We start from the raw sequence: 72,089 nt of genomic DNA, 5'->3' as shown, positions 1-72,089 counted from the left end.
CGCTTAATGTTTGTCGTTGCTAAAAAATAGCACCAATTTCTAACCACAAGAATAATAAACAAATATATGACACAAAATAAGCACTCTTTTATTATCATAAGGAAGATGATTGGATTGTATTTGAAAAAATCATAAGTATGGAAAATTAACAATTTTGCATGGGAAGACAATGAGCAACTCCCTTTAAAAAAGTGACGTGGATCAAACCTTTCACTTCACAAGTAAAGTTGGTTTTAATATAACTTTTTATTTACACCATTTCTTAAATTAATTATTTTTAAAACCACATGCTGCTTTAATTTGAGAAGATAATGCAACATAGGTCATACTGTAAGCTGGTAGTGTGAAATACACTTCAAATAAACAGAGAAGAGGTAATTTATTGTGATTAAAAGTCATTTGCAAAATTCAAAGAATAATCAAGAAACATTTCGATTAATATACTTAAGGACAATTAAATTACATGACCGCAAATTAAGAATATTTAGGAATAATTAATTTACTGTTATGGAAGTGACTGAATTTCAAGCACAGAAAATTAAAAATTCCTATAAAAAGCATTGTATTATTTGTGCCTCGAATTACATAAGTGTGTATTTAAATATTTAAATATAGTACATACATCAATATAGTATATAATGATCAATGAGTATATGTATTTCTTAAATAAATTATTGAGCCGTAAATCAGTAGTTATTAAATTCATTTTACCACCATCTTTTGTCCACGTTGCTAAATTAACTAAAATTCTGAGCGTATTTCAAATTAAAATATCTATATAATTAGAAATGTATTCAATACTTGTCAAGATATTATTCTAAATCATGATTTCAATAATTTTTTAAAACTAACTTAGAATTTCTTATATGAAGGTTGAGATTTTATTTTTATTTTTTATTGTTGACATTTATTATCATGATCTAAAAATATTTTGGAACTAAATACCAAAAACTTAATAATATATATATATATATATATATATACATACATATACATTATGACTTTTCAATGAGATCTTATATGAAATAATATACGGATTATTCTGTACTTTGTACAAATCAATAAAGTACTTTAATGTGGTTTTGTATGTATTCTGATACAATACTACAAATTTATTACAACTTTCTTTCTTATGTCAATGTCAAATAGATGAAATTTTTAAAAGAGAGTTAGAATAGATTTAGGATGCTCTTGAAGACAGTAACTACAATAATATGATGGTTTTGTTCATATGCATCATAATGGATATATATACTAATTTTGTATCTAAATTTTATGTATTAAACAAAGTATGTTTTTTACAAATAAAAAAAAATAAAAGAATGAATAAAATATATATATATATATATATATATAAAAGAGAGTCTAAAATTATATGTTATACAAAATTTTAATATATGAAAATGGATCTAATTATTATTTTTTAAAAGAATATCCATTATTTATATTTTAATACTAAGATGGAGTATATGAAAATAAGTAAATATAACATAGAAAATACTTGATTTAAATAAGAATAATATATATATATATATATATATATATATATAAAAATTAATAATATGTATTAATAAAAATATTCAATAATATTCTCATAAATAATGTATTAATTTAAAAAACTACTTTATGTAAAAATTTAAAAATATTATGATGTATTCAAAATAAAATAAAATAAAATAAAATATCATATTAAATATAATTTAAAAAATAATATCAAATATTAATAATATTATTAAAATTTTAAATATTCATTATTTAAAAATATAACTATTAAAGATAAGAGTGAAGACCAATCCAAAATCTACAATCACGTACATACATATTTATTAAAATTAAAGAAATTCAAATAGAAATAAATAGAACTAAATAAATTTGATAAAATTTTATGGACAAGCTTCTTAGAAGCTTTATAGATGCAGATGTGACTTTATACATATTTGTAGGTGATTTATAGATTGAAAACTTGGCGAAGTATTGCACATGTTGGTGATTTTTGGTACAAGTTGGCCATGCAATACACATATAGGAAACTTGTCTTGTAAGTTAGATATGTGACTTGAAATTTGGATACATATTGAAGATCCTATAGATGTAGCTATATAGTTCTTAGCTAGATAATATGTATAGAGGCAAGATTGAAGCCTTATTCATTGTTTCCAACAACTTTTTTATTTTTTGTATTTTTTCAAGGATATCTAGTCTTCTAATTTTTGGCAATAGTAATTGTAGTTTTAATATTATACTATCTTTGAGTGATTAACAACTCTTTGTTAATGACACAAGAGTGTATGAATTTTTGATTTTTTAAATTCTTATTCATAACTATTTGATAAGACTACTAATTTACTATTCTTATTTTTTTTTTAAACTAAGTAAATTACTCCACTTTTTTTAAAGTATTTTAAAGATGGTAGACTATCTACCTTTAAATTAATATTATATATTTTTTTAAATTGATTTTTTTCTTAAAGATGGTAAACTACTTTTCTTTATAGAAACTTTCATTGTATATTAAAGGTTACAAATTATCCTCTTTAAATTTGACTTATGAATTTTTTAATATCTTTTGTTATAAACATAAAAGAAAAAAATATGGATGCTATATTTTAGAAAATTAAAAATAGATTTGCAACTATTTCATATCTTTACAATCTTGTTAAAATTCTTAGGATAAATATTCGACATATTTCTAAAATCAAGCATAGAGGTACTATTCCTATGTCTATAGTGAGGTCCAATGTATATACTAAGTTGTTTGCAATTAAAAGAAACAAGTAGATTGACATCACAATTTTATTAAAAAAATTATTGCTATTATAAATATAAAAGAGACAAAGATTAATATGCCAAAGAAGTTTGATTAAACAAGATCAAAATTTCTAGGATTTATACAACAAATAAATCTTCAGCTAAGGTCACATCCTTCTTAATATCTTGATGGATTTATTTAAGTATAATTCATAAGCTCAATTATATCTAAAAGTATTCTCTCATGATTTGGAAATTTGATGGAAATTAATTCACAATTCTTACATGACATAAATTCATTTTTGGAAGTATTTGCAACTATATTTAGAAAAAATAATTAAAAAAGAGTAGAAAAGACAAAACTCTTATTTGTAGGAGAAAGATTACAATTAGCTATCATATATGTTACTTAATTCCAAAACCTTGCTTATAAAGTAGAGTAGAATAATAATTTTTTTGTAATTTAATTTAATTTGGATCAAAAAATAATGTCATATATTTATTATTAATAATTATAAATTTTATTCTTTAAAAAAATATTATAATTTATTTAATAATTGACTTATTAAAAGACATTAAAAATAAAGATTTTGTTTGATAAGAATTACTTAAGTCATGACTATAATTCCTAAGTTTTCGAAAAATTCTTTATCAAGGTAAGAATCTATGTAAATTGATATGATATGTTTTAGATGTTTTACTAAATAAAAATATATTTGAGGTTGTAAAAATGAATTATACTTATATTGAAGAAAACTTAAGCATATTACTCAATATTTTCCAAAGAAGCAACACAATCACATAATTAGAAGCTTGGTAGCCATAGATAATGATGTATTAAAAAATAAGTTTATCTAACTATAATAGAAATTTTATAGCTGGAATCTTATGCAATACTTAATAAAGATCTTATTTTATTCTTAGATCCCTGATCTTGCTTAGTAATAGATATTTGATTAAGATCAAAAAATTACAATACCTTTGCCTTGTTAGATTTAAGAGCTTTAGCTTGTTTTATAAACAAAGACTCTATTAAAATATAAAAAAATACCCTTAATGAAGAAAACTAAGTTAATACATGTTAAAGTCATAGATAATTGTTTGTTGACTTCTTAAGATGTCATCTATGATTTTTTTAATAAATATAGTAATTAATGTTCATAATAATTTAATGATATTTAATATTATTATATCTTTCTTAAATTCAATTATTTTAGGTTTATCATGACTAAAAAAAATATAATCTCCAAATAGATTAGATTATTTAACATCTTGTTTTTTTTCATAACATTACTTGAACTTCTATTATTGAAGTAAAAATAATATATTGATATAAATTTGGCCAACAACTTTATATGCCATTTAAAATCTCTAATAAGAGCTTCTATGTTATTTATAAAGAAAAAAGTCAAACCACTATAGATATTTATAGACAATCAAGGATTTAATAAGATTACTATAAAAAATAAGTATCATCTATCTTTGATTTCAAGACTTCATAATCACTTGAATCAAGCAAAGATTTATACAAAAATAATCTAAAAGAAGCATAATATTTTATATGCATCAAAGAAAGAAATGAATAAAAAACTTTAATTTTGAAATATATATGGGTATTTTAAATATAATTTCATACTTTTCAAATTCCAAAATTTATTAGCTTCTTTTTAATATCTAATGAATGATTTTATTTGATATTTTTTAAATGGTTGAGTGTTTTTTTTTTTTTTTTTTTTTTTTTTTTTTTTAAATGAAAAAGATATTATAATATATTCTAAAAATATAAAAGAGTATGAATTACATGTTTATTATGTATTAGAAAAAATTAGAGATGCAATGCAATATATGAAGATAATAAAGTATATATTTCACATAACTCAAGTTAACTTTTTAAAATATATCATTTCAAGTAAAGATCTAATAATAGATTCTAAAATAGTTTAAATTATCATAAATTAGAATATTTTAAGAAAAAAAGAGATGTTAAATATTTTTTGATACATTCTAATTAATATCTAAATTTTATTAAGAAATTTTATCAAATTGCAGCTTTACTTATATGTTTGACTTATAAAGACAAATTTGAGTCAAATAAAGAAGTTGAAGTATTATTTGAAGCATTGAATGCAATTCTTTTTTTATTTTTTTACTAATTTTGTATTACAATAAAATTTTAAGGTATTTTTAATGAAATTAAATGCATCAAACTTTATTTTAATTGTAATATTATTACAAATGAGTAAAAATAACAAAATTTATCTTACGGCTTTTTATTTAAGAAATTTTCTTAATAGCTAAGATTAATTATAAGATTCATAACAATAAAATTCTTGAATTTGTAGATTCATTTAAAAAATGATGCCATTATCTATAAAGCGCTTCTATTTCAATGATTGTTATTTATATATCACAAGAGCTTCAAGCATTTTATACTAGCACATGTTTTTAGTTGTTGCTTGGCTTGTAGGATCATATCTTTGTAAAGATTTGAATTCAAGATCATATATTGAGTAGAAAAACAACAAGATTTGTCAACCATCCTTTTAGACATTCTTAGCTTGTACTAATAGAAAAAGATGTTGTTTTTAATCAACAACTAATTATTTCTTAGAAATCAAAGAAATTTCATCTTTGAGCTATAAAATCAACTTTTATCATTGATTTTTTAAATAAAATAAAATAAAATAAAATATATCTTCAAATCTTTATATTTATGATATTAAAAATAATATATCTAAATCTCATAATTCTTTTAAGTTTTAGTTCAAAAACAACCTACTCTATTTTGAGGAACACTTATATATTCTAAAAAATGAAGCACAACTATGTGCTCTTTAAGCTTGCCATGATTTTTTAACTATAAGATATTTTGGATTTAATAAGACTTTAGAATTAACATCACAAAATTTTATATAGCTTCAAATATAAAAGACAATTAAAGACTTTGAATAATCATGTCATATTTATTCAATATCAAAAACTGCTTGTCATTGACCTTATGGACTTCTTCTACCATTGCTTATATCAAAACAATTATGATCTTTTGTTTTTATAGATTCTATTATGGATCATTCAATCTCAAATTTTTATGATTCTATATGTGTGATAGTAGATTGTTTTACCAATAAAGCATATTTTATTTAATGAACAAAAATTATTATGAGTAAAAAAATTGCTAAAATTTTCTTTGATAATACTTATTATTATTATGGATTGCAAAGGAATATTATATTAGATATATGAATTCAATTTGTATTATGATTTTGGTGAACTCTTTTTAAGATATTAAAGGTGGATATATAACTATCTTTGATTTTTCATCCTCAAACTAATAAACAAATGAAATAGATGAACCAAGTTTTAGAATAAAATTTGAAATATAATATTAATTACCATAAAGATGATTAAACAATTCTTTTGCTATTAATAAAATTTGTTAATTATAGAATAATATATTCTTTTATTCAACAAATAGCCATTTATACTAATTATGATTATTATCTATAATTTGATATTTTTAATTTATCAACAGTTGATAATCTTATGGTATAGATTTAGAAAATTATTTAATATTCTTATAATAATGAAGGCACATTTACAAAAAGCTCAAAAACAACAAAAGATCAAAATAAATGTCTATCATAAGAAACAACTTGAATTCCATATTGGCAATAAAATGTGGTAATTTTATTGTAATATCAAGATTATTTGGCTTTATGATAAGTTAAATTATGGTGACTATTTTTTATTCGTAAATAAATCAATCTAGTTGCATGTTGATTACACCTACCAAAGTTTATAAAGATCCATCATGTAATCTACGTATTTCTTTTTAAGCTATACAAAATAGTGGATAAACCAAAAAGAAGAAAAATACCACCTCTTCCTATAAAATTAGATAATAATCAATAGTTTGAGATAGAAGAAGCCTCAGATTCAAAGCAACTCAAAAATATGTTAGAATATTTTATACATTTATATGGACATGATATTAGTTAAACTACATGGGAGCCATCTATGAATCTTTTAAATAAAACAAAGAATGTTGATGCATTTCATTGATGACAATTATTGAAATAAAGATAAAGAGTCAAGTTTTTTTTTTTTTTTTTTTTTTTTTTTTTTTTACTTTAAATCAAAGCAAGTTTAATACATATTGGATTTTATTATTTTTCCTTATTTATAGTTTCTTTGTATTTGTGGCACTAAAGAGATGGAGAATTAATAACCAATAGATTTAACTTAGAAGTTATTGTTTGTTGAATTACTAGATAAGGAATTGACATTGCTACAACCTTCATAACGACGTAATAAATATAAAGTTTCTCAAGAACAACATATACTTTCTTAAATAAATGGTGAGATACATTGTGTTTAGTATCACGTCCTTAGAAGAAACTTTGAAAGCTTGGTGATATTATTGGAGAAAATAACTACTATCTCAAGGAAGTAGCAATGGTATAGCCTTCTTGTTTTTGACAATAGCCATTTAATTTTAATATCATACCATCTTTAATTAATTAGCTATTCTTTTTTATTGACATAAGAATTTATTGATTCTTTTATTCTTTGTGATTCATATCTTTGATACCTACTTAATATTGTATTTCTTTTATATAAAAGATGGTTCATATGCAATTAATACTATTTTGTTTTTTTGAATAAGTGACTCAAATTTCTTAAAAGATATATTCTATGAAATATAAACTAAGAAGCAAAGAATTGAGATAGTTTATATTTTAGACATTATTTTACTTTAAAATAATATATAATATGTGCTTTACAATATATTTTGTTAGTTTGTAGTTGTATATATATATATATATATATTTATACATACATATACACACATACATACACATGTTTAATGAAACAATAATATATATACATATATATATATATATATATATATATATATATACAATATAGAAATGATTTTAAGAACATTGAAACATTTCAATAATAATTTAAAACTTAGTATATACATTGATAAAATATTTATTTTAGATTTTTTTTTCCCGAATCTAATGGATAAAAAAACAAATGTGATAATTTGTTTGTATAACTCACACGACACAATGAGTAGACAATAGTAATAATAATAGTAATGAATGATCTGCTAGCATTATAACCGACTCCTGGATTAAGATTGTGTAGCAAGAGAGATCAGGAATATATTTACCAACCATGATTGATAGATGGATTGGAAAACCATTTTATTTCCCACATCAGGTCACACTGCGACTCACGTGAAGGAGGAGGCAAACACAGAAAATTAGGGCGGAAAGACCACAAAGACAAGGAAAGGCAAGGGAACTCAGTGGGAAGGGGGGGGGGGGGGGTCGGCAAAGAGGCAGGGCGAGGTTGCTTACAATAGAACGGGGCTGGACTGGAGTGGGAGTTGCCGGGTTTTGTCGAGCTATTTCCAGCTCGAAGGTCGCGGGCAGCGCAATCCGATGCCGAACCCCATGGCTAAAGAGAAGCGGCGTCACGCAGGAGGAATAGGAGGAGGAGGGTGATGATGAGCCAGGACCATGACCACCTCGACAACGACGAAAAACGACGAGGAGGAGGAGATCGAGGACGACGTTGAGGCCTAATGGGGGCTAGACTGGGTTGAATGATTCCCATGAATTACTACTGGTCGTACCGGATCCCACCGGCTTCCGTTCGTCTCATTGTCAATCCCTGGCGCTGCTGTATTCATGGCAATGATGCCCTTATGATACCCTGACCCACGCTGCGATAGATCCCAAGGGTGTTCTCCTTGTCAGCGCTCACTTGGCCTGCCTGGACGGCGATGCAGTCACCACGGTGGCCACAACACTGGTCGTGAGTGAGAATAGTAGATCCTTGATAAATTTACACTGCCGCATTGGGTGCGGTGAGGATGACGGATTCGGTCGCAGGGAGAGGAGGGAAGCAAGACGAAGAGACGGAGTGAGAGAGAGAGAGTAAGAGAGAGAGAGTAAGAGAGAGAGCAAGTGTCTAGTATCTGTCTTTTCGACGTAGGCCATTTGTGGGTAGCGAGAGTGTGGGAATTGGGTTTGGCGTGATTGCGTCGATTAGTTGCAGCGTTGGAAGGGATTTTGTGAGTTGACGACAGCTTCCTGTGGTGTGCTGTGGCGAGCAGAGAGGGCTCAGGGACACAGGAAATTGGGTTCACGTGTCTGTTGGTGTGGTTTTGGTGACTGACTGACACCTCCATGCCTCCCACCCCCAAGCCACCTTAGAAGTGGGCGAGTGCTGTACCTACTACCCCCCGTTGTTGTTTTCTCTGGGTTTGCGGGTGTAGTTTTGTTCAACGCGCAGAGGTGCCAACTTGTTGGGTTTGTGTGTTTCCACCGCCTATACGAGCACAGCCCGACGAACCGTCTCGTTCTTTGGTGCGTGTACCAAGTGATCCTTGGTACGCAGTGCGGCTGAAGGTGGTTTCTGTCTCGATGTGGGATTGGGTAGAATGCCCTTTGCACGAAACTTGTTCGGAATTTCGCTACCTTCTGCAGTAGAAGTCTAGAGACGATATGCTCTTCCCGTCGTTCAGGAAGTGAGCTTCTTACCCTTGTTTTCGGCAATGCTAGGTGGTTAGAGTGCGCATTTTCTTGGAGACGAAGTTTCCTCTGGATGCTTGGCGACAGTGTTTCTATTTTTCTTTCGAAACGTGAGTGGATAGTGAGATGTGTGGTGATTTTGCACTGGTGTTTCGTACTCGAGCAATCCACAAGGCACTCAGGTAGTGAGATTTTGTTGACCGTGTTTGTCTCAGGATTGTTCTGGAGCGATTTCTCTGATTTAGTATTCCAAGTAGATGGTTTCTTGTGAGACTTGGAGCTCAAATCTGTCAACATTTCGGTCAGGGGTAGGCTTGACGTGACAATCAATCTTGTTTCAGGGAATGCAGCAGATATGGCTGATAGAAGTTTACGGTTTACCTGTTTGCAATGAGAGAAACGTTGAGACCGGTGAGTAGAACTGCAGCGGACTGACCTCTGGTATGGCCATTTTGACTCGTCACGCGGTGGAGGCTTTCTCATCCGTTGATGCGTACTGCGTGGGCTCAAGATGCCCCCTCGTCAGAAGCAATCGGTCTGTGCTAGACGTTGACGGCCCCATGTACCGACCTCAGAGTCACGCTTCCAGTCCCGTCAAAAAGAAATCAAGCGCTCGGGCGAGCTCCTTCGAAAATAAGGGCCAGACCTGGTTAGTTAACCCTCTCTATCATCAAACGCAGTCTGCTCCGTATCGCTAGAATCAGGAAGGCGCTGTGTTGAAATTAGCTTACGTTGTTGTTATTTCGCGGCCACATTGGTCCCTTAGTGCTTTCAGCATTGGTTTCAGGAAAACTTCACCAGTTTGATTTAGAGGTTATCACTATCAGCAAATTTGAGTGCGAAATTCTAGAACGACTGGCCACCGCAGCCCGCGATCCTTTACTTATTTGCTAGATTGGTTTAGAGGCTTGTTATGATTTTTGGACTTTGAGCCAAATTTTCAATTGATTCTAGCTTGAAGAAGAAACGATTCGCTGTCTGGTGGGAAGTTTGTTACGGTCATCGCCACACAACCACCCCCCCCAATATTCACCTGTCTCAATTTTTCTGGTTATCCGTGGAAATGTGAGTAGTGGACGGTGGCGGGAGCTATCGATTCAAGCCGATATTTTAGAGCCGTTATGTCCACGAAGGCTACTTGGCGATCGATGCAAAATTTTGGTTGCAGGAACCTGGCATAGCCATCCGTTAGTGTTGAGTCTATAATGACAGTTTAGCTTCCTTTCTGTCGTTTTGACAGGTTGTTTCTTATATATTCTTACATTTTTATAACTTCTGCTGCAGGGTCGCAGCTACGATGTTGCAGAGTGATCTTCTGGTGGAGGTAGCGGATATGAGCTTCCATCTGCACAAGGTACAACAGTGTAAAAACCCTTTTATCCTTTATCAATTCGTACGAGTGAGCAAGCTTCCAGCCTTGGACCTATTCATTTTTCTCTAATAGGTTTGGTAAAGCTACGCTAAGGTGGAGGGAATGTCTGGGACTTGTCTCTGCCCGTCTTACTGAATTGCCAACAGATAGCTACATGTAAGATCGTTTTGCATTAATTATCTACTTGTTTATTTTTGATTTTTTTGTGCAGTTTCCACTGCTGTCCCGGAGTGGCCGGTTGAATCGCTTGGTTTTCGAATCACGTGACACTGAGAAAGATCATATCAAACTAGACAACATGCCTGGGGGTCCTGCAGCGTTCGAGCTGGCAATGAAGTTTTGCTACGGCATTCCCATCATGATCAATAGTTCCAACGTGGCTGCTCTCCGTTGCGCTGCTGAGTATCTAGAAATGACTGAAGATCTTGAACAAGATAATCTTGTCTCAAAGACTGAGGATTTTTTGAGCTCTGAAATTCTTACCTCTTGGACAGATTCCATCACAGTGTTGAAAGCTTGTGACACATTATCACCTTGGGCTGAAAATTTGCAAATTGTAAAGATGTGCAGCGAGTCTATCGCGTGGAAAGCTTGTACTGACCCACGCGGGATTAGATGGTCTTACTCCAGTGCTGGTGAGTCTCCAAATCTTTCTCCACCATCGGAAGGATCCGCCAAGAGTAGCACTTCATCGAAAGGACCTTCTCAAGACTGGTGGTTTTCCGATGTTGCCGAACTCAGTTTGAAGGCCTTTAAGGTGGTCATGAATGCGATCAAAGCGAAGGGAATGAGGCACGATATGATGGGGTCTGCTATTTTCTTCTACGCTCACAGATGGCTGCCGAGTCTGTCTGCTTTGGACAACCTGGTATCGCCTCTGTTGAGAGAAAGCCCACTTATGAAAGATAAGAAGAACAAAGTCTCCACCAGCTGTAAAAGCGAAAATAGCTATGTTGAGGGTCCAGGGGCAAGTTTTATGAACGATGCAAATGGAGACGTGGCACCCCAAGTTTTCGAGCGTGAGATTTTGGAAGAAATAGTTGGCATCTTGCCTTCCCAAAAAGATACGGTCCCAGTGAGTTGTTTGCTGCGGTTGCTGCGGGTTGCTATCATGGTGGACGTGAGTGCTGGCTGCAGGAAAGAGCTCGAGAAAAGGTCTGGGACACAGTTGGATCAGGCAACTTTGAGCGATCTCTTGATCCCATCCTGTGCTTCCCAAAGTGATTTGGTTTATGACGTTGGAACTATTCATCGGTGCTTGGATCACTTTTTGGTTCAGGTACTGATATTCCAGTTCAAATTTTTATCCTCGTTACAAATACCTGTGCCTAGAAAAGAGACCCAAGATCCAGAGAAACCATATTCATGAATGCAGAAAACTTGCCCAGCATTTTCGACCCTAACATGTGATTGGCTAATCATTTAGAGCAGTTTCTTATAATTGTGTGCTGTTAGGTTCTAGCTCTTTGATGCGGAAACAATAATTTTTGGGTGCAGGATCATATCCAAATAAGCTCTCAAAAGGAAGTGCCAATGAGCTCTAGTAGAGACAAGAATGGCGATATGTACTGTACTTCTCATCTGAGACCGCCTGTCGGTCCTCATACTGCGAAGATTAAAGTGGCGAAGCTCATAGACAGCTACCTCGCAGAACTTGCGAGAGACAGCAATTTAACTTTCTCGAAGTTCCAAGCGCTTGCAGAGGCTCTCCCGGAGTTCTCTCGAATTACAGACGATGGCTTATACCGCGCGATTGATACATATCTTAAGGTATGTTCTGTCCTTATCTATGTCACGTCTATGATACCAAGAGTGTATTTTTATATCTTCATTTTAATCTTGCACTTCCAAAGCTTCAGCTTTGATCAAATAAAGAGTCCATTCCAATATTTTGTACAGGCGCATCCAGGTTTAAGCGAGCATGAGCGAAAAAAGCTGTGTCGAATGATGGACTGTCAACGACTTTCGCTAGAAGCGTGCATGCATGCTGCGCAAAATGAACGCCTCCCGCTTAGGATAGTTGTTCAAGTACGTTCCTTACGCTAAGCCATCAACAATGTTAATTACTTCGTTAAGTGACCTGTATCACTGAAGCTGAGCGAGCAGGCGTGTCAATCGTAAAGCAGCGATTGTCTACGATTTAAACAACATAGTCGAATTTTCAAAGCTGGTTTTGTCTCTTGGAAGTGAAAAATGATGCTAACAGAACGAAACGTTTTTTCTCAAAGGTACTATTTAGTGAACAAATGAAACTGCGGAACGCAATTTCTGGTAACACTGCTGCACGTGCGGAGCGGGCTCCAGACTCTCCAATGCAACAAAGACTGTCCCCTAGCCCTGCTGCCTCGGCAGTCTGGCCGATTCTCCATCCTCAAGACGGCACGAACTCCCAGATTGATGTTAGAGCTCTTCAATATGATGTCATGTTTATGAAGGCCAAATTCGCAGAGTTGCAGAAGGATTATACACTAGTAACTCAACAGGTACACTTTCTTCCCTATGACCAGCTATTCGAAAATGTTCGTGCATCTTCTGTAGTGAAAACGGATTACAGAGTAACTTGAGACACCTCCAGAAAGATAGGTGATGGTTTTGTGTGCATGTGTGGACAGGTGGAGAAGTTATCGAAACAAAAAGGCTCATGGGTAAAGCGTTTGTTTCAGTCCAAGGAAACGGTGGAGAGTAGATCATCACCCTCACACCCGAGGTGGAGTCGACCTTGGAGAAACTCTATCTCATAGTCCAACCACAACTCGTGCTAACAGATCCCTGTACAATTGCCTACTTTATCGGGAATCCTTTCCAACGTCATGAAGGAAGAGCGTGTATTGAGAGAATGCTTGTACTTTTAAGCGTTAGTGTATCAAACTAACCGCCGATGCATAGAACTGACCCACGATGGCGTCGTGACGAGGGGTCCATATAGTGCACAATCAAGCTCCAGTAGTTACGGCATCGAGGACACAAATCCTACGGTACTTGAGGTCGAAGTAAGCTGTCTGTGGAGGACATACCCAGCAGTATGCGCAGCAGCAGCAGCAGCAGCAGCATTGTAAGACCACCAAAGAAATCACACTGGGGTGGGGACCCGCGAGTTGTTTCTGGTATGCGGTGGAGTTGTCGTTTCCGGATGTGTTTGGAAGAGTAGAAAGAATCGCATTTTGTACAATATTCAACAAGTGGAGATTACTCGAGCGGCGAACCTCCCCAACTCATAATTTCATTTTCCAACGCTCGGCTGATAGTTCTTCGTTGCATTTGACTCGATGGATCGGAGACTGGGTGGGTGAACACGTCAGCGAGAAGTTGTGACAGAGCTATTTGTTTTGTGTCCGGCTATCAATAACTTTACCCATTCGTTTAGAGTTTTTGCTCTTGCATCAAAGATCTCAGTAGCTGCCAGTTTATTGATTCACTTGAGCAATGGAATGAAGCCACTAGAATCCAAGTCTTGAAGCATATGGCTCAGAACCTGTGAGTTGATGTTAATGATCAAGCATTGAAATTAAGGTCCTCACTTGCATGGTTTGAGTGTTATGGATCATTAATGAGTTGAAATTTGATGGGATACTAAATTTGTTGGGAGAAAAAAGCTATTAAAGTCTAGTAGAATAATTCTTCAAAATGGAAAGAATGGAAAAGGTATTGGAAGTCCCTGAGAATGAATATTTGAAATTGATGGTATTTCAAATGAATAGTTTGTACAAGTTCTAAAATCTTCAATATGTTGAAAATGGGAATCCAAGGATAATGGGAGTATTCTCATGGAAGGTAGTCTAACTGTAAGAATATTTTGTGTAATGGTGCATAATAACATTTTACAATAATTCCACTTCTTACAATCTTCTTTATTTTACAATAATTCCACTTCTTACAACCTTCTTTATGTAGGCAACCCCTCTAATCATACCAACAACCCTTATATTTTTAGTTCTAGAAGTAAACTATATAAATATTTATTTAACATAGTACCCTATTTCTAGTGCACTACTTGCCTATTGCTTGAGGAGTAGGCAAGTAATCTTTTGCTTCAAACTCAACTTCCACAAATGTTAATTCATTGGACAATATTTATTTGTAGGTTAAGTCTAGGAATTTATTTGTAGGATTTTTTTTGTTTCGTTGTTTTTGTTTTTGTATGTTTCAAAAGTAATATTTTTACTATTTTTTAAAAAACAATTGGTCTAAATTTAATATAAATTTTATTTAAAAATATAAAATTTAAATATTTTGCATAGATAAAATATTTTTACTTGATCATTTATTATTAGTAGTATTTAAAAATATTTTATTAGTGATACTTTGAATACTCAATTAAAGAGAATTAATTCCCATGTTTGATTTTTTATATATTAGAAATTATGCATCAAAATAATTTACTTTAAAATTTGTAAACCTATGAAATAAACCAAATCAAATAGTTTGGTTTAGAAATTTACTAGTATTATAATTTATATTTAATTTGGTTTAACATGTATCTAAATTAGTTTCAAAATAGTTCCAAATTAATTCCAAATTGATTTGGGCTTTAGAGCTATATTGTGGCAAAACCTACAAAGTTACTTGTAATCATGGCTTGTGCAATAGTAGACTTCATTATTTATATTTTACTATGCTTTTTTAGATATCTTCTACTTATTGGTTTACTTCTCTTACTCTATTCTTTAGTAATCTAAGTCTTACTACAAGTTTTTTATCACATATCTCAATTCTTTTGCATTTATTAGCTCCATTGCAATTCTTAACCAACTTGAAGTTGTCAAGCAAGTCCTTATAGTCATATCATATTCCTTGCAATGATTTACAAAGATAATTTATAATTTGCTGGTTGTTGATAATTTTTGCCAATAGTTGGTAGTATTTTGTAATTATTGGTAATTTTTTATTTGGATTTTATTAGCCTTTAATTTGATTCTAAATTTCTTCTCTTAACTTTGCAACAATTCCTTGACCTTTTTGTCTTATTTTTAATTGATTTATTTTTTATTTTTTATTTTTTTACTTATTTTGACAATTAATAGTTAAGATTTCTAAATCTTTGAGCTAAAATTAGACATAATGCCTTCCATATGCACCATTTTTATAGATTTAAATCTTATTACTTTTTTCATTGAAAATTGTTACTTAAAATTTTAAATATTATCTAGATAAAAAAAAAATAGTATAATGGTACTTATTTTAACTAAAAAAATATTTTTTTATTAAAAATATAAATTATATAATAAGCATATTTAAGATTTAATAAAATTATTATTATAAACTTTGCATGTGGTGAAGGTAATTAGAATATTATTCGACGAAGTATAATTACTTAAGTAATAGAAACTTACGCACCAAAATTTGCAATTTTTATTAACAAAATAACTACTAAAAATTTAGACTTGAAATAAAAGTGGTATAATATGTTGCAAATATTGCCACTAAAAATGGTAAAATAATTTATATTTAGATACTACTAATACCTATTTATTGGCCAAATATAAAATTATTAATAAATATCTTAATTAGCATCTTAAAACAAGACAAACTTCTATTAGATATACTTAATAATTTAATTGTTATTAGATAATATATTCAAAAAAGTTCTACATTTAAAATTTATTATAATATTAAATAGAAATATATTTTTTTAATCAAAAGGATATATTTTAATTTCATATTATTGTATTATGTGAAGTCTTGCTTGAGAATGCTGTAGGAACTTGGCTAAAAAAGGTAAATTAGAAATTATAACAACAAGATCCTAATAACTCTAATAGAATCCTAAACAAACTCCAATTAAGCCTTAACAATCATAATCAAAATTTTATAAAATTCAAGAGAAGTCTTAAAGAAATTACAAAAGAATCATAAAAAAATCATAAATTAATCTAAAGAAAAGAAAAGAAAAGAAAAGATAACTAAAGAAATAAAAAATAAATTCTAAATAATACTAAAAATAAAAATCTAAATAAAACCTAAATAATTCTTAATTAAATTCTAATGTAGCTCTAAAAAAATCCTAAACAAAATCTTAAAAAATTCTATTTAAATCCTAATATAGCTCTAAAAAAATCCTAAACAAAATCTTAAAAAATTCTAATTAAATCCTAATATAGTTCTAAAAAAATCCTAAAAAAATTCTAATGAAATCCTTAATAAATTCTAATAAAATTCTAAAAAATCCTAATAAAATCCTAAAGTGATTCTAAATAAAATCCTAATAAACCATAACCAAATTCTTATAGGTATTTTGAAACCCCATTTGATTAAACAACTGATTTCAACTAAAAAAAATACTCACATTTTAACTTTTAAGCAAAAATCAAGTACATAAAGTTTGAGAAAAATCAAACTTATCAATTGAAAGAAAGAACTGCTAATACTCTTGGATGTTTGTCATCCTCCTTCTCTAATATAAATGTTGATCTTCATATAATAATTACTCTTTGTTTAATTGTTCAATTGCTCTCTAAATTGGTAGAAATGTAGATATCTAAGCCTAAAATGTTCTCACAAATGTTTGCTTTAATTCACTTAGCACAATTCTCAAGACTATAGAAAAACTCACTAATCCTAAAATTCAAATATCTGAGACCCTAATCCAATAAAACTTCGATATCCTTCAATCTATTTATTCAATTGACTTCATTTTTGCAAAATATCTTTAAAACAAGGAGAATAACAAATTCACAAACTTTCATCTATAACTCGTTTTAGTATCTTCAAATTCCTCAAATTTACAAGTTTTTTTTTTTTTTTTTTTTTTTTTTTTTTTTTAATATCCAAAATCCCTTAACACATCTCTCACTTTAAAAAGCTCTCCAAAACTTAATATGCATCCAAATTACTTGGATTCAATGCTAAAACAATCCTTCTAAAGTTTGCACTCAAATCCCATTCTCCAATGAACCAAAGAACCTTGGAATTACCATAGGTTTGCAACTTTGTGCCTTAGGATTTGATTTTGATCCTAATTCATAACTAGTTCTCTTTAGATATTAATTCTTTGTTTCTTAATTTCTACCATAAATTATTTCTAACTTCTTTCTTAAGATGCCTATATTATTTATTTTTCTACTATACTTAGTTTTTCCTTATTTATAGTTGTATAGAATAAATAGATTTTTTTTTTAAAAAAGCAACATTAACACTATAAGTTTTTATTCCCTATTTTTTACTCATGTTTTGATACTATATATCTTTCAACTAGACTCTTCTATAATAGAATCTTTATTTTTAACTTTCACCATATAGTCATACTACAATACAACAATGTCAAAAGAAATCATCTTTTGTGAACATGTTTTTGTTTTATATATAAATAAATTTCGAAGTATTTATGTACAATTACACAAAGAATTCTTAAAACATGTTTTATTTTATGATAATTGTTGTTGAATACTTCTAATCTATCAGATTAAGTTTAATAAGTTGTTTTTCTAGATGGTTGTATAAATTTTTCTAATAGAACATGTTTAATCTAATATTATAATAATTAACAAAGTTTTAAAATTTTCTTGTATAAGGTGTTTTACAAGAGTCTATTCTAATTATGTAATTCAAAATTGTATGATACTTTAATTAATTGATCTTATAGATGAATGTCTAAATATATTTTTATACACACCATAAACCATATTGATCACATATACACCATTTTACTACTAGCAAAGATGCTACATAAAAAAAATCAATATGTAATTATAATAATAATAATAATAATAATAATTTTGTATTTTTTTTGCTAGTACCAAAAAGATAATCTTTAAATTATATAAAGAAATTTAATTAAATAGCTTTAAATAAATCTTACTATTAAAGTTAGTCAAGTCTTATTCCTTATTATATATATTAGGTAAACTTCTTGTCAAGTTTAATAAAATTAGCTTTATTGCTAAGCACTAGCCAATTATCAAAGATCCAAGAAGAGACTCTATATTCATTAATTGATTTAAGACCAATGAAGAATATATCAAATTAAATGCCAATTTTATTAAAAAGAGTGAAACTAAGATTTGAGATTCTTTTTATCTCCACCATCATGCATGTAAATTTTCTAATATTTTATTAGAATTATTCAAAGAACACCACAAAATTTACACATTTTGATAATTTGGTGCAAGGTGGTGCAATCAATATAAATATGACTATAAATGTCATTTCTATCATTTGTAAGTTCTTAATAAGTATGCTTTTAGCAACATCTACAATAAGGATAAAATCAATCTTTTTTTTTATTAGATATTCATGAATTTAATGATTTGGTTTATATTAAAGCATTTTCCCACTATTTAATGGTAATTTTTTTGTTCTTGACTAACAATGTTTTTACAAACAAAGATAACTTAGATATTATTTTTAAAGTGGCTAAAAGAATATTACCTTTATATTTTTGGATATAAGATTCTTTTCAGTTTGAATAATTATAATATTAACATTCTTCTTAAGTTGCTTTTATATCACATGTACTTTAGGAGTACCATAATATTATACTTTAAAAAATAAAACCTTAAAGATTTAATTTTTTATAATATTTTCATTATCTACAATCTCAAGATGTACTATCTTTGTTGCTTTAGTTGTCTTGTCTTCCAATGTCTGAAAGAGAATGTAAAAAACCTTGAAAGAGTTAACATCCTTAATGTAATTTAGATGGTTCTTTTAATCTTGAGATCAAATGTTGAATCAATTACCATTTTAAACTACTTTCTTCATTATTATATTTTTACTTTAAAACAAATTATTGCAAATATTAGATTGGTTTATTTTATTTTATTTTTGATAGAAAAAATCACTGTAATTATTTTCATGGTTTCTTCTAAGAAATCAAAGAATTGTCTTACATTGATTTTATAACTAAGTAGAATTTAATGTATTTTGTAGAAATTAGAGAAATATAACCTAACAAGCTCAACAATTGGATTGTATAAGATAATATTATTGTATTGTTGATCTACAGGAAAAATTGACTACAAATAGATCAAAAAATAGATGCAAATATTACATATTAACATGAATTGTGACATAGACTTATATCAAAATTGTTCTTAGTAGTTTATACAACAAAAAATCTAATTTAGAAATTTTAATTTTGTTTTGTTTGGTTTGAAGATCACTTTAAGTAAATCAATCCATATCAAACTTGCCAATATCTAATTTGAATATTACTATTGAATGATAATTGTAGATTAATTTTTGTATTAATAATACTAATAATTTATAAAATCAAAATATGTATGTATTTAAAGATGTATTTTAAAATAGTTCAAAGTCAAGAACATTAAGCTTGTAATAAGCTTGTAATCTAAAAATTAATAATTAAGAATAAATTGAATTATCTAAAGTCATTTGACTTATAAAATCAATCCTTACAATTAAGTTTTTAAAGAGTAATTTTAATATGTTTGTATGTTGTGTATATTTGTTTAAAAAATATGAGTAAATTATTTTTAGTTTTATACTTGAACTCTATTTCACTAGTTGTTCAAAAAGAAAAACAAAATAATAATTTTTAACAAAATTGTTGTACTTTAAAAATATAAACTGTGGTTGCATTCTAAAATTTCCCTTAATAGTAAAAAAAATCTTACAATTAAATATACACACACACACATACCATTCAAGTTCTGAGATTTCAAAGGAAAAGAAAGGGAGGCACAAAGCGCTCACATGATACAACGGCGAAGGCTTTCCGAGCAACATTCGCCAGCGCGACTCATCCTTCTCTTCGTGTCGGATTCCGATCACTTGCAATCATCGATGATAAGATGATAATCAATCTTCGGCACCAGAAATCAACCCCACACAAGCAATAAAAACAAACAGTAACAGAAATTACAGCTTCGGGCCTGGAATCCGCAGTTGGAAACTGTCTCGAAAGCCACGTCACATCGTGCACTCCACCAGGAAATCGGTTCGTGAGAGTGTTCTTGTCAAAGATTTTCCAAGCAAAAGCTTGCAACGATTGATGTGGGATGGTGGCTGGGATGAGGTGAAGAGTTGCTCTGTGGCAGCGTGTGAACTGCTGATGGGCTGGGAAGGGATCGTGATGTTGAGTCCGTCGATGATGTTCAATAGAGTCGGAGGATATGCCGACGATGCACCAGCGTGGACATAGTTTCTACGACATTGATATATCGCGGACTATTGGTGTTGCTTTTCCAATTGGGTGAGTCAGCTGGTACACTGGCTTCTCCTTTTTATGGAAGATCTTCTTGTGTAGAGAGACAACTCCTCTGTGCTACTCTGTCAATCCATCAAGACGTGGAAATCACGGTCTTTTGGTGTTGGGTTTTGTGATTTGTTGCGGGTTTTCAGTTTTCTTTTTGTTGGTTGTCGATTGTGAGTGTGTTCTGGCTTTGTAGCCTGTGGAATTGTCGGAGGCGTTTGAAGCATTGCTCATGGGTAGTGTGACCACAATGACGTCCGTGGTGCCTGTGAGTTCCCTTCTCCCCCGCCCGAATTTGTGGTCACAAGGCCTCAGAAATGGATCATTCAGCAGTTCGTGCGCGCTTGTGAAGCATCCCCGCTTCAGATTCTCGAAATCCAGCTCAAGAGAACAGCTGATGGGATGGCAAGAAGGCTGCAGAGAGCGAAGAAAAGGGCTCTGTGTGGCGAGCATTAGCGAAAGGGATGGACCGACTTTGGAAGAGGAAGAAGAACGTGCACGGGCTGACGAGAGGACAGGTATGGGAGGGTACAAGCTGAAGGAGAACCCTAAAGTAGTTCAACCGGTGCAGTTGGAGATGGAAACATTGGGTGACATAGTGCGACCGAAGCGTTTTGCCTTCAACTATGGCTTCCAAGCAAAATTTTTGAGGACGGGACCGTCGGTTCCTGGAAACGTCGTCAAATTGGCATTCGAGAATTTTGGGCGCGAATGGAGGGTAATTCCAGCATTTTCATTGTTTGATCAAATTCTATTTGAATTATTTGTTTGTCTCCAAGGTTCTGATGCATCTTTTCACGCAGAGAGAGGCACTCACAGCTAATTTTAAATTCAATTCACATAAAGTGGCAAGACATTGTGGTGAGATGGGGGTACCTGTAATTTTCAGAGTCAGTTTGATCTTGTCGTCAAACCTTTCCGGTTTCGATCTAGGTTTGCAGAATTTCACTAGCGGGTCTCTGTTACATTATTTCTGAATGCTGCACAATGGTGCTGCGAGTGGCTGCGATAGTCGTCGATTCTCAACAAGCAGTTGTCTAGCTACACATTTTGATGTGACGAGCACTGGCCTTGGAAGTCCTGATATTACTGTGAATGCGGTGTATGACAATTTTGGCCAATATAACAGAGGTGGCGTTTAACTCGTGGTACTGTGTCAATGTGAACTGCAGTCATTGCGGCGTACTATCCTGTTTACAGAGCTGAAGAGGATTGATCGTGAGCTCCCTTGTTTCCTCTCATTTTGAAATTCTACTACAAAGCTCCGGATAGAGCTGTAGATGGAATTCTCTGCTAGTGCGGAAAAAAGCTTTTCTTAAATTTTAACACTAACGCGCTTATCCTTCTTGCAGCCTCCAAGTTGAATGGTCCGCTTGAAATCGTCACAGCCTACACCGGGCGTGGTCTTTTCTTGTTTCTCAGAGGCTTGGACAAGTTTCTCACATTGTATGATGGTCTAATGGAGTTGAAACCTCTTGAAACGGTGATCTCTTTACCTCTTAAGTATTATGCTCCTTTATTGCGAAGTCTACTTAAGCAAATCCTGAAAAGAGGCCAGGAGAACTCAATTCTTTACATAGTACACTACTGTAACCCTAGATTGGCAAACAGGTAACAAAAAGCTGCCCATGGTACTGGTAGGCGTTATCATGAGCTGATTGAAACGATTCTTACAACTTCATGACCCTTAATAAGTTATCCAAGTAATATTCTAGTCATCTTGGTTCCCAGACTCTCATGATTGAGGTGATTTTCACAGAATGGAGAAAATCTAGAGCAAGATGAGTTAAGAGCAGCGCTGAAGAAGTTGACCCTGAGTAACCAGGCTGTATGGGATAGAGAAAATGCGCGCCCTCCAGTAGAAGCTCCTTGGTGGATTCTCGGCCCTTACTATCTTCTCTGTCTGGTTCGTAATTGTATCCCTTCCTCCAGAAATAGAACCTGTTGCATGGCCTGTGCAGATCATTGTTAATCATAACATTAAGTTATTTCTCAAGTGCTAATTATTTGTACACACAACTTCTGACCATGTAAGTCATGTACCCTCAAGATTAACAGCAGTTATTAACATCTTCTATTGTTAACTTCACCATTTGTCAGATGCTGGACGTGATCTTTAATGATAGGCCCATCCAACGCTTCTGGTTCTTGGAGACTGTGGCTCGAATGCCTTACTTTTCGTATCCTCTGCAATGTTATTGAGGTTATTATGTGGACTTCATCCTTTCTGTTACACTACGATTTCCATTGTACAGTAGATGTTGGATTGATCATTGGTAATGTTTACCGTACAATTTGACATTTGTAGTCATCTACGGATGCTTAGCATTTTTCAAGTGTTGTTAGATGTCAATCCTTGACACATTTCACAGATACATTTCAATGCTTCATCTATACGAGACTTTGGGATGGTGCGTATTCTTAACTTGGACAGCTGCTGCAGTAGTGGAAGGTTTGACGGGGCATGCAAGTGCACGAGGAAATCCTCTGGAATAGTAGTTGGATGAGCAAGTTTGCCTTCGAATAGTATTCGAATATTGTAAATCTGGTTAGTGGACTTTCAGTTTCATCAGTAAAATTGCGCCGATTTCTTCTTTTCTGTTAACTTCAGGTGGCGCATTGGAGCTGAAGTACGAAAGGTTCACTTTGCAGAGGTAACAATTTCTAAATCGTGTTTGTGTCGGCCTGTTGTACTCGGTGTAACTTATTTCAGCTGTAACTCGATCTTGAGTATCCACTTTTTGAAGCATTTCTCCTGTATCGCGTACAATGCTACATGTGAATATAGTCTCTTCGGAATTGAGACCCAGTTGAATGTGTGGTGAATTTGGTCTGAATAAGAAATTCTGTCTTGTATGAGCAGGAATGGAATGAAATGCACCATTTGCGGATAATGGAGTCCCTTGGAGGAGACTTGGAGTGGGGAGACCGGTTCTTCGCTCAACATGCTGCTTTTTTCTACTATTGGGTTTGTTGCTAACACATTAACAACACGCTATTGATTTGCATACGCAGCTGGTGATCACCTTTTACTCAGATTTGTAGGAAGGACTGGAGAATTCATGCAGCATTTTAATGGACAGTTAGGTAATGAAATTTCCTGTTTTTAATGTCCGTGGATGTGGGTGTGGGCGATAGGTGTTGAACTTGATGTTCTTGATCTCACCGAAAGTGGCATATAATTTCTCCGAGCTCATTGAGATGCATGCTGGTAAGTTAGTCTGCTGTCATGGACTTTCCTACTTGATCAGCTGTTTGTTAAGCTTCTGTATCTATCTCCTCTTTGTATATGTCGAAATCAATATTTTTGAATGACTATTTGGCATGGGACATTATTCTCAAGCGAAGGATATAAGAAGGGGATTATGTTAGTCCCTGTTTTATTTCACATAATTAGGCAACTTTGAAGAAACGTATTTTTGTTGTGTTTCTTTCTGTGTTTTAGTGTGAATTGGAGCTTGTAGAGTGTCGGTAATGAATATAATATTGTCTCTATAGTGGACACGTACGGAGAGTTCGCTGATGCAAATGAGGAGCTGTTGAAAACTCTCCCACCTCCTCCTGCAGCCTTGGAATACTACGAGAGCGAAGATCTTTACATGTAAGCATGTGCTTCACAGGACAATTTGAGTGAAATAGTCTGCAATGCTTGATTTCTGTTTTTTTATAGTTGGATAACCCTACGCAGGCTTCACTTACTTTTGAAATGTTGATTCTGGATTAGATTTGTTTTAGATAACAGAAAGTAAACATTTGCTCCAGCCGACCCATTTCCTATGTACGCTAAATGCAGCGGGACGTGTTTGATTTTGGAATCGCGAAACATGCAGGTACGATGAGTTCCAGACAAGTCAAGCACCTGAGACTCGTCGTCCAAAGATCAACAATTTGTACGATGTCTTCAAAGCTATTAGTGTAAGTGCACATCTACATCCTCGCTGTCCACTGAAGTAGCAACACTTTAATTGCCGAATTTACAATTGCATGTGGCTGTAAATGGCTTTCTTGACTACAACCACCGTTTAGTATGTAATAATACTATAATAACAGTAATAACATTACAATAATAATAATCATATTACAATATAATATAATATTAACATTATTACCATAATGAAAACCACTCCTCTCAAATCCGAGGAAGGGACGTTTTGATGAAATATTGGTTTCTGTTAATCTAGGATTGTGCTTCAAGTTCAGATTTTTATCTATCAAGGTTGAGTAACACTAAAAATACGTTTGGGGTATGCAGGGAGATGAACTAGAGCACGTGAAAACAATGTCAGCATGTCAAACCTTGGACATGCCCATAAAGAGCCCTCATAATCGACGTCAGCAGGACAATGTGACGGCCAGTAAATGATGAATTTTTTTCCTTGGACCATTCCTATCTCGTGAAATCTCAGCATGGCGGCGTCTTAATCTACAACCCGACCTCTGGGTGCAGGCTAGGTAGGAACCTATTTGTGTATGTACTCGTTTACAGAATGATCGCTAAGTAGCTTAAGGCTTAGTTCTCTGTGACCGTTTTGTATGACCAATTTTGACATAGATTTGATATATTTGGCAATATTTGAAGTATTGTTTGACAGGAACAATACTATGTAGGGGCCGTGAGCTTAGCGCCCAGTTTCTTGTATAATAGTTTTGATGATCATCTGTTACAATTTCAGTGGAATGGTGATTGAGTTCTTCGACCAGCTCTTTTTGGTCTGTAATGTACGATTACACTAAGTTGAGATCTTTCTACTGCACTTTCGACCCTGAATGTTACCGTGTTTCTAAACTTTGACAAGGTTGCAGTTAAATCTAAAGGATATATAAAAACTGATTGTCCCAAAAAAGAGAAAAGCCTCTTAGATTACTACCATCGTAATTTATTGTAACCAAATAAATTAAGGTGGAAAAGCATGAAACGAAGAGCTTTCAAAGAATTCTTTTTTGTTTCAACATTGTATTTTGTTGTATTTTGATATATATGTGTGTGTCTGTGTGTGTGTATATTTGTTTTTAATTTAAATAATCCATAAGTTGTACAAATGGTTTGTTTATGTTGGATTATGAACGCACAATAAGCCCATTTTTTGTATTCTGTAAAGGATGCTACGTATTCCTGGGAATGCACAACAATCCTGTGAAATAGGTATAAGGTACCATAAATTCTGGATTTTGACTAGCCTTATCACTCAATTAATTGCAAATATTGACTCCTCATTACAAATATTGATTTTCAGTTTCTGCTCTTTCTCCACCTCTCTTTCGCTGTGGTCGGAGCTCTTTTAGCCAGCCCTCCACCATACAAAGGAGCGGTAAGCTCGGGAACTGGTTGAGGTCTAGACAGTTAATGAATTATTTCCTTGAAGGGTGCTTAACAATGCTTGATTTTGTTCTTGCATGGTTATGCTGGCTGTAGATTACGAGACAGTGATTAGCTGTAGCAATGCGCTGATTGACAAATTTCGAAGCGTTTGTGGCATTGGAAAAAGAAGACCTTGGCATCTACCAATGATGCCAATGGTACATTTGTGGATCATTTGTAATCAAAACCTTCTCTATGTTGGCCGAGAAATAAGTGTTGCAATTAAAGCAAATCATGGCTTCTTAGAGTCTATCTCAAATGCGTCTAAGAGGAGTTGTATTGGCAAGTGCATTAATCAGTTAACACATGAATTAATCAATGATGAGATTGAACATTATTAACGTTTTGATTTTACAAAGAATGTTGGTTTTACAACCAAAATGAAGAGAGAGGAAATGGTCAGATTCAAGCCGAAAGTTAGCAGAACGGAGGATGAAAGCATGAAAGCGGAAGGAGAGCTAGACAAAAGAGCGCCAACGACAGCAGAAAGAGACAGGTGGAGCAGAGTGGACAAAACATCTTAAATTTAATACCTGTAACAAAAAGGAGAGTGCTATGGACTGCTGTGGGTAGTGCATCCACTCCTTAGGACAGTAGATTTAGTGTTTTCGAAAGAAAACAGCCATGCCTAAAACCACGGTATTCTACGATGGTGAAGGACTGAACGCTGGTCGTTGGACTTTCTGGATTGTGTAATTTGCAGTTATGATCCAGAAAGACAGTTTTCGTTTCGAAGAAAATAACAAGATGAGGTACTATGCTCCTGCACACTAATAGATGGATCAATTAAGAGGAGTATCAATGCTTGATTTTAAAAGGAAAAGCCAATCATTACCGCCCATGGTGCTCCGAGGGGGGGGGGGGGATTTACGAGATCAATGTTTGAAGTATAGTCATCAAATACTGCTTGCTAAAAAAATGCTATTTCAGGAGGAAATTACAAAGCAATGTAACCTTCATAAACTGCAACTCCAGACACCCGCTGCCTAGCTTCCACACATGATGATGGAAACCACCCTGCTTGACCTTTGCATTCTCCCTCTGACCAGCCGGATGGGACCACTTGACGCACAACAACATGGTCTCCGACAGATAATGAAAGTTCTCCGTGGCTCTCTGCTTCGAAAGGGTTAAACACTTCCGCAAGGATGTAATTGCTAGATTGGCTGTGTTTGGAATAAGCCGAATTACCCATATTTGCATCCACAAAAATAGGCGCTTCCGCAGCTGCTCCAGAAGATGGCACCCTTGCCTCACTGTGTTGCAGTTCAGATACTAATTGATCCTGAAGCTGGTCCAGGATTTCAGCAACCCGTTTATGATAGGCCTGCTCAGTATGTACCAGTGCAATGATCCGCTGAACGGTAAGACGCTGCTGTTGAGCTTCTACAGCTAACATAGCAGATGTTGCTTCTTTTCCCAAAACTGCCATTGATGATGCGAGCTCCTGCATCTTCGTTTCAGCTACTTGCAGCTTTACGACACTATCCACACCACCTGACTCTTTCGTTCTCCGTTTGCTGACCTCACCTGCCTGAACTTCTGCTTCTTGACGTAAGCGGTCGTAACGCTGTGTCAGTTGCCTAGCGTCTTCCAAAGGTGAGCCATTGAACATTGCCCTCAAAGGCTCTGCCACTTCTGTGTTTAGGGCCAAAAGCATAGAATCCTGCTCCTTGTCCATCTGGATTTTGGCTGTACCATATTGCAAAGAGGGTTTAGAAAGAACCATGCCAATCTCAGGACCCTCAGTTCCATACTTTTTACACTCATCTGCCAGTTTGTTTGCAACTTCCAGTTGCTTGTTACCATTACTGATGATTCCTTCCACACATCTTACCACCTCTCTCTGGAAATGTTTTGCAGCCCTGGTAGACGCGTAAGCCTTCTCAAGTTGCTGGTGTCGCAGTAGCTCAACCTCATCAATGATTATGTCGCTGCCTGATGCATGCCCTCCTAACTGCTTTAGAACGGCATGTTGCTGCTTAACAACCTGGTCGCGCAACTTATTCGCGCTCTTCCTGAACCTGTCCATTTTCGGTGGTGGACCAGGGACTACGTGATCAAGAACTTCAGCCTGGCCATTGCACCTGTTCCATGTTACATAAAACCACTTAAGACTACGTTTTTCGGGGCCTTTCACAGGTATGCAGAAAGAGTGACCAAAGAAGGTTTCGAATAGACATTCTGGCTTCAAAGAACCAAGAAAGCGCATTTATGAAGGACTAGAATTTATAAACAGATAAAAGCTCTGCATCCACAATAATACAGGAGAGTAAAGGTGAATAACACTTACCAGCTCTAAAGTCTACGCATGTCAACCTTACAATCTTTTCTTCTGCAACAATCTGACATATGCACCACGAGTAGTTTCCATTACTGAGTTAGTCGTTCACAGTAAATATCAGATCAGGGAAGCTAGCGAGCAATGTGCACAGAACTAGACAACCCATCATTCTAACCACAGAACAGCGTCATATATATATATATATATATATATATATATAGATAGATAGATAGATAGATAGATAGATAAAGGACCCTTCATCAGCCTTGCAAATGCCTAGATCTGCGATGAGGCCATAAAAATTCGGCACAACTAGGGTGAAAAACGATGCATGGATCCATTGCACTGCAAGCGAACAGCACTTTTTCAGATTAAAAACAAGCAAACTAGTAGGTATTCTTCACACACACACACGAGAGCTGATGCCCATTGCATATAATAAACGGCTCCCTGCAAAAGGGAATTCCGTTCTTCTATCGTCGTAAGGCCTGTCGAAACAACCTCTTGCGGGAACAAGAAAAATAAAGTAAAAAATACCGCATTCTGCAATTAGGTCACTCGACCAGTCACGACGACGACGACTAAACTTAGTGACTAAGCACAAAAAACGATTAACTACAACTCACACCTAAGCAGGACCGACACTGACCACGAGTAGTTTCCATTACTGAGTTAGTCGTTCACAGTAAATATCAGATCAGGGAAGCTAGCGAGCAATGTGCACAGAACTAGACAACCCATCATTCTAACCACAGAACAGCGTCATATATATATATATATATATATATAGATAGATAGATAGATAGATAGATAGATAGATAGATAGATAGATAAAGGACCCTTCATCAGCCTTGCAAATGCCTAGATCTGCGATGAGGCAATAAAAATTCGGCACAACTAGGGTGAAAAACGATGCATGGATCCATTGCACTGCAAGCGAACAGCACTTTTTCAGATTAAAAACAAGCAAACTAGTAGGTATTCTTCACACACACACACGAGAGCTGATGCCCATTGCATATAATAAACGGCTCCCTGCAAAAGGGAATTCCGTTCTTCTATCGTCGTAAGGCCTGTCGAAACAACCTCTTGCGGGAACAAGAAAAATAAAGTAAAAAATACCGCATTCTGCAATTAGGTCACTCGACCAGTCACGACGACGACGACTAAACTTAGTGACTAAGCACAAAAAACGATTAACTACAACTCACACCTAAGCAGGACCGACACTGACCTAACACCGACCGCCCTATTTGCACGTTTAACGATAACAAGAGCATATTCTTGTTGTGATAATCACCAAAAGAAAGGAACAAACCTCCAGAGAAGCGGCAAAGAGAAAAAGAACGCACCGTATAAAACTTACAATGATGTTTGGAGGTGACCGGACGAGGATGCGAACGATGGCAGAGAATGATACATGCGCGTCAAACAAGGAAGTGTGCATCGGGAGGTTGCGAGGGCCAGGGTTGGCACACTCGGATACCAAGAAGGGAGACCATGGCAGGACAATGCTCGGCTATGGCGAAGCACAGGAGAAGCAGAAGCCTGGCACAAGTGTGACGTGCAGGAACTGAGATCCCAGCTACAGTGTTTCTGGTGAGACGCGGCTTTTACTTTTTGAATGCTTTTGTCTTTGTTATGAACTCCTTTACTTTTTTGTTTTCAATAATATAACAAGTTCATGGCATAATATAGCAAGTTCATAGCATAACATAACAACTCCAATACTGTTTCCGTGTTTTACAAATTCAGAAAATCTGTATCAACTTTGAAATTGTTCAAAAGTTGATAATCGTCATGATTGTTGCACTGTTGATGATTAAACTTATCATTAAAATAATTAAGATAATGAAAAATGGACAACCATTGATTAATACATGGTATTGAAAATCATTCTTCAAACTTCAAGTATTTCTATGTATATATATTTGCATGTGTGTGTGTATATATATATATATATATATATGTGTGTGTGTGTGTGTTTAAATACACACATGCATACATTAGCAATGATAAGTACAAATTATTTCTTCTAATACTAACATTCTGATTATGGTTTTAAGATAAAATATATTTCTAATATAACAATATATTATTTTAACACAGAAAAATATAGAATTAATTGAACAATGAGTTGTCAAAATACTTCAATAGTTATATAACTACATAAATCAAAAATTTCAAAACCAATCTGAAGTAGATAAATGTATCAATGAATGAAAAATGATAATCAAATTTTATGCAAGAATTTAAATTTATTAAAAAAAAAATCGAAAATTTAGTTACAACATATACGATTTTTTTTAATGTCTATACAATTATTAAAGTCATGATTGAATTATTGTACGAGTGAATGAAAACATCAGTTTGTTTTTGTTAATAAAACACAAGGTAGTTAATGAATCAATTTACAATATATCTTTACATAGATGATAACTCATAGATACATGGAAAGTAAAATATTAATGGAAACAGAATGACCAATTCATAATTTAAATTATTTTATTATACTAAATATATAATTAATCAAATTTTATAAACATTAAATATATTATATATTAAAAATTATATGGTTCATTTATATATATATATATATGGAATTTTTTTATTTGAAGATGCCCAAATAATATCAAGTATCAAAAAAAATTATCTAATTTATATAGATTAGTCATTTTGGTTGTTGATTCTTAATAATAGATTCTTTTTCAATAGGATGTAGTTGATCTAGTAATAGATGAAAATTGTATTTTATGGCATAAGTAGGCTTGTCCTAGTATAGATGCCATAGATATATCTCTAAATAGAATATAAAAATTCTCTAAAGAATGATATACTTTAAATCAAATCTTACATATATGGTTGTAGCAATTTTTTGACAACTATAATAATAGTTGTGGCTATAGGTCCAATAGTTGTTAATGATCTATTTGCTATTGGAGTATATCATGTCATAAATTTAAGCACACATGCAACCAAAGCCATTGTACTTTGTGCTATGATTTGATGTCTTTATTTTTATTTTTTGTTTTAATCTTCATTCACTTAATGACATAGTTATAGATGAGATTGATGCAACATTATGATACTATGCAAGAAATAAATACAAATCCAAAGTTTAATTTTATTTATTATTAGACACCAAAAGAAAAGAGAAGGTAGTATAGTAGAATGATTTTGATGTAATTTTAGAGGAAAATCTCAAGAAAAAAATAATAGTTGTATTGGATAAAATGTTTTTTTTTGTCATTTAAAGCTTTCAATGGCAAACCTTTCTTTAATGCAGCTAATTACTTTAAAAAAGATGGCACATATCTTAGCCACTCAAGCAAGACTTCAAAAGCCAATAAGATTAAAATTGTATCTAATATAAGTACATGAACAATATCACCTATAGGTAGTAAGAAGCAAGGCCTTTTTTTATAAATTCATGGTTCTTATAGCCATAAGAAAGCATGCCATTGATGAATTGTGCCAATTTTTATATACTAATTTTATTATTTTATATCTTATAAAATATCTACATATCAAGAAGATTTTTTCTATTATCAATATAGAGATGTTAAACAAAATGCCATTCTCTACTACCATCTTTTATATTTTCTATATCCACACTTAAAAAGAGATGATTGCATAAACTAAAAAGTGTAGACTTGTAGATATGGTTAGTAATGGTTAGAAAAAAGAGATAATGTAATAGGAAATATTATTGATTATTGTTAGCATGTTGCAAATAAATGGAGGAATTTTTTTATAAGGTGCATATAAATACATCAGTTCTTGACAAGCAAGTTGCAAAGTATTGCTTACTAGAACAGTTTAGTTTTAACATCTTAAGTAGGTAACACTCATATATGTCTTTTTCTTATAAAGTTGCATATGTTTTCTTTTTTTATTATAGTTTTATAATCCTTGTATTAAATCTTAGGATAAAACTTACAATGCACATGCTAAATCTTATAACTAATTGTGCACATCATCAAAACTGCTAGTGTTTATAAAGAAAAGGAGTGGATCAAATATTTGCTTATTAAACTAAAAAAATAGATTATTGATGGTAATATTAGGTTTGTAGATTAATTAATAGATTGATTGATGAATATTGAAGCCAATTGTGCAAAAATAAAACAACTTGAAGAGTAAATTCTTATAATCCTTACTATTAGTTTTCAAACATTTCTATTGTTCATATTGTGAAAGGACTTCGAAACTAAGAAGAATTGATCTATAGTGACAAAGACCTTGGATATTACTAATATTATATCCAATACTATTAATGACAAGAAGTCCATTAAGTTCTTAGTATAAGACATGTATAAGCAAGGATATAACAAAGTAAGCAATGAATATGTAAGTGTTGGTATGATATGCATGTTATAAGATGAGACATAAGCTTGTTGCTATTAATTGATTATACAATTTGATTAACAACTCTAAATTGCATACAAAATAAATAACTAATGGATTATTATTAATATTTTTAAATAAATAAATAATATTATAGATGGCAATGTATGTTTTTAGATAAGAAACTAAATGCCATTTGCATATATCTATGTGCATGAAACCTATGTCTTTGGAGAGCCATGTCTCTTTTTGCTTTGCCACTAAACTTTTTAAGCTTAAAAATATCTTAGCTTTTCAAAATTCTATCAAATAATTGATATTTTGAAATAAGTGGATGGATATAGTAAAGGACAATATTAACAAGGCTTATTTCAACCACTTAATAAAAACTTAAAATAGATTTTTTTAGAAGAATGTAATAGAAATAATTATATTGATACAACTTGTACTTAGTATTCTCTACTTATTAGAGACAAAAAATTTCCTCTTTAATCAAGTATTATAAGTGTGTAAGAAATTATGCAAACACTATAAGAAATGAAATATCAAATAAGACACCTAGGATAAGTGTGACAATATGCTACAAGTGATTAATAAGTGGTTTGTTTTTTTATTTTTTTTATTTTTTTGTTTTTGGTTTAAATAAAAGAATTTTATTATAAATAAAACCAATATAAAGTAGTTGGTCTAAATAAGATAAAAAATTCTAACCAACCATTGATTCAATATTTAAAATTAATAATATTAAAATTACTACTCCAATATATTGAAAAGATACTTTATTTTGTTGTATCTATATGTTTGAGTGCTAATAGATGTATTGTCCAAGCCTTGTACAAAGTATATTATTATAATCCCAATAGGTGTGAAATACCTTGCACCAGTTGTCCAAGGATTCTTTTGGAATTATTGCCAATATTTTATCCCACACAAGATGTGTGTTATCAAGCAAACCTTGCCATATCTACTTACTGGTTTTTACTAAAAGTCTAATCTGTATTGTTGAATATTCAATTGTTTCTTTTTAGCTAGATCTTCTATAGTGCTATCTTATAGAAGAGCATCTATATCATGTTAAACTTACCAAAATATTTAAATAATTTTTGTGCAAAGATTTACTAGGCCCAATTAAAATTAGAGGATATTGGAAGACTATTTGAGTTGTATTGGATGGTATGGAATAGATTGGAGCTCTATTCATAGATTTTCTATACTTGAAGGCAAGATTAAAATTTGTGAAGTACAATCTTAGTAATTTTGAGGCAAAAAGAGTCAAGATATGTCTATGGTGGAATTTTTTTTTTCTTTTAAAGTATTTATTATATTTTCTTTATGCCATTTGTTTTATATAAATATAGCTTCTTTTTTGGATCAACGTGGATATTAAATATTTTGTGAACTGACTTGTAATTTATTTATAAGCTTGTTACCCTACTTGGATAGATATATGATAACTAGATTATTGAACTTTGCTATCTTTTTCCATGCCTTCTTAGTGATTAAGTACAAAAAGGGGGTATTGCCGGCCTAGCTATAGCAAGCAAGGTCAAACTTAAGAAATATAATAGAGTCCCAAAAGAGCTTGATGGATGAGAGTGATCAGCAAGACTATTTGATGACTCTCAAACATACTATCTTACAATGGAAAATAATACTTCCATTAAGATTTGTTGACCTTGTAAGTCCAAGTAGAAAATTAGAGACAATCAAATTTGGAAGGTTAAAAATTCTTTGTAGTTATTAGTCTAGGAAGTTGATGCTAAAGACGTTGTAATGTAGATCTACCAAGAAGACTTGAATTTTATGATTAGCGGAGGGACAAAATCTTGGAATTGCTCAAATGACAAGTATTGGATCGCATGTTGGATTAAGGAGGATAAAAATTTAACTGGTTGCTTAGATGGCTATGTAAAGATTAGTGTTGATCATTTTGCCAAAATAAGTCGACTATGTTTCTTTATTTGTGGCCAAATAGAACAAAGGTTGTACTTCCAGCCATTATAAGAAGTGATCTTGATTGTAAAACTTGTAGCCACCCACAACATAGAGATCATTGAATTTTAACTTTTTTTATAAATCATGTAATTATTCTAATTATTTTAATTGTTAAAATCTTTAATATATTATATATTTAATATTTCAAGTTATAACTATTATATAATATTTTTATATGTAATATAATTATTTTTAATCTATTATTTTGGATTAAATCTTTTACTAATAAAAGATTAATAAATTTTACTTCATAAATTTTACTTGCATACTTTATCTATTTATTAGTTGATTTTTTTCTTTTACTTGAATTCTTATTTGGTTTTCAAATTAAACTAGACATAGATATAATAGAAATATAATAATAATAAAATTCATCTTAGATAATTTTACAAAGATAAATTTTAAGAATTAAAATTAAAATTATTTTAAGAGAAATAATATTCTATTTTTTTTTCCAAATCTAAAAAACTATTAAATTTCAAGTGTAAATATCTATGTAATTCAATCATATACAAAGTTTTATGTTAAAACTAAATTATAAATATTATAATCTTATACACTTTTAAATATATAATCACAATATATAAGTACATAAAATATGTAATAATATTATATTCTATAATATATGTATCCAATAATTTACTAAATATTAAGTTATTAATTTTTTATAAATTTACTTTTAATGTACATATAAAAATATAAAAAGTAAATTTATATTAAAAATATAAAATTAAATTTTGTAAGATAAAAAATATATTTAATTTTATATGATTAAAAAATTTGTAGTATAAAAAGTTTAATTTTTTAAGATAAAATTATATAATTTTATAATTTTTTAAGATAAAATTTTATAAGATAAATTTCTTAAAGTTAAAATTTAATATTATATAATTTACTTTTTATCTTATATAATTTAATATTATATTATTAAAAATATAAAAAATAAAATTTAAATTTACTTTTTGATTGCTTATTTTTGGTTGCTTATTTTTATCTTTTTGATTACTTATTTTTAAAAAGCCATCCAAAAGATGTAAAATTATCTAAATTATTTAACAATGATGTTAACTTTGAACATTTGTACATAAAGAAATATGTCATGGATATTAAGCTACTTATTTCTTTTTGATAGTAATACCAAAATTGAACATATACTTATACAAAAGCATACCAAAGATATGAGATTGTTTAATTCTTTTACTTGTAGTTTTAAAAATAAAGAAAAATTAATAAATTTCTATAATTGTAATATCAATTTTAAGCATTTAATTGGATCAAACTATAGAAAAGATAGAAGTTTGTACAAATCCTTTGGTAATAATCTAAAATTTAAGTATCCATATATATTATAATATATTAAAAATGAAAGATTGTTCAATTATTTTTATAACAATGTTAACATTAAATATTCATTTATATTAAGCTTTGTGAAGATATAAGATAGCCAAATTTCATAGACACTAATCTCAAGTACAAGAAATCACTAATTTTGGCCATGGACTTATATCAAACTTTATAGAAGATGTTAGATTGTCCGAATTCTTTTACAACAATGTTAAATGTAGCCATCTAATCATATTAAACTAAGACAATAATATAAGCTTACTCGACTCTTATAACAATAATGTTAGATTATTGTACTAACTAAAGTTAAAGATCTAAAGTTATTCAATTTCTTTATTGATAATAACTTGTACTATCTTATATTAAATTTTTTCTAAGAAGTAAGATTGCTCAACTCTTCTAATAATAATGTCAATCTAAAATACAAACTTATACCAAATATTCTCAAAGATGTAAGATTATCCAACTCCTATGAGAATGATGTTAAGAAATACCACCAACTTATAGTTTAGGTTGTCAAAGATGTAAGATTGATCAATTCTTTTGGCAATGATGTCAAGTCCTTGTATCTACTTATAGCAAGCTATAGATGTAAGATTACTCAACTCCTCTAGCAATGATGTCAGGTTCTTGCAATAACTCATATCAAATGTTGTCAAAGATGTTAGGTTGCTGAATTCATTTGGCAATGATGTCAAGTTTTCACACTTACTTATATCAAATTTTGTGAAAGATGTAAGGTTGCCCAATTCCTTTGGCAATGATGTCAAGTTCTTACAATAACTCATATCAAATGTTGTCAAAGATATAAGATTGTCTAACTCATTTGGCAATGATGTCAACTTCTTATACCAACTTATATCAAATATTATCAAAGATGTAAGGTTGCCCAATTCTTTTGGCAATGATGCCAAGTTTTCATATCTATTCATCTTAAATGTTGTCAAAGATGTAAGGTTGCCTAACTCTTGTGGCAATGATGTCAACTTCTCACACCATCTCATATCAAATATTGACAAAGATGTAAGGTTGCTCAATTCATTTAGTAATGATGTCAAGTTTTCATATCATTGGATATTAAATGTTGTCAAAGATGTAAGATTTCTAAATTCCTTTGGCAATGATATTAAGTTCTCACACCATTGGATATTAAATGTTGTCAAAGATATAAGGTTGTTCAACTCCTTTGGCAATGATGTCAAGTTATCACACCATTGGATATTAAATATTGTCAAAGATGTAAGGTTATCCAACTCATTTAGCAATGATGTCAAGTTCTCGCAATCGCTTATATAAAATGTTGTCAAAGTTATAAGATTGTCCAACTCTTGTGGCAATGATGTCAAGTTCTTACACTTACTTACATCAAATGTTGTCAAAGATGTAAGGTTGCCAATCTCTTTTGGCAATGATGTCAAGTTCTCACACCATTGGATATTAAATATTGTCAAAGATGTAAGATTGTCCAACTCCTTGGACAATGATGTCAACTTCTTATACCAACTTATATCAAATGTTGACAAAGATGTAAGATTGCTCAATTCCTTTGGTAATAATATCAAGTTCTTACAATATTGTATATTAAATGTTGTCAAAGATGTAAGGTTGCCTAACTCTTTTGGTAATGATGTCAAGTTCACACACTTATTTATATCAAAAGTTGTCAAAGATGTAAGATTGCCCAACTCTTTAGGTAATATTGTCAACTTCTTACACCAACTTATATCAAATGTTGTCAAAGATATAAGGTTGCCCAACTCCTTTGGCAATGATGTCAAGTTCTTACACCATTGGTTATTAAATGTTGTCAAAGATGTAAGGTTGCCCAACTCCTGTGGTAATGATATCAAGTTCTCACACTTACTCATATCAAAAGTTGTCAAAGATATAAGGTTGCTAATCTCTTTTGGCAATGATATCAACTTCTTACACCAAATTATATCAAATATTGTCAAAGATTTAAGGTTGCCCAACTCCTTTGGCAAAGATGTCAGATTCTTGCAATAATTCATATTAAATATTGTCAAAGATGTAAGATTGCTCAATTCCTTTGGCAATGATGTCAAATTTTCACACCTAATTATATCAAATGTTGTCAAAGATGTAAGGTTGCCTAATTCATTTGGCAATAATGTCAAGTTCTCGCAATAATTTATATCAAATGTTATTAAAGATTTAAGGTTGCCTAATTTATTTGGCAATGATATTAAGTTCTTGCAATAACTTATATCAAATGTTATCAAAGATGTAAGGTTGCCCAACTTGTTTGGCAATGATGTCAAGTTTTCACACCTACTCATATCAAATATTGTCAAAGATATAAGATTACCCAACTCCTTTGGTAATGATATCAAGTTCTTGCAATAACTCATATCAAATGTTGTCAAAGATGTAAGATTACCTAATTTCTTTGGAAATGATGTCAAATTCTCACACCATCTTATATCAAAAGTTGTCAAAGATGTAAGGTTGCCCAACTCCTTAGGTAATGATGTCAACTTCTTACACCAACTTATATCAAATGTTGTCAAAGATGTAAGATTGCCCAACTCATTTGGCAATGATATCAACTTCTTACACCAACTTATATCAAATGTTGTTAAAGATGTAAGGTTGTTCAATTCCTTTAGCAATAATGTCATGTTTTTGCATTCACTTATAGCAAATGTTGTCAAAGTTGTAACGTTGTCCAACTCCTTTGGCAATGATGTCAATCTACTACATCCTTCAATGCTAAACCATTGCATAGAAATCAAGTTTTCTATTGAGTTTAGTAGTGCCTTTAACCTTCTACATCTTTTTAAATTTAAGATCTTTAATGATATTAATATATGCATATTTTTTGGTAATGTTTCTAAATTCAAGCAACCTTCTAAATCAAATTCCAATAATGCATTCATTAAAAATATTGAATTAGGAATTATTTCTATGAACTCACAATTTTTCAATTGTAAAACATTTAAATTCTTCAACTTTTCTAAAGCTTTACTGTCAAAGATTTTATAATATAAATTGTCCGCAATGTCATTAGACATAGTTCTTGGCAAATCTATACATAACATGAGTGATTTTAATTTGTATGATTGCTTCAATAATACACTTAATTTATTCCATATTGCTAAAGCTTTTTTTGATATATTTTCTTCAATTATAAAGATCAATAGTCTTAATGAAGAATAATTCATATCTTCAATGTTACTTTGCATGTTAATCTCTTTCTTGTTAAAACATAAACCTTCCAACTATCATACAATCAAATAAAACCAAATTAAGTATTTCAACTTATCTATTAACTTTTTAAATCTCATATCAATATAAATTCAACATCAATATAAGATATCTTATAATTACCTATATACTATTATATCACCTCACAAAACAATGATACACCATATCTATAAATACTACATGCAAATTATTTATGATCATTCTTGATTGTATACATCTTATTTATATATATGTCAAGTCAAGTACCTTTGTTGTGAATCTGTGTGTTTCAACCAAGCTCAATTTCCATATTCTTGAGCCTTTATATGTATTGTTTGTTTCAACAATCATTCGACCCATGTCTTATAAATGGTCATGCATTCTTATAATTCCTTCTTTATCTATTTTTACCAATGAATGACTAATCAATGTATCTAATATATCTTCCATATTTTGCTCCAAACCTAATTTTTTATTGTTTGTCCATATTCGCAATACTCTTTCTTTTGACATTCCATGTGGATACACATCACTAGTAAAGAAAAAACAAATGTCCAAAAACATGTCTTTTTCTTCAACTTTTAATTTATCAAAGCTTTCTCTTAATATTGTCCAAATCTTATGGTCACTATTTTCTTCATCTCCATCCACATTTCTTGTTCTTTTTAACCTTTTTAAAGCTTGCTTCCAACATCTTACTCTCTTTTGTCTTCTCAAAAATGCTCTCATAACTTTTAAGCTCAAAGATAAGCCATTGTAAGCTTTCACAGTCTTTCTACCTACATCATCAAATTCTTTAGGCAATTCAACTTGCTTTCCATGAGAGTAAGTAATAAATAACTCTAAACTTGCACCTTCTTTAAGTTCTTCAATATCCACTCTATGAGGCTCTATAGAACAATCCTTCATGTAATTCCAACTTCGTTTAGTTACAATCAAAGTGCTTCTATTGCTTGCATAAAATTCATCTATAGGTACAATGTCTCTGATTTCACTTTGTTCCTTCATATCATCAAACACCAAGATGGTTTTCTTTGACCTCAAGTGTGACTTCCACAATACTTGTGCATCTTCCAAATTCTTTGGAGTTTCTTCAATCTTGAGTTCTTTCAAAATGTTACAACAAATGGTGTAGCTATCACCATTATTTTGAATGTTCTCAATAAAGCATGAGGCATCATACATATACTTCACATTATTATATGTAACCTTTGCCATTGTTGTCTTGCCTATTCCACCCATGCCAACAAGATATATTATCTTTTCACCTTTTTTGCATAGCTCTAACAACTTGCTTGAGTATTCTTGTCTACCTAGTAGATGATCTTGCAAGTATACCTTTATAAACAACCACAATTGTTATGCCAAAACATACATATTGCACATGTTGTAAAATAATATTATTATATACATACATGTTTCCTTTACGTACACCATTCAACTACATGAATTTGTTTCTAATCTACATCAACCAATCAAACAAAGAAAACATAAATTATCCCAAACTTTATCATTGGATTGATATATATTTTATCCTTTTCTATGTCTTAGTGATCTTTCTCCTTTAAACCACTAAAAGAAGGGCATTTATTTTCATAAAATCCAATTAAAAACTTTCTCTTCAAACTTGCAAGTTTCTCACAAATATCTCCAAACTTTGGACGTTGTAAAGGATTGAAACTCCAACATCTTTTCATCAACTCATTCAACTCATCACAATTTGAAGGTAACTTTGGTCTTTCTCTTGTCTTTACCTTTTTTAATATTTCTTTTCGTTTATAAATTCTAGAAAATGGTCTTTTTCTTGAAAGAATCTCTGAACATGTCATTGTAAATGAATATACATCTGCTTCAAAAGCACATGTTTTTATTGCCTTGTCTTCATTATTTAATATTTCCGGAGCCACATATCTTAATGTGCTATAAATAAAATCATTACTTTTACTTTTTGGGGTCCTTCCAACATTGATCTTAAAAGTCCCTAAATCACTTATCTTGTAATATGCACATTCTTCACTATTATTCTTGATTTTATCTTTTTAAAATTTTACAAGTATATTATCTGGCTAAAGATCTTGATGTGCAATTTGCATGTCATGCAAATAGCACATTCTTTTTGCAATTTGATACATAATATCAATCAACAAATCATATGCCATAAATTTTTTTTTCTTCAACATGTCAATCAAACTCATGTCCATTAATTTTGTTACTAAATACAAAGTTTCATTTCTCTCCTCTATAGGATAACTGTCACTAAATTTATTGATATCCACTCTTGTAGCATAAAAATACTTTACAAGGTTGGAATAGCTCTAACCTGCTAAAATGTCCACTTCAATAGGAATATGTTCTTCAAAAGTACAAACTATTACCTTTGTGGCACTTAACATTCCAAACCACTTTGATTTGTAAACAACTCCACTTCCACCTTTACCTATGCAATTGTCGATTTTAAAGCTTTCAATGTCGTTTGAAAGTTCCAAAGCATCTAACTCTCCACCTTCAATGCAACATAAATCTTTCCATCTTTGTAATAGATATGTAGCTAATCCATATTCTTCAAAACAATTATCTTGGTTTCCATCAACCAACCTCTTATGGAGACTTACATCATTTCTTTCAACTTCATCAAATGTTGCAAAATTACACATAATATGTGCAATGCCTTCAAATTCTTTTGAATAGTGCATTGTCATGACATCACTTGCCACATTACAACAAAGAATCAAATTTGAAATGATTTCTCTAAAACTTTCTTTGTTTTTCATTTGAAAGAAGATTGCTTCATACCATTTTCTATCTCCACAATTTTCTAACAATAAGTAGCTTTTGCTTACCACAACATGCAACTCAACAAATATGGGCTTGCCCTTTTCAATGTTATCATCATAAGTCAATACTTTCATCACCTTATCAAATACTTTCATCACATGGACAAGTTGCATATACAAACTTGTACATTGATTTCTATTCATCATATCTTTTGTCTTTAATAAATCATCCATTCTTTCAATCAAAAATTGACATTGCATGTGAATACTTTACCCCTTCTTGTGTTCTTTTCCTAATGAAGATGCAATTCCTTCCAAACAACTTATTATACAATTAGCCATGGTAGATTACTTATAAATATTCAAGTCTAATCCTTCAATTACACAATCAAGATACCTAAACATGACAAACAAAAGAATCAAGATTTGTACATCTTACATCAATACATACTTTGGTTAGATCCAAACCTTCATCTTCAATTGCATCAAGCACTATTTTTAATCAATAATGTTCAAAATCCACTTTTCCAAATTATCAAAACTCACAACTATAAATTCTTCAAATACTTGTGAGAAGCATATTTAATCCTATAAATTGCACTAAATATCAAACAATAATTTTCTACCATTCATTATTATCATATTCTCTTCACCAAGATCTTCTCTCATGACACTTTATACAAAAAAACACTACTCACTCAAAAGAAAAACAACACATTCTCTTAATTATTATTATTATTATTATTATCAATTTTTAGTTCCTTCTCATTCCCTTATATATTCTCACAATCTCATAAAAATGTTCTTTGTTATCAATATTTCACATTACAAATATCTGGTACTTAATCACTTACCATTAAAATTAATCATCACATATATGTAAGTAAACCATCGAATATTTACATATCTAGAATTGTTTCAAGACATATCACTAAAAACTTATTTTGACCTCCTAACATCCAATGTCTTCTCTATCAAGTTGTAAGTTAGACAAAGCACCATTGCAATAAACTGCCGTTGCAACACTGACATTTATTCGGTAATTGGCATCCACAATGCACAGAAGATTTAAGAAGCCATCAGTCACTACGCGGTTTCGTACAGGTTGCAGCAACGATCACTACAACCACACATGACAATTAGCCAGAAGTTACAAGTTCATATAACGAAGACTTCGACATGAAGTACAATCCCACTAACTCCTGGGCACACAGAAGCTGGCGATTCTACATCTTCACGTGCCCCGCTAGACCACTGTCGTTGACTGCTTGAAACAACAGATTATGGACATCATTAAAGTTGAGCGTCGACATAAACTGATCAACTTGAGAAGAATTCAGAATTTGACAGTGCAGAGATAAGTGTCTCATACAAGAATGGACAATGCAGAGGAGAGGCAGGCACAGTCCTAAAAGGTTCGACAACATCCAATGGGGTTTGGCTTGTTTCAATAGAGGAACTCAGGGACTACGGAACACGATGCGGGGAAGGGAATTGGCTGACCTCAAATAGTAATGTGAACCGACAGACTCGACGGCTTAGCTTTGTACTTCCGCTACCTGGGCCTCACTGCACAGGTGCATGTGGGTAGGAGCCAAGTATCCACAGGTAAACGTCGATAGATTGAAGCTTGACAGAAAAGAGATCACAAGGGACAGCGCACTGTCCTAGCTTACCGCGCAGGGTGAAGCTTTTGACGGGGAAAAAGTGAAAAATCTTGTTGGAAAGAGGTTGGCCACGGCCTTCAATCTATCTGGTATGCAGCAGCCCCGAAGCGCGGTCATGACAGTGAAGAGAGAGGGCACATTTGAAGAGTTTGAGAGTGAGCTCAGCTGCGTAGGTACGCTTACAAATCAGCCACAGTGTGTGCAGTGTCAAAGGACCAATGCCGTGTGAACACTCAGAATAGCAAATCTTGGCGCTGTCGGAAACGTAAAGCATCGCCGAGGGGGTGACGCGCTACTGATGTGGGTTTGGAGGATTTACAGACCCTACACACAGTGCCCAGAGTATTGAAACAGTCGGTAGGACCAACTACCACCGATGGCGATTCCAACCATGTGGGAGGGAAAGAAACTGAAATCAGACTTGGAAGCAGAAACATATTCACAGCAACGCAGAAAACAGAATGTCGATCTTACGTACCCCAGCACAACTTAGCTAATACCACCAAGGGGGAAAATGAAAACGAAGACTATTATCTGGCGATCTTACCTTAACTCCACCATCACGACCCTCAAGCTACCATGCAGAATAAGTCCAGATTGTATGCATACATCAGATGGCTGGAATAAAGCCTTTATCACACAAGGAAGAGTCAAAGACAGCCTCCGATGCACACCGACGAACCAGACACGCACTGCAACGGTTAATGATTAGCTAGCGTGACGAGGAGAGCGGAATATAGAGTTGCCGCTGCAAGCGCTGCTGCAACAGCGGCAGATTACGCCGGACAGATCGTCCACCGCCATAGAAAAAATCCAAATATAAATGCAAAAACAGGAATCCGAACTTCTGCTCCAATCTCCAAATCCTTCAAACCAAACAACGATTCTTCCTTCGCAAGCTATCTGAAACCACGACCTCCGTCACCAAAAACGAAACCCTCTCAGAGGAGAACCTAACAGGCAAACCGACAGCGCACCATAACGCTCACAGCACTGACAAGCACATCGTACACAACATTCCAAGTTCTCTTTATTCCTTCTTCCGGCGCTTATCTTTGCCTGACAGTTCCGAAATAACTCCACCACAACATAAAAACACCGCACCTGCACGCGCACAAACAAGGTTTCGAGGGCACGCTTGTAAGCCGGAAAAATGAAGGATGACGCACCTCAGTTGAAAGACTTGCTCGTCAAATGATTTTGCTGAAAGAGTACACGGCGAAACCCTACACGCTTGAAGAGTGAGCGGTGAAGAGGGAGATCGAGCTTTGTATCACTGAACCAAAGACGGAAGAAGCAGCAGACGACGAAGAAGACCAGGGAAGCAGAAAGGTCGAGCAATTCCTCCTGCGGCTTACACCCCCACCCTGAGTCGGTCGCGGTTTCCGGTCGCTGAGTCCCACCTTCAACTGGGTTTAAGAAGCCATCAGTCACTGCACTATTCTAAAGAATTTGAAGGCATTGCACATACTATGTGTAATCTTGCTGTATTTGATAAAATTGAAGGAGATGATATAAGTCTTTACAAGAAGTTGGTTGATGGAAGCCAAGATGATTGTTTTGAAGAATGTGGATTAGTTAAATATCTATTCCAAAGATGGAAAGACTTGGGTTGCATTCAACATTCACATCTTTTATTAGTGTTGTATTTGGAAGAAGTGAAATAGTATGTTCTTAAATGCTAGGAGGAATATCTTTTAAATCTTTATAAGACCATGCAAATATATCATGATATTCCATTACTTAGAATTTATATTTCTCAAGTTCTTCTTCACCTAATTGGGATTCAAACTTGACATATTTGGATTATTTTTCATCATGATTGACTAGAATTTTGATCCAATCTTGTTCTACCACATGTTAGGGGTCAGTAGGTCAGTAGTACTAATCTCTAGATATTGATAGATAAGTCAATATATCATATCCAACTTCAATACCTTAGATAGTATGCTTAAATTATAAGGGAAGAGTCATGATAGTTTCTTTTTTCACGATAATATCCAAATTTTCCACTTGAGTTCTATCAATTTTTAAGTTAAAAGCATTATTTACACCAATATCATCAATCAAAGTTGTAAGATCTAGATAATCATCTTCAAGTTCTAAGCAATCAATTACTTTTGTAAATCAAATATAGATGTCTTTTTCTTTGTAAGGATTCTCTTTTAACCATTTGGCAAAATCACCTTCATCTTCATATTCATATAATTCAAGACTAATATATCTTATTGGTGCAATACTTGGATTTGAATTGGATTGGATAAAATTACTTTGATTGGCCTCTATAGATATTGGTGTGTTTTTTTTTTTTTTTTTTTTTTTTTTTTCTGATGGAATAAAAGATTGGAGTCTAAAGTAACTAAATACTATGGTTGTTGTGTAATTGTCTAAAGATCTATAAGTGAAGTAAGGCTTAAAAGTCCTCCAATTTGTTACTTCTTTAGATTGCCTCAACCATCTTCTTTGTAACAAGAGATGGTAACTATCTACCTCTTCATATAAACATATTACATAAAATAATATTGCAAAATCTACATCTCTTGCTTGCATATAAAGATCTTAAGTTTGACCTAAAACTTGATGTGATCATTGATCAACTAATTTCACTTTTATAACTACTTTGTGAATGATTTTCAAAGCCAATTTATTCATGGTAGATTTATACATAATATTGATGATACTTCCATCATCTACTATAACCTTAGGAATTATTTTATCCATTAACTCCATATCTATTTCAATAGGTCCATATTCTCTATTGTCTTTTTTTTCTTCTAAGATAATATTTTATTTTAAATCATCAATTTTAAGGGCTGCTACCAATGGTAAGAAGAAAAGGGCTACTACCATGCTTTTATGTGATTAATGCTAAAGAAAGTGACATATGGCATGTTTGATACCATATCTTTCAACTCTCCTATGAAGAGATTGGATTTGTTCTCATTATAAGAAGTTTTTTAGCTATACTTCATCTCTTGATAAAGATTGAAGATTTTTTCTATTATGTATATCACATACTTCAATTCTCTAACTATTATAATACTAGTTTAAAAGAGTACAATTTGGCATTCACATCATTATCACATTTTTCTTCAGCAATGCCTATTTTGTAGTCCTACTTGATTGGAGGGGCTCTAAATCAATTCGGAGAGGCACTTGAAAGTATGTTGGATATGCATTTGTATTTGGTTTAAATTACATACTTTATAATTGATTTATAGCACTTGATATATTATAAGTAATGATCCTTGTTTATATGACAGCTATCACATTGTTGTATGGTATGATTTTTATATCTAAAAATATATCAGGTACCTAGTTGTAGAAAATTTAGCTTCAACTTATTGACCAAGCTCCAATAAGTGATTTATTCTTATTATAGAGGCCAAATAAATATAATAGTATCAAAAAATATTCTATTAATAAAATCTTTTTATATTTAAGAAGATTTATACACAAGGCTTTCTAAAACATTAAGAAATGCCTTAACATTCTTTGCTATACCAAATCATAACTAACTATTTGTCAAGAAGTTAGATTTCTTATAAACTTAAAGAAAATTCATAATCTTCTTACAAAAATTCATTTTTATATCATAATTTTGATATAGCTCCATATCTCCACCTTTAACATGTATATAAAGTCTTGGTTTTCAAAAACCCTTTTACTTTGTATAAATACCCAAGTTGTAGCAAAATCCTTTTAAAATATTTTTCTTCTACAAAAGATATATTTTTCCTAAATTTTAGAATATTATATTTTTTGATTCAACCATTCAATTTTTTTCAATATTTTAGAAAATATAGAATTCACTCTTAAGCTTTATCAAAAAATAAATCAATTATAAATCTACTATAGATCATTTGGCATCTTAGAAATCCTAGCACGTACTCTAGATCTTAATTTACAAGCATTCAAATACAATTTTCTTCATATTTCAAAAATCCAAAATCAAAATGCTACAAAATTTGTGTATAGAATTTAATAACATAATAATTTATATTTTTAGAATATTTGATCCAAAATCTTATCAAATTACTTAAGATATAGTTCAAAATACAACCACTAGTAAATCGGATTACTTACTATTCCTAGATTGTAAGTACTAACTTCAACTTCTTATATCTCCTTCATTCCAACTTAGAATTCATCAAGCAATATACAAAAAATATAGCTAAGAAAGTGTTCTTTTCAATCCTAGTTGTAAATCTTTTTTTGCTTTTGGTTTGCATGTATTATGTCTAAAAGAATGATTGTAGGTACCAAATCAATACCTTAACTTTGAGCACCTATATCTCTTTCATAAAAACTCCAAATCACTCAAAATTTATACCAAAAGTATTGTGAAAAACCTAAATTTCTTGATCCTAGTCTCCTAAGTTCAAATGCCCTTGAAAGAATAATCCTAATTTCTAATAAGATCTTAAGCAACTTCGTTGAAGTCCATAGGATATGAATTTTGATCAATAAGAATAGAAATTTTTATTCTCTATCTCTATTTATTGATATGATTGGCCAAATTATTTTTTTTATATAAAAATATTTTTTCAATCTTTTTTTTAATAAGTTTTATAGAATATATATTTTAAACACCAAATAAAAGAAACAAAGTAAGATTTTAAGAGCCACCAATATATTGTAAAGGTAGCTCTAAATATTTAAAAACTATTATCAATATAAAATCAACCTCAATATTAGCTCTTTTTAACTAATTACTTCAAAATAGTAATCTAATCATATTTTGTAATCAACTAAAATTTAATAACATGCCTTTCACTATATTGTATAATAAATTATATATTAAATATATATGTATACTATTTTCACATGATAGCTAAACTACAATACAATATCTATCCCTGCCAAACCTATGCATCCTCCCATATGCATGAAGAAGAATCAAAGTTGTAGTTGGCATTGTACTACTTCCTTCATATTGTCATTTTTATTTTATTTTATTTTATTTTTTTTAATCCATGTCTTCTTCTTCATTTATGAAGAAATCAATATCTTCTCCATGTTCTTTAATTGACATAATAGACTTTTATCTTTGTACCAATTTTGTTGGCATATATCAAATAACTAAACTATAAGTAGTACGATTTTATAATGCACTTAATTTAAGTGCATCAAAATTATTTGGAAGATAATTAAATTTAGAAGTACGAGAGGAAGAACATAATGCTAATATATTTACAAATTTGAATAAAATTTAGAATAAAAGGTTGTTGATTTGAATAGATTATTCAAGCTTGAAGGTATTATCTTTTAGGATAGATATCCAACTATATAGAGATTTAAGGTGGATATTGAGAAAAGGTTAAGATGGAGGTTTTAGAATCAAGTAGGATTTTTTTTTTTTTTTTTTTTTTTTTTTTTTGTTGGAGTTTTTAGGAAGAGAGATTTAACACTAATTAGGATTTTTTTTATATCACTTATTATATTTTTTATCTTTTTATATTGATATTTAGAAAGTAACTAGATTTGATTGTAAGCTTTCCAACAAGCTATAGCACATAAGAAATAGAGCTATGAGAAAGGAGATCCATTTTTTTTATAAGAAGGGGGTTGTTGGAATTTTTAGAAGAGGAGATTCAACATTGGTTTGGATTTTTCTATGCCACTTCTTGCATTTTTATTTTTTTATATTAATATTTAAAGAAAAATCTAGGTCTGATTGTGAGCTTTTTAATAAGCCTTAGCACATAAAAAATGGAGCTAAATTAAAAGAGATCCAAGCAAATTTGTGGAAAGAAATTGCTAGAATTATTGTGCATCAAATTTCAAGATTGGTTTGGAGTTTTCTATGCCATTTTTTTTAGATTTTTTTCTTTTTTTTTAATTCTCAATGAGCGAAATTTTGCTTGATTTGGTAATAAATGAATTGTAGATATTTTAGTGAAAAGTGATTACAATTTGAGATTAGAGTTAAGAGTTGGATGCATCTTAGTACAAGAAAGAAATTAATCTATAAATTGTACCTAGACTTTGGGCTGATTTTTATATTTGATTTCATTTAGAATAATATTGTGCCTTCTTGTAAACTACTTTTGATCAAAGACCTTATGTTTTTGTGGAGAGGCTTATTCTCTTGACATAAATTTGGTACTTCTATTGAAAGCATCTTCAAAGCAATTGGGAGTACAAGAAGAGCACAATGGAGTTTGAGAGCTAAGATGTAAGCTTGGAGTATGAGGATGAGTTCAAAAATTTAAAGGAGAGAAGTGAGAGATTTTTGATATTCAAAGATGATGGGTGATTTTAGAGGGGTTGGTGCAAGTGGCACTAAAGGAGCAAGTGCCAATAAATTATTGTTAACTTGAGTATATTCATAGAAAGACAGCAAAAGATATAATCAAGTGAAAAGGGGGTGACCAAGGCATTGTAAGGCGTAGTCATCAATATCACAATACATGCATGTCTTAACAAATTCTTTTATTCTTTTGATGCATGAAAAGAAAGATTTGCATGGAGATAATTTAAAAGCCTGGACTGACTTTGAAGACATGTTAAGAGATGATTTTTTTGATGAGGATTTGGATAGAGTCATAAAGAAGTCATTTTTGGAATGAATTGAGTAACAATTGAGGAGGTCTATAGCCTCCAACAATTTGGTAGTGACAAGGATAGGACATAATTTAGGAATTAATGACAATGATAGATGGATTGTGATTTGTTATGTTATTGCTAGGTGATAGTGGATTAAAAAGCTAGGTGTTATATTATTCCTAGGTGATATAGAAATCACATTGCTAGGTGATAGTGGATTGTGATATGTTTAACTACTTGCTAGGTGATAGTAGTTAAAAAACAAGTTTGGAAGGATTCTTGTATATATTTTTGATATAATAATAAGCAATAGTAGTATTGTGATTAATATTTAGTATGGTTTTTTCTTTACTGAAGAGAATGATGGATGTAATAACTCTCATAAGTTGATTTTTAGGTAGCTCAAATAAATAAATAAATAATTAATTAAAATTATATATAATAATAATAATAATAATAGATAAATACATAAATAAATAAAAGATAAAAGATAAAAGATAAAAGTTAAATAAATAAATAAAATAAATCTAATAATAATAATAATAATAATTAAAAAATTAAAAAATTAAAAGTTAAATAAATAAATAAATAAATAAATAAAATAAAATACATAAAAAATTTAATAAAAAAAATCATTAATAAATAATGGTTAAGAAATAATGGACATCTAATATTATGTGAATGAATTTATTCCACCAAGCCATCAAATGCAATTAAAATGGGTTGATTTTTCCACGTTCAAATTTTGGCACTCCATATCTCATTTGTCTAATACTATTGACATAACTTGCTTGGTCCCTAACCATCTAGATTAGAACTTACACAATCCAGCTTGATTCAACAAAGTAAGTTGTCAATTTGGTTCATAGACTTGAAAAAGGGAGTTATCTTCTTTAGAAAAGATAGAGTTAGATTCATCACTACGGATGAATATTTGGAGCTCAATTTAGAAAGAAAAGGTATAAAGAAGATTCTAGAGGATTTTATTGGAAGAGCAAGTAGATTACATGTAAAAAAGGCTAAGTCTTATGTCATTGAAGTAGAAAGCAAAGGCATGGTGGCTACTATGAAGCCATCAAAGGAGGCTTTAATTAGAAGTGTAGAAGCTATTATGAGGGCAAGAAGTTGAGATGATGCAATTGATGCTATTAGCATTAAAGTCTTTTTAAGTGGTAATAAAGATTTGAAGGACTAAAATATCATTGTAGAAGAGAAGAATACTAGATCCTTTCAAAAAGATGTGACAAAGCTCTTTAATAAGAAGAGACCACCAAAAGTTAAGGAGTCTACTCAAGAAAAAAAAAAAGGTCTTTCATTTCAACCAAGGAGTGGATTTAGAGCTCAAGAGCATAGACCAAAAGACAAGAAAAAGGAAAATTTAGACAAGCCTAAAGATAAAGGTCCTTCCTATAGGTTTGTAAGTATAAAATTTATTCCTCAATCCAAATTATAAGATGGCTTTGATTACGAGTTGCTTCTAATTGGTGGTATGAAAAGGAAGTAGTAAAAACAAGGAAAAAAAGAGCAAAACACAAAAAATAGTGAATAAGTACAATCAAGTAATTGTACACTATAAAACTAGTCACAATTTGTTTACTAAGTTTTCATCCAATAAAATATAAAATATAAAAGTAAAATACATAAATTTAATTTTTTTTATATATATTTCCAATGATATAAGAAACATACAAATCCAAATTACTATGAATAAGTTATGAAGGTTTAAAAATAATAAGTAAATAAATAAAAAGTTAAGTAAATATTTTTATTTCAAGGATAACTTGCTTAAGAAATCAAGAGTTTGAGCTTCACCAAGGCTCATAAGTAGTATATATAGATTTTTAAGAGAGGCCATAAGGCCTTAGTCTTATCTTTCTAACTATCTTCAAGGTGCTACAACCCATATGAGACTTGTGCACCTCCTTTTTTACAAGGGCTATACTAGTTGTTGGTCCTCTTATTTTCTATTAGTAAAATCCATAATTTTGCATTTTTGACCTCACCATGATATTTAAAAACATCCAATTAGCCTTGTAGCTTGACATGGCCTTCAAATCTTACTCCATTTCTTCATAATGCCTCCCAAAGTGATAAAACTCATTTTTACCAAAGTCTTGGAAATTGCTCTAAAATTCTTAAAAAAATCTAAATAAATTCTAAAAATTCTTATAATGGTTCTATAATTCTAATATCAGGTGAAGGCTATAATTTCCTACCTTGATAATTTTCATAGTAATAAAATCAATTTAAATCTACTATAAATCATATTTTTTATATAACTAACTAAAAAAATATGAGGTTCTTTTTCATGCTTCTTTTAATTAATAATTAATATTTATAGTTTTTTTATTAATAATATATATTAATAGAAGGCTAATATAAATATCTACCTTAGTAAATATCCCTCAATACCTAATAATAAATAAAAAATACTAAACCAACTAAAATAATTACCTCTAAGACTTATTAAGACTCCAAATCTACAACTAACACTTTAATTTTCTATTTTTCTAAAGATTTTTATACTATTTATCATATATTGTGATTCTAAGCATTCTAAATGCACCTTTTTATTCTAAAACAACTAGTGAGTCAATTTGATGATTTATATATAGTGACCATTTGGAACAACTTGAAGAGATAGAGGATCTAGAACTCTTGCTTTAAAGGCAAGCTCTTATCTAAGATTAAGAATATTGAATTTAATATTCTATTAAGATTTTATTAATATTATTATAAATCCTAAAAAAATATTCATATGAAAGATTGTATTCAATATTAGTGCACTGCTATCTTTTATTGTTATTTTCCTTGAGTTAAAAAATTATTAAAGAAATTAGTCTTCCTAATAAAAACAAGGTAAGATAAATTTATGAGATAAAAAAGAGACAATAAAAAGAGAAAAAAAAAATTAATATAAAAATCTAAAAATTGGTATTATATAATTCTTATCCAAAAAGAAGAATTTAAGTTAATAGCTATCAAACCTATATATCCTATAAGTTGCACATGTTGGCTACTTTCCTACTTTAACATTAGCTCATATGGATTGCTTCTTTTGAGGACTGGATTCAAACTTAAGCTACCTCTTTTATAACCACTTTTGTAGCCAACTGCCCACCAACCCAAGGATACTAATAAATTCTAAGTCATTTCTAAATCCTATAAGATAAGTTTTTATTTTTTTTTTATTTTTTTTTATTTTTATTCATTACTTCTAATAAGAAAGAGTAATATTATTCTAATAGAACTAAAAACCTTATAAATAATAGTTCTTATTTTCTTGATGAGTCAAGATTCCTATTTTCTTGATAAAAATCAAGTTTGAATAAGTTGTTTAGTTAGATCTTTATTCCTTTATGTAAATAGAGAGTATAGTCTTTTTTCTTCTATGAGGTGAATTATTCATACTTTATATTCTTTACATATATTTTTAGATATTCTTATTGAAAATAGTTCACCATTTAGTATTTTTAACTATAAAGAATTATTATCAAATGCTTCTTTGATATGATATGGTCCTAACTAAAGAGCATAAAATTTTCCAGAGAATTCCATCCTCTTGGCATCTTGTAATAGCACTAGCATCCTTGGTTACAAGACTCTATTCTTGTATTTTTTTATGAATTTTTTTTTTTTTTTTTATTAAATTCCTTCTATGTGTTGAATCTTGGTCTACTGCATTATATCAAAGCCTTCTAATTATTCTAATCTATTCTTGAAGGATTCTTAGATGTTTAACCTATCATCTATTATTATCTTTAATAAATTGATTTCAAATTCTATTGATAGTATAGCTTCTATTCCATACACTAAGAAAAATAGAGTAACCTTGATTATGACCTTGTAGATTGCCTAATAAGCCCACAAGACTGTTGATAATTTTGTATTCCAATCCCTCTTTGAATCTTGTACTATCTTGCTTAAGATATTAATTAAGGTTTGGTTTATTCTTTTTGTACGTCAATTAGTTTATACATGATAGGAAGTAGTGACATGATGGTTTATATTAAATCTAATTCTAGTTATCTCCTCTATCACAATATTCAAGAAGCATGTTCCATGATTACTAATCAAAATTTTGGAACAATGAAATTGAGTAATAATTTGCTCATATACAAATTAAGCCACATAAATAGCATCATTGATTTTAACAACTCTTTCTTCAACCCATTTTCTTAAATATTTTGTGGTTACTATAATGCATTTCATCCTTCTTAAAGAATTGGAATGAACTTCTCTTATGTAATCAATTCTCCATTTTTCAAAAGAAACTAAAGGCAAAGATATATGGAAATGAAGTGCCATATGCAAATCATTTTTTGGATAATATTAGCAAACGTCACATCATTTAATATAATCATGGACATCTTAAAACATAGTAGGCCAATAATATCCAACTCTCATTGCCTTTTGAATTATCAATTTACTCAAAAAGTATCTTCTTTTTGCTCTATCATGGCATGCTATTAATATGGCTAATACTTCATCAGCGACCATACATTGTTTGGATAAACCACCTATTCTTCAATGATATAACCACTTTTTTATAATAGTAAAATGAGTGCTATTAATTCTAATCTTCCTACATTCATATTTGGACAATTTTTTTGGAAATTGATTAGAATTCAATTTTTTTGTAATATGATTGTATTAAGTAGGATGGAAGAAAATGATAAAAAATAATTCATCTACTAAATTGTCATCATTAGGAATAGGGTTTAATTTTTCTTCTAACCTTAAAGATGATCGGCTTTGTTATGTAATTTTTTGGGTTTGTATTCTATCTTGTAGTCAAATTTTTCAAGTAATAATATCCATCGAGCTATATGACCACTCAAATCTACTTTATTTATTAGGTATTTGATAGCCATATGATCAACAAAAAATAAAACATAATTTAATAAAAAATAATGTCAAAATTTCTTCATTGAAAAAACCATGGCCAAACACCCTCATTCGGTGGTAATATAATTTTGTTCTGCCACATTTAACTTTTTATTAATAAATGCGATAGGATAATCTTTATGCCTACCTTCTATTGGTTGACATGATGTACTACTTATTTCCATAGATAAAAAAGAGAAAATGGTCCTTTTAGGTGTACTTGTTGAGTTTTCTATAATCTATGTACACTCTTAATTTATTAATTTGTTTTCTTCACAAGGACCATAGGAGAGACTTAATTTGTTATTTCTACTAGCTTAATAAAACCGATTAGTAATAATTTTTCCAACTCTCCCTTAAAATCAATTAGAATTGAGGGTTCATACGTCTTTCCTTTTGTCTAATTGCCTTGGCACCATAAATAAAAGAAATATGGTATTGAGTCACCAGGGTGGTATATCCTTCAAATCTTTGTAAGACCATGCTAAAATGTCTCGATATTTCATGATTAAATCATGATATTTACATACTTGTCATGGACATATAACTAAAGAAGGTTCCAAAAGATTCTAGAAGATTCTTGTAGATTCTAAGAAGGCTCTTGAAAGATTTAGGAGGTTCACGCAAGTTTTGAAAGGTTCTAATAGATTCTAAAAAAGTTCTAAAAGATCATAGGAGGTCCTAAAAGGTTCTAAGAGGCTTTAGATGATTTAAGAAGTTGCCAAAGAAGGATCTTAGGCTTGCTTTATTCTCAAGCCTTATAGAAACTTCTCAAGAAACTTTCTAGGATCTAATATTTATAGAAGTCTAGGCTGAGGAGATCCTCAATCTCAAAAATTCACTTCTTGTAGTCTAGTCGAGACCTTCTTGTCTTGTATTAAGTTATTGTTTTAATATCAAATTAACTCTATTCTTTAGTCTTAAATTTTTGTCTTGTATATGGTCCTTAACAATTTGTTAACACTGCCATAAAATAATATTATGTCAAGGACAAGAACATGATAAAAAAATAATAAACAAGTGAGACTTCTCTCAAAGAAAGATGACAAAATAGAAATAACTTGATATGTATATTAAGAAAGAAACTGGAATGGCTATTGTCAAAAGCCAAAAAAACTAGAGACCCTTGAAACTAGACTGGAAGCAAGAAAGGAATTGACAAGAGTGAAGAAGGCTTTACTCTTATATCTATATATACTATCTAACTAGAGGCTACATGGCAATGTTCTATAGGACCTCTAATATGTGTTGACTTTGTAGGATACATACCTTGACTTACAAGGTAAGTTTTTCTACGTGTAGGCCACATAATTAGCTTGGTCTTCAAGCTAACAACATGTGTGGTATATGGCCAACTTTTTGACCACGTTTTTAATCCAAAAAATCAATTAAAGATACCTATAAAATCAAAGCAGCATCTATGAAGCTTCTAAGAAGCTTCTATAATAAATATTATAGAATTAACTTATTTTTATTTACTTTTAATTACTAGCTTATATGCATATGTTTGTGACATTATCCCTCTTTCTAAACACGAGTTATATGAGAAGCGGTAATCATATGTTGAAAAAATCTATGATGCAACGAATTGTATTTGTCACATACTCTGATCTTTGTTCTCTTCGAAGATGATTGATAGGACCTCTCAATCATTGGTAATATTCTATACTAAAGCGAGAAGACCACCGAATTATTTGATTGTTGTTGAAGCCTTCATAACTTCCTTCAAATAAAATATTTGAAACACCGTCATAAGTTGTTTCTACCTCTAGTAAAATCACCAAACATCGAGAGTCCCTTCTTAGGTTGTGATACCAAATGCATTGTATCTTCCCATCTATTCGAGGAAGAACATGTCGTTCTTGAAGATCTTCATCTCAATTACATTGTCTTGAAGGTTGTGACAATCGTAATGTCTCTTCTGATAGGTCAGCAAACAAAGGCTCTTAAGTTGAATCCGCTTATTATTAGTTCTCTATCTCCTCAACATCACAACTACAAAGAAGCTACAAACAAAGATTGAAGTAGAATGTTATCTTACTTAGATCTTGTTTCTTTTATAAGGAAGGTTTTCATCTTAATTTTGATGGATGTTGTTGATGAAAAGCCTGCACCACCTTTGCTGCATTTCCAAGATTCTTTACTGGCTGCCATGTGCGTTTACTAATATCATATCCACGACAATGGATAAGATATTTTAATTTATTTTGGCACTGTCTTGAATCTAAGACTTCTTCCACTTCAAACTCTTCATTATTGTCTACTTCTATAGGAGGAGGTGGAGCTTATCTTCTTCTTAATATATCCACTGTCTTGTATGGTTCAAAAAGAGATACGTGGAATACTGGATGGATTTTCATTGACTCCGATAGGTATAAACGATATACAATTGGATTAATTTATATAAAAATAGAAAATATTTGAAGTCTTCGATAGTCCAACTTGTCACAAGGATGAGTGGTCTTGATATTACGATGAAGTAACCATACTTTATCACCCATGTAAAATGGTGGTTGTTCCTTTCAATAGACATCCACATTGACCTTTTATTGATCTTGAGTTTCTTTTAACTATGCCTTTATTGTTGCATGTAGCTCTATTAAAAGAATTGCCATATCTTTTACAACAGGATTATCAACTTTTGAAAAGTCAAAAGTATCAAGTTGTAGATGATAACTATAATTGGTAAAGAAAGGTGTTTATTTTGTAGAAGAATGTATTGTGTTATTGTAAGCAAACTCTACCAATGGCAAAAGAGTTATTCAATCATCTCATTGGTAGTTAATGGTACATCTTAAATATTGCTCCAAAACTTGATTAACATGCTCTGTTTGTCGATCAATTTGAGGATAGAATACTAAAGATAGTTTATATTTATTTTTAGAATCTTGAAAAGAGTTCATCAAAATCTTGATACAAATTGAGTTCTCCTATCTGATATAATATCCTTGAATAATCCATAATAGTAATAGATATTGTCAAAAAAGAACTTAGCTATTTCTTCACCTGTGATAGATTTTGTATATGGTACAAAATATGCCATTTTGGTAAAACGATCTACTATCACGAATATAGTCATAAGGACCTGAGATTGGAAGATCCATGATGAAATCCATAGAAACAGAAGACCATGATTGTTCTAGAATGGATAATAGTTGAAGAAGTTCATAAGGTTGATGATGAGGAGTTTTTGATCTCAAGCAAATATCACAAGATTATACAAAATCTTTGACTGCTTTCCACATTTGAGGCTACCAAAAGTCCTTAGATATTACTTCTAAAGTTTTATTGTACTACAAATGTTCTACTGTTGGAAAGTCATGACGAGCTTGAAGAACACATAATTGAGTTTCACCTTCTAGAACATATAGGCGTTCCTCAAAATATAGTAGATTCTTCTTGAATTCAAACTTAGAAGTATCATGAGACTTTGAAGGATTTTCCTTAATATCACGAATAAGAGGATCAGAAGACATACTTAACTGAACTTGCTTAATGAAAGTTGAATCAACAGTTAGTGTTGATTTCATTGCTCAAAGATGAAGATGCTCTAACTTCAAGAGAATTGTGTGTTGTTGATCGAAAGTAGCATCTCCTTCCTTTGGTGCAAGGTAAGATTGTCTAGAGAGTGCATCTGACAAACCTTGTTGTTTTCTTGCTTGATAAGTAATCTTGAATTCAAATCTTGACAAAGACATACTCCAAAGGGCTTGGCGACAATTCAAAACATGTGTTGACATAAAATATTCAAGGTTCTTGTGATCTGTATACATTGTGAGTGGGCTAAAAGCACCTTTTAGATAATAGCACCATTCTTGAAACAAATCCACGATTGTAAGAAGTTCTTTGTCATAGATCTCGTAGTTGATCTCGACTGCTAAAAATTTTCTAGAATGAAAAGCTATTAGATGAAGTTTAACATCTATTCTTATTTGTGATAATACGGCATCTAAAACAAAATCTCATGCATTTGTTTATATAAAAAATGGCTTAAAAAAATAGACATGATACAAGAGTGGTGCAAAAACAAAGGCTGTCTTCAAAGCTTCAAATGCTACTTTCGCTTCTTGATTCTATTGAAGTTTGTCTTTACAAGTCAAACGTGTAAGTGGAACTACAACTCGAGAGAAGTCTTTGATGAAGATCCGATAATAGTTGGCAAATTTTAAAAAGAATTGGACATCTCTTACCATTTTTGAAATCTTCCAATCTATAATAGTTTGAACTTTCTTAGGATCCATCATAAGTCCATCATTTGAAATGAGATATCCTAAGAAGTCGACTTGAGTAGTATAAAATACACACTTTTCTATCTTGGCATAGAGTTCTGCATCTCTTAGTTTTTATAATACATGATGAACATGAAGTTTATGTTCTTCTATGTTCTTAGAATAGATTAAGATGTCGTCTAGGTAACAGACAACAAAATCATCTAAAAACTCCCAAAAGACATTATTCATTAGATGTTGGAATGCTGTTGGTGCATTTATAAGTCCAAAAGGTATGACATTGTATTCGAAATGTCCATACCTTGTTCAAAATGCAGTCTTCCATTCATCTCCTTCTTTGATGCATACCAGATTGTATGCTCTTCATAGATCTATTTTTGTATAGATCTTAGTTTGATTCAACTGATCAAGGAGTCCAGATATCAAAGGTAGGCAGTACCTATTTTTGATAGTGATTTTGTTGAGTCCTTGATAATCAATACACATCCGCAATGATCCGTCTTTTTTCTTCACAAATAGAATTGAAGCTCCTGCTCGAGATTTGGAATGATGTATGAGGTTCTTGGCCAAATTCTCTTCAATATGCTCCTTGAGTTCAATCAACTCATTTTGAGATAAATTATAGATTGGTCCAAATGGCAGTAGTGTTCTTTTTTGAAGGTCAATTGAGCAGTCATAGGAATGATGTTCTTTAAGAGTATCTGCATTCTTCTTCTCAAATACATCTTGAAAATCTCAATATTGGCTTGGAATGCCACTTGAAGTTTTTCCACCAGTAGAAACATGTGTAGCATAAATAACACAAGGTAATCCTTCTTTTGCAGCATATAAGAAAGCTCTTGCACCTACAAATATAGATTTAATTATACTAGACTTATGACTTTCTACTTGATTAATTAGACTCTTAGTTATACTTTTAAAAAATTCAAGACTATGAGAAGTCCAATCTATTTTAGGATTATATTTTTTTAGCCATGATAAACCTAAAATGACTAGATTAGAAGGAGATCTAATGATATTAAATATTATAAAGCTAATATGACCATTAGTTGCTATTTCTATAGGAAGGATTTTATGAGTAATATCTCCTGAAGACAACGAACGACCATCTATGACTTCTACATGAACAAGTTTAGTTTTCTTCACTAAAAGTATGTTATATCTTTTAGCAAATTCTTCATTTAAGAAACATGCTGAGGCTCCTAAATCTAGCAAGACAGAGGCTTTGTGATGTTTAGGTCCTAAAATAATATTTATAGTATAACATAGAGAAGGTTCTAAGGAGAAGATAGGACCTTCACTAGGCATTGTACAAGATCCAACCGCACGGTCACTATTGTAGCTGGACAAATTCATTTTTTGACATGCTATCTTTTTTGATTACTATACTTTTTATTTTATAGTTACATTGCTTCTTTAGATAATATTGAGCAGTGTGCTTAGGCTCTCCAAAATATAAGTACAATCCTTCCTAACGATGACGAGTCTTTTCTTGCTCAGTAAGAGGTTTGAAACGTACTACATCAATTTATATATCCTCTACTTTCGAATGTATGTATTGAAGAGATATTGATATTTTCATTGAATTATAGTAATGTTGAGGTCGACTTATACGATTCTCAGATTGAAATTCAAAAAGACGATTGTCGCACTTCACAGCAAAGTCAATTACTTGACTTAATGTTTGAGGATCAGGTAAGTTGAACATTAATTTTTTTATCTCATATTATAATCCATAGAAAAATTGGCTAATAAGTGCAGCATCATCCCACTTGATATCAATTACAAGTTGTCAAAATTATGAAGCATACAACATTATTGATCGATTGCCTTGTTGCAAAATACCGATCTTATTGGTTGCAACACGAATTGCATCATGTTCTCCATACATGGATCAAAACTCTACTAAAAAAGCCTCTAGATTATCCAATATTTGATATAGTGTATTATTGTCAATCTGCCAAAGACAAGAATATGATAAAAATAAATAAATAAGTGAGACTTCTTTTAAAGAAAGATGACAAAATAGAAATAACTTGATATGTATATTATGAAAGAAACTGGAATGGCTAGTACCAAAAGCCAAGAAAACTAGAGACCCTTGAAACTAGACTGGAAGCAAGAAAGGAGTTGACAAGAGTGAAGAAGGCTTCATTCTTGTATCTATATATACTATCTAACTAGAGGCTACATGGCAATATTTTATAGGACCTCTAATATGTGTTGACTTCTTAAGACACATGCCTTGACTTACAAGGTAAGTTTTTCTACGTATAGGCCACATAGTTAGCTTGGTCTTCAAGCTAATAACCTGTGTGGCACACAGCTAACTTGTTGACCACGTTTTTAATCCAAAAAATCAATTAAAGACACCTATAAAGTCAAATCAGCATCCATAGCAAATATTATAGAATTAACTTACTTTTGTCTACTTTTACTTATTTCTATCTATTTATATATGTAATTAATGGCTTACATACACATATTCATGATATATTAGGAGCTTGATCTTTCTTGATAGAAAGTGGATTACCTCTCTTGTTGGAAGTACTATAGCATTATAGAGGTTTCCGAATTACTCTCCCTTAGATTAATATTGTTCTTTTCTTAATATTCTTTTGGCTTCTTTTTTTTTATATCAAAGATCATGTTTTTTTTCTTTTGAAGGCATGTGTTTCTCTGATTTACTATGGCAAAAGGTGAAAAAGTCAATTTAACAAACGCAAAAGAGATCAAGTTAGATTCTTTTATTAATATTTTTGAAGCATTGAGGATCAAGACAAGGACTTTGTCAAAGTAGAATGAAGAACTATATATGATCATATATAATGGTCAAAGAGCTAGAGTGCCTCAACTACCACATTAAATCACAACAGAGGTTCCAAATTCTCAAATGACTATGTCTAATTCAAACATAGGAGGTGCATCTACTCAAGGCAATGATGTGACAATAATAAAAGAACCAAGGATCAGCCTTCCAAAAAAGTTCAATGGCACTTGGTCAAAATTTTGTAGCTTTATAAACCAAGTACAAATAATTACCTTGCTTCAATGTCTACGATATTCCATTGAAGCATCTCATGTTGATTTGGTTAAAACTTTACTTTTGGGTCAAGCTTTATCCTGATTTGTCCTATTATTTGAAAAGAATTCTCTTATACTACATAATTTTGAAGCATTTTTGGCAACATTTGCAAAAGCATTAAGTGAACATGATAAAGATAATTCTTCAACAATTAAATTCAAAGCCTTTGACAAAAAACCTACTCTGTATTAACGTATGCCTTAGATTTTTGATAATTAGTATGTGATATAAATTAGAGAGAAGATGCATTGATGAGCCAATTTTATTGGAGATTAAGAGACGATGTCAAGGACTTATTGTTGTCTATGCCACATCCTCTAACACTCAATGAAGCCATTAGTCAAGTTGTAAAGTGTAATAACTATTTATTTCAATAACAACAAGATAAATATTCTTCATCTATGCGACATGTATACACCAATTATTCTACAACTTCTTCACTACCCAATTCTAATAAGCAGTTGGAAGTAGAAGATATGCAGATTGATGTAATTCACTTCAAACTTCTTTCTGAGTAAGAAAAAAAACATCAAAGGAAACTTGGCCTATATTTATATTGTAAAAAACTTGGCTATAAGGTTAATCATTGTTCAAAGAAATGCTAGCGTACATATGAAATGAAGAGTGCAGCCACATCATGTAAAGTATTGTAGGAAAATGAAGGCATCTAGCCATAATAGGGACTGTGCAGCTAGATTCTTTACTATCACAAACCAAAAAGGTCTTATACTCTTTGCTAGCCTTTCTTGTTGTTTTACTATACATGTACAGTTAGAAGTCACAAAACTAGATTATCATGAATTATTTGACTTGAGAGCCTCTACATGTTTTATTAATAAAGAATTTTTTACATCTCACAAAATCTATATAGTCAAAAAATCCAAAGCCATATATGTAGAAGTAATAGATGGTCGACCTTTATCATCTAGAGATGTTAATCATGAAATGATTCTATTAGAAATAACCTTTGATAACTATAGCACCCAAATAGTATTCAACATCATTAGATCACTATCAAGTCGAGTCATTTTAAGACTCTTATGGCTTGAAAAATATAATTTATGGATAGATTGGGTATCACAAAAGTTAGAATTTTCTCTAGTAGATCATAAAATCTTCAAATCTATGAAAAAGCTTCTAACACTTGATAAGCCAAAACTTAAACAATATTTATTTATTAGGCGGCTAAATAAGGTATTACATTTGATGTCTATGTAAATCCACAATTGAAACCTAAAGTTGTTGCAACAATAATTCCAAAGGCATATAAAGGTTTTGCAGATGTATTTGAGAAGAAAAATGTAAACTTCTTGTCGAAGCATCATCCTTACAATTGTGTGATTGATCTTCAAGAAGGTGCTCAACTACCATTTGAATCTATCTACAATTTATTCTAGAATGAGCTTGCAACTTTAAAAGAGTACATTGAGAAAAATCTTACTAAAAATTTTATTTGACATTCCAAGTCACTAGCTAGTGCTCTAATATTATTTGTAAAGAAAAAAGATGGATCCTTATAAATGTATGTCAATTATTATGATCTTAATAAAATCATAATAAAAAATCAATATCCATTGTGATTGATATCCAAACTTCTTGATCAACTTAGCTAAGCAAAGATCTTTACAAAGATTGATCTATGAAGCACATATAACCTGGTATGTATTAAGGAGGGAGATGAATGGAAGATAGTATTTTGCACGAGATATGGATATTTTGAATATAATGACATGCCTTTTGGACTTATCAATGCTCTAATCATATTCCAATACTTGATAAATAATATATTTTGTGAGAATTTCAATGACTTTGTTATAATCTATTTGGATGATATTCTAATCTTTTCTAAGAATCCAAAAGACTACAAAAAACATGTCTGCCTTGTACTCAATAAGCTATGAAGTGCTAGGCTATTTGCAAAACTGGAGAAGTATGTATTTCATGTATCTCAAGTTGAATTTATTGAATATATTATTTCCAACAAAGGCCTTTTTATGGATCCAAAGAAGATATAAACAATCATCGATTAAGTAAAGATTGAGGATCCCCTTTACTTAGACTCCTATATATACTAGGTCCTAGGAAGCTTCTTGAAAAGTTTTTATGAGGCTTGAGAACAAAGCAAGCCTAAGATCCTTCTTTAGCAACTTCCTAAATCATCTAAAGCCACTTAGAACCTTCTAGGACCTCCTATGATCTTCTAGAACTTTCTTAGAATCTATTAGAACCTTCTAGAACCTTTTGGAACCTCCTAGAATCTTCAAGAGTCTTCTTAGAATCTATTAGGATCTTTTGGAATCTTTTAAAATCTTCTAGAACCTTCTAGAATCTTCTAAAATCTTTTAGAACCTTCTTTAGTTGTATGTCTATGACAAGTATCTAAATATTATGATTTGATTATGAAATATTAAGATGTTTTAGCATGGTCCTACAAAAATTTGAAGGATATACCACTTGAGGTGATTCAATACCATATTTATTTTTATTTATGGTGCGAAGGCAATTAGACAAAAGAAAACTCGTATGAATCTTTAATTTTAATTGATTTTAAAGGAGAGTTGAAAAAATTGTTACCAGTCAGTTTTATTAAGCTAGTGGAAATAGCAGATTAAGTCTCTCCTATGGTCCTTGTGAAGAAAAAAAAATAGTAAATTAAGAGTGTATATATATTATAGAAAATTCAACAAGGACATCCAAAAAGACCATTTTTTCTTTTTTTTCATTAATAGTGTCCTAGATGAAGTGGTGGATTACAAAACCTATATTTTTATAGATGGATATTTGGATTACAATCAATTTACTATAGTCCTAATAGATCGCCAAAAAATAGCTTTTACCACTCTTTGGGATACTTTTATTTTTTTGGACATGCCTTTTGGACTTTGTAATGTTCTTTTTGCCTTCTAATAAGCCATGACTTTTGCCTTTTTAGATTTATTTTACAAACCTATGATGGTATTCATAGATCATTTTAGCACCCAATTCAATGCTAAGGATCATTTAAAATATGTAGAAGAAACCTTAGAAAGGTATAGAAAAATAGGAATTATTTTAAATCTTAGTAAAATATACTTGGCAGTCCAAAAAAGAGTTTTGTTGAGTTATGTGGTTTTTTAAGAGAGAAGAGAATCTAATCTAAAAAAATAGAAGTCATAATTAAAATACAATCTCTTACAAATATTAAAGAAGTAGAAAGGATCTTAGAACATCTTGGATGGTATTGAAAATTAATTCTTGATTATGCCACAAAACTTTATCCATTATCAACCTCAAAAGAAAGTTGGTTCAATTGCCTTGACTTCTTATGCTCCTTGAATTGTTTTTATATAGACTTAGATTTTTTTAAGATATTTGATGTCTTTTAATAGGCATGCTTGTTTTAAAAACTTTTCTCTATTTTGGAGATACTTCTAATAATTGAGTAATAATTATATTTACCTTGATTTTTTTTAAAGTTTTCTTAGAAGTCATAAGAATTTTTTTGATCACCTTTTTTCAGGAGAAATGAGATACCACCTTCTGATTCAAGGATCCTAAGACCTTTTTATTCTTTTGTAGAAGAGAATTCTTCCACAAGGATTTTTTTTTTTTCTATTTTAGTTTTTTGAATGGTGGTGGATTCTAAATTATGGGGCATTTTTCTCAATTTCTTCACATTATCCATTGCCTCTCTTGTAGCTTTGTTTAAATCACAAAAGTAAGGAAAATCTTCTGAATTATTTTCACTCTCCATTAAAGTTCAAAAGAGAGGACTAATATATCTAGACCTAGTCATAACTGTCAACATTGGCATATTAGAAAGTCCTTTAACCTTATTAAGAACTTCCTCATGAAAGATGTAATGTATTTGAAAAGATGAAGGTTAGTATCTAATGAGTTGAGTATCTTATTCTTCAGCTGATATTTCTAAATATCTTACATCTTAAAAATTTTGACATTTTTTTTTTTTAGCCATCTTGAGGTTGACCACTATTTAATGGAATAAATCCTTGTTGAATATTTAAACTTGAGGGAGGATGCTGGGTTTGATGATTATTATTATAATCATAAAATAGATTAAAAAGTCTTACAATAATATTTGAATTTGAGATTTTTGCTTCATTCAATTAGTCTTGAGCTTGTTGTTGATAATTTTTTTATAGAAATTTTAAGAGAACTACCTTGTCAAGTTATCTACACACATCCATAAAATGGTTTCTTTCACAATTTTTATATACTTCTCCATTTTCTATCCAAGAATTTTCTAGTAGATGGTTTTTTCTATAAAAGTGGTGCACTTCTTCTCGTTATTATTGTTGATTTCTAAAACCTTGGATAGTATTTTTTTTGAGGATGGAATTTGAAATTAAATACTACCATACCTTGGTTCTTGTAAGATGGAACATATGATTGTTGCCTTCCTTGATTTTGATGGAAATTTTGTTGGTTTGAGCAAAATTTTTTTGTACACTAAGATTGACTACACTTAGAGTATCAAAGCCTAGAAGGGTGCCTATTAGATTCTATAGAAGGTAAGGCTTGGTTTGAATTTTGATTCTTAATCGAAAAAATCATTTGTTCTTGCATAGCCTTCATTTACAGGACAAGTTCATTCTAAAATCCTTGTTAGCTTTTAAGAACTTCAATCTTGAAGTTCTTCCATCTATTTCTATCCACAAGATATATCAATTCAAGAAAGATAGGAGGTGGTTTAATTTCTAAAGATGTGAGGTAGTGGTTTATAGATTGAATTTCCCCAGCTCTAAATAAATGTCTTTAAAAATTTTCTATATTTTGAGTATCTATGCAAGTGAAGATTACTTGTTCAATGATTAAATCTCTATTCTTTTGAGCTTTGGTTCTTTTTTCTTGCCAACAAATTTTAGGTTTTCTATGAATAAAGATAGGTTGGATTAGTTAGATCTAGTAGAATGATGTATCTATTCAACTATAGATATATCGTTCAATTTAGCACACTTTTTAATCTACTCGATTTTTTGAAAATTTAAATTTTTGGCTCTTCTACTAGCAATCCAATTAAGTACCTTTTAATAGGGATGAAAAACAAAAAAGAAACAACTAAAAGAAGAATTTTTGCTTAAGTATCACCCTATGTTAGACAATTCTTAACTTTAATTGTTATACAAAACTATTGTTGTATAGGAGTGATCCCAAGCAATCTTAGTTGTGAAAAAGAATTTTATACTGGGACGGCAAGGAGCCCAAGATTTCTTTTTTTTTCTTGTTTTTTTACAATAAGATAGTTAAGTAATGACCTATTATAACAATTAATAATATTTTTTACATTATGGAAATGATTCTTTGCAAATAGTTCATATCACATTGAAGAAGAATTCACCTAATTGCATCTCCAGCTAATGTAATACTTGTCAATGAACTTCCAAAATACATAACTTCTTCCATAATAGATTCCAAATTAAATGCTCTAAGTAGAGATTTAAGATTTAAAAATATAGGATTAAAAGTTCTATCTACTTCCTTCTATCTACATCTATAAGAGAGATTGGAGACTTATCTTTTTTGTGTCTTTCTCATAGATTCTACCCTCCAACTCCTAACTCCTATTCTTTACATTCAAGTAGTTTGCTAAAATTTCAAAGAAGGAAATAATTGACAAAAATTTAGGGACTTACTTATTTTCAAGTTTTTAGTGCTACTTTCTTCTTCTTCTTATGCTCCTTCTCCTCAAACCACAATCTATGTTAGCAAAATAAAGTAAAATTCAATAAATTTTGTCAAAAAAATATTCACCTTAAATTGTGATTTACAATTTTGGTCTTCTCTTTTTTTTTCTTTTTTTTTTATTTATTTTCTAAATTCAGTACATATCTAAATTTTTTACCTATTTCTTCTTAAATTTTCTTTTCCTTTCTTCGTTGATGAAGAATTCTCTTGAAGTTCTTATTAAGGCCCTTATACACTATTTTTATGAATAGAGGGGATACGAGGAATAGAAGCGTGATTAAATCCTCCTACTATTAGAGAAAGACCCTCCATTGGATTTTTACAAGACGAAAAGAGATGGAATGAAGAATGGAAGATGTGATTAAATCCTCCTACCACTAGAGAAATATTCTCAATAGGAAAAATTACAAAGAGAAGGAGTGATGAAACCTTAAAGAAAAGCTCCACTTCTTATACTTTTGGAATTGGCAACCAACTTAAGAAAACTACCAAGTAATGCTAACACTACCAATAAATTAATCAAATATTACTTAAGGTTATGAATAACAATATTATCTTAAAAAAATCAATTCGCAAAAAAATAAAAAATATATATATTGAATTTATCTCAATATATAAAATTTTTTATGCATGTAAAAGAAAAAATAATATTAATAAATAAAACTACGAATAAAAATTAAATAAAAAAATTAAAATTAAAATAAAAAATAATAATAAAAATAAAATTTAAAAATAAATTAAAACTATTAATAAAGTTTAGTTTTTTTAATTAATTAAAAATTTACTTTAAAATAATAATATTATTATTATTATTTCTATTTTATTTTTAATTTATTATTATTATTAATTTAATATTTATTTTATTTTATATTTTATTTATTTATATATTTTTATTTTATTTTTATTTTTCTTATAATTTCATATAATTAAGAAGAACATTTTTAATACAAAATTTTAAAATATAACATAAAATCCAGAATGTAAATGATAGAGAGATAGAAATCACTAACCTCAATTGTATTCTACTCATGGCTGCAACCTCTTTCTACTCCAAAAATCGCCACAAATTTTAATTTGATTCAATAGCATTGAATTTTTCACCACTAAAAACTTAACTTTAAGATGCTTGTTTTGAAAAATTTCGACAATACAATAATAACCAAGCACTAAGAAATGCCTTTCCAAACAAGGAGTTCATGAAACTGCCAAGGTAGTGAACTTCTTCCTAATCGAAAATTCACTTAAAATTCAAATCAACTCCAATTTGAACGTATAATAACTTTTTGAAAAACTGAGATTAAGGTATAAAACTTCAAAAAAAAATTAACTCAAAAGATGCAACACATAAAAATTGATTGATAAAATGCAAGAGCAATCCATATTCATTTTAACATTGAAATCCTTGACTATCTTATAAAGTGCAAATTTGAAATGCTTTGTTTTCACACATAAGGAAGAGATGTAGGATACTTACCAATGATGAAGACCTATTTGAATTTCTTACTCAACAAAACCAAGCAAGATCAATCACAACAAACAACTTTACATTTATACACACCATTAGAAGCACCATCTTTTGGCAAATGTACCAAAATGTGAGTATAAAATTCACTCCTCAATCCAATTATAAGATGGCGTCAATTAAGAGTTGCATTTAATGGTTGGTAGGAAGTGAAAATAGCAAGAATAGGAGCATAAGAAGAAAAATACAAAACAAGTGGAACAAGTGCAATCAAGCAATTATACACTACAAAACTAGTCATAATTTGTTCACTAAGTTTTTATCCAATAAAATATAAAAAATAAAATAAAAAAATATAATTTTAGAAATTTAAATTTTTTATCTTTTCATTGGTATAAGAAACATGTAAATCCGAGTTACTACAAATAATTTATGAAGGTTTAAAAAATAGCAAGTAATTAAATAAAAAATTAAGTAAATAATTCTTACCTCAAAAGTAACTTGCTTAAGAGATTAGGAGTTTGAGCCTTAGCAAGGTTTATAAGTAGTATATATGGATTCCAATAGAGGCCATGAGGCCTAAGTCTTATCTTCCTAACTACTTTCAAGGTGCTACAACCCATAGAGAACTTGTGCACCTTTTTTTTTACAAGGACTACACCAGCTATTGGTCCTCCTATTTTCTACTAGTAAAATCCATAATTTTGTATTTTTGAATTCACTATGATATTTAAAAACATCCAATTAGCCTAGAAACCTAGTGTGGCCTTCAAATCTTATTCCATTTCTTCAAAATAGCTCCCGAAGTGGTAAAACTTATTTTTACTAAAGTCTTAGAAATTACTCTAAAAATTTCTAATTAAATTCTAAATAAAATTTAAAAATTCTTATTATGGTTTTATAATAATAATATCAGTTGAAGGCTATAATTTCCTACCTTGATAATTTTTATAGTAATAAAATAAATTTAAATCCCCTATAAATCTTACTTTCTATATAAATTACTAAAAGACATAAAGTTCTTTCTCATGCTTCTTCTAAATAATAACTAATATTTATAATTTTTCTTATAAGTAATTCATATAGATAAAAGGTTAATATAGATATTGATCTTAATAACTAATATTTATTACTCAACAATAAGTAAAAATCCAAAATTAATTCAAATAATTACCTCCAAGACTTACTAAGACTCTATTTCTTCTCCACTAATACTATTCTCCTTCATTTAACATACTCTTAGCACATCTTTATATAATAATTATAATTTTAGAACTCTACATACATTTTTTTTGTCCTAAAACAACTAGTGAGTCAATTTGATGACTCAAAATTGACATTAGGTTGGATAGAATTTTGAATAGATTCCAACTTTCATGTAGATTGAGGCACAAATTATTTTTAAATTTTTTGCTAGATAATACAAGTAATTTGGATTAAAAAGGTATTCAGTTGCTTCAACTACAAAAATCAATGGATCCAAATAGGACAAGATAGGAAGAACCACCACCCATACCAATTGATCCCTTGGTTCAACCAAGGAATTTACTTATGGAATTCTCAAGGAACTTAATGTTGCACCTATGCCTTCTAATCTTCCTATCTTGAAGGATACAAGAGATGAAGATCCTTTAGCCCACTTATGGTGTTTCATAGAAACATTCACTATATATTTGATAACACATGGCCGTTATTATTTACTATAATATGAACACCTTAAAGACCTTATAGTGGCCAAACATGCAATAAAGGAAGTAGAACAAAGAGCATGAAAGATTATGGCATAAAAAAGATCATAGTATCTCTAGCTTCTGTCAGGGACAAGAACTCGATGAAAGCTAAAGAGTAAGTGAGACTTTTCTCAAAAAGAAATAGGACAAAATAGAAATATGTATATTAAGAAAGAAACTGGAATGGCTATTGCCAAAATACAAGAAAACTAGAGACCCTTGAAACTAGACTAGAAGCAAGAAAGGAGTTGACAAGAGTGAAGAGGGCTTCACTCTTGCCTCTATATATACTATCTAACTAGAAGCCACGTGGCGATGTTCTATAAGACCTCCAATATATGTTGACTTTCTAGGCCACATGCCTTTGCTTGCAAGGCAAGTTTTCTATGGATGGACCACATAGTTAGCTTGTTCTTTAAGCTTCCAACATGCGTGGCACATGGCTAACTTGTTGACCAAGTTTCTAACCTAAAAGTCAACTATAGACTCCTATAAAGTCAAAGCAGCGTCTATAAAGCTTCTAAGAAGCTTCTCTAGAAGATATTACACAATTAACCTACTTTTACATACTTTTATCTATTCATATAGGTAATTATATGTATGTCCGTGACATTACCCCCCCTTCTAGGGACGAGTTCCACGAGGAGCGGTGATTATATATTGA

The 72,089-nt window shown here is 30.9% G+C and overlaps 3 protein-coding genes and 2 long non-coding RNA genes across 10 annotated transcripts; 2 read left to right on the top strand and 3 right to left on the bottom strand.

Moving 5' to 3' along the window:
- Positions 1 to 8,759: 8,759 nt before the first annotated feature.
- Positions 8,760 to 14,188, top strand: LOC112278510 (root phototropism protein 3). Of its 2 annotated transcripts, none has more exons than XM_024512101.3 (8): positions 8,760 to 9,295; positions 9,641 to 9,948; positions 10,584 to 10,653; positions 10,883 to 11,950; positions 12,169 to 12,441; positions 12,571 to 12,699; positions 12,900 to 13,154; positions 13,284 to 14,188. In XM_024512101.3, exons 2-8 carry the CDS (start codon positions 9,743 to 9,745, stop codon positions 13,410 to 13,412), a joined length of 2,130 nt encoding a protein of 709 aa, XP_024367869.1. In that variant the 5' UTR covers positions 8,760 to 9,295; positions 9,641 to 9,742; the 3' UTR covers positions 13,413 to 14,188. The 2 variants fall into 2 exon arrangements, with proteins under 2 accessions (XP_024367869.1, XP_024367868.1); XM_024512100.3 differs by having other exon boundaries at positions 8,778 to 9,481.
- Positions 14,189 to 19,115: 4,927 nt separating this feature from the next.
- LOC149986254 (uncharacterized) lies at positions 19,116 to 20,608 on the bottom strand. The gene is made up of 4 exons (XR_016501076.1): positions 20,492 to 20,608; positions 20,323 to 20,399; positions 19,497 to 19,554; positions 19,116 to 19,251 (listed from the first exon to the last, which is right to left on the bottom strand). It is a non-coding gene; the product is annotated as an uncharacterized LOC149986254 (long non-coding RNA).
- LOC112278476 (uncharacterized) lies at positions 20,461 to 25,575 on the top strand. 2 transcript variants are annotated; one of them, XM_024512027.3, is made up of 13 exons: positions 20,461 to 20,821; positions 21,018 to 21,539; positions 21,994 to 22,039; positions 22,174 to 22,304; positions 22,581 to 22,727; positions 22,922 to 23,001; positions 23,194 to 23,232; positions 23,433 to 23,475; positions 23,685 to 23,789; positions 23,960 to 24,032; positions 24,320 to 24,422; positions 24,652 to 24,736; positions 25,074 to 25,575. In XM_024512027.3, the coding sequence occupies exons 2-13, from the start codon at positions 21,054 to 21,056 to the stop codon at positions 25,182 to 25,184; spliced, it is 1,449 nt and encodes a 482-aa protein (XP_024367795.1). In that variant the 5' UTR covers positions 20,461 to 20,821; positions 21,018 to 21,053; the 3' UTR covers positions 25,185 to 25,575. The 2 variants fall into 2 exon arrangements, with proteins under 2 accessions (XP_024367795.1, XP_073388107.1); XM_073532006.2 differs by lacking the exon at positions 20,461 to 20,821 and having other exon boundaries at positions 20,895 to 21,539.
- A 1,506-nt stretch (positions 25,576 to 27,081) lies between these two features.
- On the bottom strand, positions 27,082 to 30,030 carry LOC112278508 (SH3 domain-containing protein 2). 3 transcript variants are annotated; one of them, XM_024512098.2, is made up of 3 exons: positions 29,831 to 30,030; positions 28,474 to 28,525; positions 27,082 to 28,267 (listed from the first exon to the last, which is right to left on the bottom strand). In XM_024512098.2, exon 3 carries the CDS (start codon positions 28,210 to 28,212, stop codon positions 27,118 to 27,120), a length of 1,095 nt encoding a protein of 364 aa, XP_024367866.1. In that variant the 5' UTR covers positions 28,213 to 28,267; positions 28,474 to 28,525; positions 29,831 to 30,030; the 3' UTR covers positions 27,082 to 27,117. The 3 variants fall into 3 exon arrangements, with proteins under 3 accessions (XP_024367866.1, XP_024367865.1, XP_024367867.1); XM_024512097.3 differs by having other exon boundaries at positions 29,817 to 30,020; XM_024512099.3 differs by lacking the exon at positions 29,831 to 30,030 and adding an exon at positions 28,719 to 28,810.
- Positions 30,031 to 43,143: 13,113 nt separating this feature from the next.
- LOC112278544 (uncharacterized) lies at positions 43,144 to 45,115 on the bottom strand. Of its 2 annotated transcripts, none has more exons than XR_002968723.3 (3): positions 44,968 to 45,111; positions 43,635 to 44,122; positions 43,144 to 43,395 (listed from the first exon to the last, which is right to left on the bottom strand). It is a non-coding gene; the product is annotated as an uncharacterized LOC112278544 (long non-coding RNA). The 2 variants fall into 2 exon arrangements; XR_016500909.1 differs by lacking the exon at positions 43,144 to 43,395 and adding an exon at positions 44,346 to 44,701 and having other exon boundaries at positions 43,449 to 44,122; positions 44,968 to 45,115.
- Between the last annotated feature and the right edge of the window lie 26,974 nt (positions 45,116 to 72,089).

Source organism: Physcomitrium patens, chromosome 25, assembly GCF_059467195.1.
Source record: "Physcomitrium patens ecotype Gransden chromosome 25, ASM5946719v1, whole genome shotgun sequence".
Lineage (NCBI taxonomy): Eukaryota > Viridiplantae > Streptophyta > Bryopsida > Funariales > Funariaceae > Physcomitrium > Physcomitrium patens.
This window is presented reverse-complemented; position numbering and strand designations above follow the sequence as displayed.

What these genes read in the sequence shown, in the direction of transcription:
- LOC112278476 (XM_024512027.3), top strand. Translation starts at nt 21,054, where the DNA reads ATGGGTAGTGTGACCACAATGACGTCCGTGGTGCCTGTGAGTTCCCTT. An exon ending in AGAGCTGAAGAGGATTGATC is followed by an intron (nt 22,040 to 22,173) that starts GTGAGCTCCCTT and finishes TCCTTCTTGCAG; the next exon opens with CCTCCAAGTTGAATGGTCCG. An exon ending in AGTTGAAACCTCTTGAAACG is followed by an intron (nt 22,305 to 22,580) that starts GTGATCTCTTTA and finishes TGATTTTCACAG; the next exon opens with AATGGAGAAAATCTAGAGCA.
- LOC112278510 (XM_024512101.3), top strand. Translation starts at nt 9,743, where the DNA reads ATGGCCATTTTGACTCGTCACGCGGTGGAGGCTTTCTCATCCGTTGAT. An exon ending in GAAAATAAGGGCCAGACCTG is followed by an intron (nt 9,949 to 10,583) that starts GTTAGTTAACCC and finishes CTTCTGCTGCAG; the next exon opens with GGTCGCAGCTACGATGTTGC. An exon ending in TGAGCTTCCATCTGCACAAG is followed by an intron (nt 10,654 to 10,882) that starts GTACAACAGTGT and finishes TTTTTTGTGCAG; the next exon opens with TTTCCACTGCTGTCCCGGAG.
- LOC112278508 (XM_024512098.2), bottom strand. Translation starts at nt 28,212, where the DNA reads ATGGACAGGTTCAGGAAGAGCGCGAATAAGTTGCGCGACCAGGTTGTT.